General features: G+C 37.9%; 5 protein-coding genes across 6 annotated transcripts in view; 2 read left to right on the forward strand and 3 right to left on the reverse strand.

Annotated features, from left to right (window-relative positions):
- Positions 1-23,322: 23,322 nt before the first annotated feature.
- LOC137400190 (glutathione S-transferase 3-like) lies at positions 23,323-43,948 on the reverse strand. 2 transcript variants are annotated; one of them, XM_068086512.1, is made up of 5 exons: positions 43,739-43,948; positions 39,675-39,833; positions 36,423-36,521; positions 26,785-26,975; positions 23,323-23,600 (listed from the first exon to the last, which is right to left on the reverse strand). In XM_068086512.1, exons 2-5 carry the CDS (start codon positions 39,808-39,810, stop codon positions 23,436-23,438), a joined length of 591 nt encoding a protein of 196 aa, XP_067942613.1. In that variant the 5' UTR covers positions 39,811-39,833; positions 43,739-43,948; the 3' UTR covers positions 23,323-23,435. The 2 variants fall into 2 exon arrangements, with proteins under 2 accessions (XP_067942613.1, XP_067942612.1); XM_068086511.1 differs by having other exon boundaries at positions 26,785-27,026; positions 43,739-43,943.
- Positions 43,949-44,969: 1,021 nt separating this feature from the next.
- On the reverse strand, positions 44,970-47,827 carry LOC137400157 (glutathione S-transferase 3-like). Its single transcript, XM_068086472.1, has 5 exons — positions 47,800-47,827; positions 47,466-47,624; positions 46,381-46,479; positions 46,050-46,291; positions 44,970-45,246 (listed from the first exon to the last, which is right to left on the reverse strand). Exons 2-5 carry the CDS (start codon positions 47,599-47,601, stop codon positions 45,082-45,084), a joined length of 642 nt encoding a protein of 213 aa, XP_067942573.1. The 5' UTR covers positions 47,602-47,624; positions 47,800-47,827; the 3' UTR covers positions 44,970-45,081.
- Positions 47,828-53,222: 5,395 nt separating this feature from the next.
- Positions 53,223-55,400, forward strand: LOC137400266 (glutathione S-transferase 3-like). Its single transcript, XM_068086595.1, has 5 exons — positions 53,223-53,254; positions 53,430-53,591; positions 54,416-54,514; positions 54,603-54,844; positions 55,092-55,400. The coding sequence occupies exons 2-5, from the start codon at positions 53,456-53,458 to the stop codon at positions 55,254-55,256; spliced, it is 642 nt and encodes a 213-aa protein (XP_067942696.1). The 5' UTR covers positions 53,223-53,254; positions 53,430-53,455; the 3' UTR covers positions 55,257-55,400.
- A 4,688-nt stretch (positions 55,401-60,088) lies between these two features.
- LOC137400574 (glutathione S-transferase 3-like) lies at positions 60,089-62,605 on the reverse strand. The gene is made up of 4 exons (XM_068086902.1): positions 62,470-62,605; positions 61,435-61,533; positions 61,071-61,312; positions 60,089-60,253 (listed from the first exon to the last, which is right to left on the reverse strand). The coding sequence occupies exons 1-4, from the start codon at positions 62,603-62,605 to the stop codon at positions 60,089-60,091; spliced, it is 642 nt and encodes a 213-aa protein (XP_067943003.1).
- A 7,507-nt stretch (positions 62,606-70,112) lies between these two features.
- Positions 70,113-72,089, forward strand: part of LOC137400231 (glutathione S-transferase 3-like) — a 10,840-nt gene continuing 8,863 nt past the window's right edge. The window contains exon 1 of the mRNA XM_068086558.1: positions 70,113-70,196. The gene's annotated coding sequence lies outside the window, so the exon portion shown is untranslated. The remainder of the gene's footprint in view (positions 70,197-72,089) is intronic.

Here is a 72,089-nt window from a genome sequence, read left to right on the forward strand (position 1 = left end):
AGTATTTCCAATTTTACCCACCTTCCTCATCATCAGAGTCATCCACATCTACTTCACTGTCATTCACCAACTCATCAATATTTGCAGCTATTTCCTCATCAAATGAGTTTGTTGATGCGGAAAAATTCCTAGCCATATTTTTGGACTTGTAAAAAAATTTGACAAGTTGTTGTTCTGACATAGCCAAAAGTGTTTGCAAATATTTCCAGTCCTATTTAACATATTAGCAAGTTTTCTTATTTACACGCAGCTAAAACCCAGGGCTACCGGAATATCAGCAACATTGGCCGATCAGAGGTTAAGAGCTAGTCTCATGAACTAATATGGTCCAGATCGATTTATTTCGATGTCAGCCACTTGGACAGGCCAACTTCAATCAAAATAATTCTATGTCAGTCCTGAAAGTGTGAACTCATCTGGTCTATTTCCACTTTCCAATAGCGTAGTTCTATAGGCTAGCGAAGCCCAATTTTTGTCCTCTTTCCTCCATAGACTTTTTTATTGCCTCTACCGCTCTCTCTGCTAAATTATAACTTTCAGGCAGGGCTGTATTGTCCAAAAAAAAGTGGTCAGGAAACTGTCAATTAGTAGTTGCCAGAGGGCCGAAGGCCCGACTCGGCCGTACGGGGAGGGTCTAGGAGAGGAACTGAAGCCCCCTCCCAGTGAGGGGTAGTTTGGGGGCCCTTCCCCAAAAAGATTTTAAAAATTACGAGCAAAACTAGAGCATTTTAAAGTGTATCTTGTATTATTTAAGGTGGATATCCAGCTTCTGCCAAAGTGAGTTATTTAAAGTCTTGCAAAGAGAGCTAGCTACAGAGCTACATGGTTTGGAATTGTAACCATATATACATATATGTATATTGACATTTATGTTCATAAATATACATACATGTACATGTGCACATAGAAGATTGATTGTTATAGCTCGACACTTTTCTTTCAAAAACTATAATTTAAGAGCACCTGTTTCAGTTACAAAAATAAGTTTGAATAATATATTACATGCACCAGAGAAAGACAAATAGATTACTTGACCTGCTTAAAACTTACTATGTTTAAATTATCACCACCTAGGAATACAATGAGCAACAAACCTGGCCTGCAAACACACACTATTCCATTCAATTCAGTCACTTAGTGCAATAAAACAAACAAAACAAACTCATTCACTATATAATTATAATCTACTTTGTCAAGTAGAGCATGCATGAGAAGATTGTTCATTCTTGATTGTGACATAGTGCTCCTCATATTTGACTTGACTCTTGCCATGGCACTAAAAGAGCGTTCACTGGCAGCATTGGTAGCAGGCATACTAAGTAATAAGTTAGCTATAGTAAGGAGGTTTGGATAGAGGGACTTAATCGGTGTGGCCATCCATTTAAGAAAGTCAATCACATGCTTGAAATGAGCTGGCGAGTTAGTTAACATATCCAGCTCTGTCTGCAGCTCATCACCTTGAATGACCTCACCATACTTAGCTAGCACAGCTCTTTATGTTTCTCTGTATTCTTCTTACCTTGGCTGGTATGAATAAGAAGATTCTCAAGGGATACCTGTATCTGCATTTCATCTTGTGTGAATCGGTCCTTGATACAAGTAGCTATCATGTCCAGTACCTGATAATACAGGCTTCTAAAATATTCTGCAGCTGCGGCAGGATGGTGTATACTGCTAGAATTACCATATATCTTCTTAGGTGCTTTGCGCTTTTTAGGCAGGACAAAGGAGTTACCACCTAAAGAATTTGAAAGATTTGTAAGTAAACACTAGCAATGTATTAAAATGAAATCTCAATGTCAGCTTGTCCTTGTAAGACTGGCTGGTTTCCTATTAAATACAAAAGGTCAAAAATCACAGCAACAGAGTTAACCTAGCCTAACTAGTAGGCTCAAAACTGGGAGGTGGGTTGGTTAACCAACCCACCCCCCCCCAGTTTTGGGCCAGGTTGGTTAACCAACCAACCCACCCCCTTCCAGCTTTTTTTCTAGGCTAAGAGTTAACCATAGACTAATTGAGTTAACTGACTAATAAACCTACCGAGCTCTTCAGCTTTCACGTTTACTTGTTCTTTGAAGTTGCATTCATTTTCCTCCGTTCTCATATTGGTAAGTACACTGACAACTTCGTTGGCAAGTGACCTTGCTTCAGCGGCTGTCAGTTTCGAACTCTGTAGAGATGAGCTGAGGTTGTCAGTAATCCTGTAAACCTTCTCACTGAGCATGAGAGCTGAAAGAAAAGAAACAACGTAAAAAGAGCATTGATAAGATATTGTGATATTGTTGCAAAAGCCAAAATATCTGTAGGAAATATGAGCCACCAGGGCTTTATTTACTTCCCCCTAGAAAATCAGGGGAAAGTAAGGGGAAGGGGAAAACAAATGAGGGGGTAATCAAAGCCTTGATTGTCATACTAGGAATGCAAGTTCAAGCAAAACATTCCATAAAGAAACGAGTAGTCTTCCAGCTTAGCTCTGATACCCACAAGTTTAACTGCAGCATCACTGTCAAGACTCTCGTGACTTAGCTGGCTGAATAGTTGACTGAGCGATTAATAATTATCTAGGATACTTTTCATAGATGCAGCACGAACTGTCCATCTAAAAATATCCAATATAAGGATATGATAAATGCTCTCCACACGTACACCAGCTCATGAATATCACTCATTCGCTTGAATAGTTCTATATAGATTTTCACATGAAATCTTTCCAAGTGAGTGCATCATCAATATAGCTAAATATCCAATAAATCATCATCAAAAATCATAATGCCTACCTGGTGTATGAAAAGCTCTTGAGTTTCCCTACATCAGGTGAGTCCTGGACTAGGTCTTTGATTCTTTCCAGCCAACCTTCTCTCTTAGGGCTTCTTTTAACAGCTTTGATTATCTCATTTGACATATCAAGTGCTTCTTTCATAATAAATATCTCCTCGGTGGTGTCTTGGACAGCTAAGTTGAGGGAATGTGCATAACAATGAACATATGTAGCCATTGGATACTCCTACAAAAACAAGGTTTTGTGAGTTGTATTATAGATATACTGTATTTGTTTGAAACGGCTAAATACTAATGGTCGTGGAGCCCTTTGTGCATGCTTGTTGCGTTGAAAAAGTCTAGTGAGCACAGGTTTGACTTGAATTTCGCTTGGCAAAAGCAACACTTTTCCATTTCTACAAATCTTGATTCATAACTATGAATAGACTGTTACCTTCTGAATCTGGGTAGCCACCCTTTTCTTAGTTCGAGACATAACTGCTGCTCCATCATAACACTGTCCTCTACATTTCACTAATGGCAGATTGAGAGCCAGCAGAACGGATTTAATAACTTTCACGATCGAATCAACATTGGTAGCCGGAATGTCAAACATTCTTACGAAATCTTCGTGAAGAATAAGATCATTATCAATCCACCTAAAGCAAAAACAGTGTTGAATGAAATCAAAATAGTAATAATTATGGGGTTTTATTGTCATGAGCCATGAGGGCTTCATTTACCCCCCCCCTCCTTTCCCCCTTTTCTCTCTTCCATGAATGAAAGGGAAAAGGAGGTGGAGGTGTCAATAAATCCCTCATGGCTCATGTTTATACAGATTGTTTAGATTATCGTCACAAGCATGGACAGCAAAGTTCTTTAAACCGTCTCACCTACAGTGCTTGGCATCAACGCAGAGTTTTAACCATAGAAGATTGAGAATAAGAGCCAAGTGACCTAGAAGCTTTGACAACTTATTCATTTTAAATATGAAAAGCACAAACCTCACACAGAAGGTCATCTGTTCTCTGTTAGTTATATCTGTCCTCTCATCTAACATGATGGTCTTGTATCCAGCACCTTCATCTCTTATTCTGTTACACAATGAATGGCATATGTCCTGGCCAATGATGTCGATAAGCTCGTTCTGATTGTCAGGTGGTGTGTAGGTTCGATGATCTTTCATTCATTGATCTAGCTGTTGGTTTGTACTCGCCATGAATTGGATTAACTGAAAAAAGTTTGAATTGCATTCCCTGTCCCAGGCTGCGATTGTTTGTCTTGCGTTTGAGTAGTTCTTGTTAGAAAAAAAGTGTGAAAGTGTTTTTATGCGTTTATACAACATTATAGATTCCCAGTAAGCACAGACACTAAGCATACACCACCAGAATGGACTGTTTTTATTGTTCTTTTCCACATATAAAGGTTTTGCTATATATAACACTTGCAGGTGGTGATAGCCCGAGTTCATACTTCACAAAGTTAAGTATAAAACTTCAGAATAACAATATCATAATATAACCTTTGGTCATACAAGTGGTATTCAGTCATAGGACTACAGAACGATGGTTTACTTTACCTCTAAAGGCTATGTTCTGGCGTCCAAGGAAGACAATATCACCTTATTAACTCTTTGAGCATCATACTATTCTCAGCTTTCATGGACAGGTCAATCTTTATAGCCACGACATCAATTTGCTGCTGCTTAGGATCAAACTTAGCCTGAGTCTCTCTATGTATGTCAGTCGTCTGATGCATGTTGAACTTATGAGCAGCATCCTTCCAGTCGTCGAAGCCATCCATGACAAAGGAGGGCATCATGTGATTCTGTCTAGAAAAAGAAAATGTAATAATGTGCAATCATCAGAAAGACGTAGTGCTAGCGTGTTAAACAGTCAAACAGATACATCACTACATATATCACAAAGCTTTATATTAGCAATCAGCTTTGAGGGTGTCCCAGGCCAGATACGAAAGTTATAATATTTACTTCAAATTACCTTCTCTGTAGGATCTAATACATTTATTATAGAACACTCTATCATCGTTAGTTCTATAGTGTAACCAGCTCCACTTGTCAAACCATTAAGCTTTAGCCTTACAGTATGTCTTCTAGATGACTCCATTCCTTTCTTCTTTTGTAGATTAACTCTGTATTGGAATGCGTAGGATTTGGGGTGACATTTTCTGTAAGACGTATCTGCAAATAAAACAGTACGATAATATCAAAATGCTAATGCAAGGTTATGCTCATTGTATAAGTTGGTTACGCAAGCAAGCTGCAGTTGGTCACAATATCAACAAGGAAATTTTAAGGTTAAGGCAAGCATGTTGCTCAAATATATGGACAAGAAGACATACCGAATGCTCATGAATACTGCTACACAATATTTTTGCATGTGTGATTATTTTACCGTCAATTGGAGAAAGCAATGGCTGTACATCTGCTGTTTGTGAAGGAGAGCTTGAATTACAAGATGTTGTGTTAGTAGTAGTTGTAGTCTCTTATACAGGGCTTGCTATAGTGCTAAAACACAAGTGTTAATCACATGGCCTGCCAGGCTATTTTATGTGGCTCACGAGAGTTTAGCCATCTGAACCCTAACAGCCGCTTTTGCGGCATTACGTAGAGCGTGTCAGAAACCCTAAGGCCGAAAAAGCGGCATTGACACGACTGTTTACAAAAGCTGTTTCTAAGTTACAGCGTAAACCAATCAAATTAATTCTTGCACAGGATATTACACCAGAAATCTTACTCCCATTTGTAACATTGTCAAAGATATTTATTTCCTTCGTTATAATAACAAATCTTTATTAGGAAGTTATTGCAAAAAAGTCGATACTGCTCATTCGTTGGTAGGTAATAAATGGTAATAAGGAAATAAATAATTTTATTATAATAACTATAATTTTCTAGTATACTTTGAGTCATAAAATGATGATGAGCATGTGCTCCATGGATATGATACGACTGTAAATGTTTTTACGAGTTTTATAAAAATTTTGAATTTTTTTAGTTTCAGCCTGAATAATGATGAAGTACTGTTTTTTTTCTGTTCGATGACATTTGCTGTAGGTTGCCCGACTTTCGTTTACAAGTGTTGGACCAATTATCATTGTATTATCAGCACATTTAGATATATTTAATAAAGGTTTTGAAACTGCGGATCGTGTGACAAATTGCCCAGAGTTACTAACACGCATTGACAAAAACATTCACGGTTCAAAGGTCTGGTTGTGTAAAAATAAATAGGTTACACAAGTGATTTAGCCATAAACTACAAGTCCAACAATGCCTTTCGACGCTGATATCCCGGATTGACGGTTCAGCGCCACTGGGCGGGAGGGTTTCTCCGCTGCTAAATGCTAATGAGTGGAAGTGCGATCTGAAAATGTCAAGAAAGAGAAAAGTTGATGCTGATGGAAGACTTTCAAGATAGATGGGAAGGTGAGTACTTGTTTGTGCTTCAAGGAGAAAGACCATTGTTTCTTTTGTGTTACGAGGCGGTCTCGGTTGTCAAAGAGTACAATCTGTGTCAGCATTTTGACACCAAACATGGAGCAAAGTACGGAAAGCTAGCCTTCATGAAAAACAAGAAATAGTTCGTAAATTAAAAGGCAAACTGCGGTTGCAACAGAGTGTGTTCACAAAATTACAGCCAAAAACAACGCTGCAGTGAAAGCTAGTTTTATTGTGGCTGAAGAAATCGCTCACGCTTCCAAGTGTTTTTCAGAAGGAGCGTTTTTGAGGCATTGCATGCTCAAAGTGTGTGAGCAAGTGTGTCCTGACCAGTCGGAGACATTTAAAATTGTCAGTTTGTCAAGAAATACCATCGTGAGCCGGGTTAAGGAACTAGCAGAAAGTCTTAAAGCACAATTGGCTGAGGAGACGTGCAGTTACGTTGCCTTTTCCTTAGCTGTTGATGAAGGCACAGATAGCACGGATAAGGCTCAGTTATCTATTTTTATTAGAGGCGTGAAGCCGGATCTCACTATTACTGAGTAGCTGTTTGATGTAACTGCAATGCACTGGACCACGACGGGGCAGGAAATTTTTGATGCGGTAGAGAAGTCTGCACATAAAATGCATCGCCCTGGTAAAAGTTGGTGGGATTAACCACAGCCGGTGCACCGGCAATGTGTGGAGGAAGTCGGCTTGGTTGAACTAATCTAGAGTAAAATGCAACAAATGAACTGTCACACGCCCTTGATAACGTATCATTGCATTATCCATCAAGAAGCTTTGTGGGGGAAAATACTAGGGATGGATGGCATAATGGCCACAGTAATAAAAACAGTGAACTTGATTCGGGCGCTAGCCCTGAATCACCATCAGTTCCAGCTGTTTTTGCAGGAGATAGGCTCGGAGACCGGGGATGTGCCGTACCACACAGAAGTGCAGTGGCTGAGCAGAAGCAGAGTTCTAAAGCGACTTTTTGAGCTCAGGGAGGACTCTTTTTATGCAGAGTAAAGGTAAACTCTTTTCTGAACTGTCAGATCCAAAGTGGCTGTGTAACTTTGCGGTGTTGTGTGACATAACCGAGCATCTCGCCCAACTGAATCAGAGGCTTCGGTGACACAAAAAAGTTATCACACAGATGTCCGCCACTATCACGGCTTCCCAGCGTAAACTGGACCTATTGATGCGCTAAGAAAGACAGGAAAATCTTGCCCACCTTTTGTTTGTCAGAGTGTGTCAGCCTTATTTCATGAAACTTTCTCATGTGCCCAGTTGGCTACCAAACTGAGCTGGTAACAGACTGAGTTCGAGCGACACTTTTCTGACTTCGGAGCGCAGCAGGCTGTTTTTGACATATTTGACAATCCTTTCACCACCGATGTATTAACTGCACCCCAACATCTTCAGATGGAGTTAATTGAGCTTCAAAGTGACAATGGCCTGAGAGCGAAATTCCGGTAAAATCCAATCCAATACTTTTATTGTTTGCTGCCCTTTAGTTTAATGCCACAGCTTCGACTTCATGCTGCCCGTGTTCTGTCCATATTTGCGAGCACCTATCTGTGCGAACAGATGTTTTCCACAATGAATCTGAGCAAAAACAAGCCCAGATCACGTCTCACTGATGACAACCTCCATGTCATCCTAAGGATTGCCTCAGCCCAGGACCTAAAGCCAGATATTGACACTGGTAACAGGAAAACGGTGTCAGACATCCAGTCATAAAACACAAAGGTGGGCATTTTTTCAACTTAATTAGAATATAGTTAAATTTAATTCAAACAAAAAAAAAGAATTTAATGTTTGTGCTAGCATTTGGTTTTCTGTTATTTTCAGAACACGATCAATGAATGCTAGTGAGGAGATCCACTTGGTATGTTCAAGGACAGGCAGCATCTCCTCTTAAACCTAATTTGAACAATGTAGCTGTGACCTGAGTCAACTTTTTTGTTTTTAGCTGCTTACATATTGATTTTGTGTAGTTGCTGTTGCAATTATTTAGTGTTTACTAAAAGTATGCCCATGTTGTGATTTTTCGGTTTCTTTTCCAAAAATAGTGTTGTGCATGTTTTGCTGTGCAACTGTTCTGTTTGCGACGGTTAAGTAATGAAGTCAGAGTTATTTAACATCAAAGAGTATTTAAATTTATTTTACATGATTCGATTACATTTCGTTACAATTATAAGTTACATCTGGCCCTTTGAGGACAGCCATTACGCTGATGTGGCCCTTGGCGAAAATGAGTTTGACACCCCTATGCTAGAAGATGAAGAGGCTGTGGTGTCTTGAATAATAACTACTTGCGAAACTAGTATCTCCAGCAGCTGAGCGAGGCTTGCTACAATGACAGCAGAGATATGATAATTTAAATATTTGTGTGGCTGATGTGGTATTTAACTGTAACTCAGATCTTAGCTCACCCCTAGAGTAGATAATATCAAATGCGTTATATTTGGTGCATTTCTAGTAATTCATTCAAAAGTATTTATAATTTCATATCAATTGAATTGAATGCTATCAAACATCTGAAAGAGAACAATACACCTTCAGTCAGGTTTGGTCAGATTTTTTGCTTTGATCTTCTACTAGCTCTTGAACTAACCTTAGACTATAGAGAACTAACCATATATGTCGTATGTCATTATTATAATTGAATAGATTAGATATAATATTTTAAAAAATTACAGTAATAATATTAAATTAATATATAATTATTTCATAATCATATACATTTATTTATAATATATATTTATTAATTATATTTATATTGCAAGCTTGTCTCAGATTGAGGTAGCAAAATTAATATTTTATTTTAAAAAATCATAATATAAATAATGTAATATATAATATGAGAAAGGGATAGTGACATAAGAAAGACAGGGTTGAGGTAATAAATTAAATAATAATTTATTATAAATTTCATCAATTATTATTTATTTATAAAATAAAAATAATTATTTATTGAATACAAGTTATGATCGTTCTGTTGTTTGTTCATGACAATGACATCATTCAATGGTCATCTATCAAATGTCCGGGACTCGTGCAAAGAATAGAACTTAAAAAAAGTAAAGTGAATTGAGAAAGAATAAAATTAGGTTTTCAACAAATAAATAAAAAATCTCACTATACTATCATGGCTGGTATAGAGGCCCATCTGCACGCTCCCATGATACCTAATTGTAGGTTTACCTGAAAAAAGTTTTTGATAGGTTGAGTAATTTGGAACTTTAGTTTTTTTACTGCTGACAGGATTCTTGCTAGTGGCCATTTGTTTGCTGACTGACAGTGACTGGCCAATTCCCGCCACAGCAGCAATGATCGCGCATTCACTACCATCCTATTTTTAAAAGGAGATCATTGGAATTCTCGTGCTTCGCGAAGATCCCATGGAGACATGAACACAGTGAAGTCAGTAATAAAATGGAAAAGTTTCGAAATCTAATATTTATGAATTTTGGTGCCACATAATGACTTCCACCGTGTACACTATGCCGATTTTGCAATTTCCGAGATTTTGACAGAAGAAAAAGGTTCCGGATAGATCTGGAGTCTCCTAATAGGGCAATACAGTACTGCTTTCAGGATATCTAGGACTACTGGTTTCTCCTATGTTGTACCTCTTCAAAATTTCCCTCCATTGTGGTGAGTTGTAACATGATCCGTTATCGCTACGTACTTTCAATGGTGCTCCCAACCTTGCTATTATTCCTACGAATTTCAACGCCAATTCTTTTCCTGTTTGATTATTCATCTGAACTACCTTTATCCATTTCGAGTAGTAGTCCATGAAGATAGCATAGTGCTTTCCTTCGAATTCGAACAAGTCTGTTCCGATCTCTTGCCAAGGCTTCTCTGGTAATGGAGTGTTGTTACTCATTGGTTCATGTGATATCTTTCTACTCTTTATACATGCTTCACACTGTTCCACCATCTTTATTGTCTCCTTCTTAATCCCTCGCCACCGCACTGAATCTTGACACCTTTGGTTCGTCTTGCCCTGGCCCTGATGTCCACTATGAAGTTTTTCCATTATTTCCTATAAATTTTCATTACTGTTTTTCATTACTTCCTGTAAACTCTTGCGTTCCACATATTCATTCCATTTACCATACTGAGCTCATCCATTTTTTCTTTCAACTTTTTAGCCTCACTACATACTGCATATTCCCATCCTGTTTCTATTCCTTTCATCACTGTCTGATAAGTTTCATCTGTTTCTGCATACTTTTTAATTTTTTCTATTAGACTGTCCTCTATTGCTGCTATCATCCTACTAGCATGAACTTCCACTCTTTTTATTTTCACTTCTCTTATTGATGCTGGTCTTGATTACAAGTCCGCTAGAAATATCCTATCTTCGGATGTATGGAAAATATGATATCCATACCTCATCATCCTCATCTTAAATTTTTGGATCCTTAATGGCAAGTCTGACAAATCTTAATTTCCCAACAATGGAACCAGTGGCTTATGAACCGTCTCAACTTCAAAGTCTTTCCCCACTAAGTTTAAATCAAATGGTAAACAGTGGTTTGCTCTCCCTGTACAGACATGTGTATTCAGGTGTTCAACAATTGTCAGACACATGTATACACCCTTAACAACATGTACTGCTAATTTGTACATGTTCATACACAAGTCATACACAAGAATACATATGTATACATGTGTATCGGTGCATGTGGTTGCACATTGTGTATACATGTGTCTTAAATCAGTATACACATGGATATGTGGCCTTCATGTGTATCGGTGTGTCTTACAGATGTATGCGTGTGTACTGAGTGTGTACCAACTGTGTATCCAGATGTTTCAACATGGATACATGAGGTACTAATCTTTCACTGAATCAACCTTTTCTAGAACCAATATGCAGCTGATACAGTGTCATGAGTGGCAAAACACTATACAGTACTGGTGTATGGAATATCATGCACTTGAATGATATGAAGGAGAAGCAGAAGAGTTATTGATCTGCTGTTTTGTTTGGAATTTCCTTTACAGGTAGAATTTGCCATTCTCATATTCATCATACGTATGTCATATACATGTATCTGAACCGCCTAGGCTACATGCATTACCCTTGTTGTATATAGTCATTTTGATAGTGGGGCAATCAAGGAGGGATGTCACAAGATTACAATAAACTATACATTATGGCTATGTGATGAGCGACAATGAAGCAGTATTATCCATCTAATAAAAGGTTTGACATCTACTAAGTACTTATTACCAGCTTTTATTTTACAAAGAACAAATTTATATCAAAACATAATATAATGCTGTATGCATGAAAAGCGCAAATGAAATGCAGTAAAGTACAAAAGAAAGGTTGCAGTCAATACACTTATCCATGTTGAATGTTGAATAAAATAAAAAGAGTTTTACTAATGCTTTACTGTTTAGTAAATCTATGTTGAAACATACTTTATGTACTTAGTGTTATGTATAAATGCAAAAAACGTCACCTTGAAAATCTGATTGCTATTTCAAAACAAAGCTATATTTTTTGACAATTACTTGACTCCTCTGATTCCCTTATCAACCATTCTCTCCGGCAGCTTTCCCACATTCTTAGCTTCCTTTAGAGCCTTGGTTATGTGGAGCCTGCATCTCAATCCTAGATCCCTTATGCTCCTCCCATCCCATTCATTGATTATCTGTCAAAATATTCCACAAAATATCAACTATCAGAAATGCAAAAAAAAATTTCATTGCTGTTTGATATTAATTTACATAGTTTTACATAGCCATGAACATCTGAAAATCACATTGCAGTTGTAATACAGATAAGACTCATGGCCTATTGGGTGCCATGGTGGTTAGGTCAAGTGTATAGATTGTAGCTGACAATTACCAAACAGTTGCATTAGTAAGAATTGAATTGAGGCAAAGCTTATAAGCTAGTCAATGAATAAACTAACCTCACGGGACTTGTCGGGCCGAGTAACCTTTAGTTTAATTATTATTGGCGCCACCCTTGTCAGTGAGGTAAAATCTTTATTACACTTCTTCAGAGCCTCGCTCTTTGTGCCGCCACTCTTTACTTTTGTAACAGAAACTCATAAAACTCCTCAATCTCCTCTACGCTGGTCACTAAAATATGCAGTATCTCTTAGTTTCATGAAAGTGCTAACTACAAAATGAATGACTTGAGGGAAAATAAGTAATAATAGTTAATAATAAAACAACATGACTTTCTGTATGACCGCTAATAAATAATAGCTTAACTTACATTGTACATCTTGTATTCCCAGGTACAGGTGATGCACTAAGGGGAGTTGTTGTCCGTGGTTTGTTCATGTTGGTCGCATGGTAAGGGGGCTAGTAAGTAAACGACTGATAGGGATAACCTGGATATGGTTGATGTGGTTGATGGTACGATTGCGGATGGTATGAATAGGGTTGTGGGTATGGTTGTGGGTATAGCTGCATGTATAAGTGATTTTATATTTGTGAGGGATTAAGGGGTCCAGGTTGTTGCTGGTGATCTGGTTCTGGTGAATCAAGTTTTGGAAATAATAGTGTAGGTACTGGTTTGAGCGATCGTGTATTACGTATGGTGAGAAGCTTAGTGGTCTTCTGCTGCTCTTCTTCATTTAGGACTCTATAACATAAATACAGATGACAGCAACATTTAACCTTGTCTGGGATTTGAGGACAAGTTAAGTTCCAATCATAGCATATATAATACACCTCCTCACCACTTAGGCAAAGTAGAAGAGTAGGGTTAGAACAACAACAACATATAGTTTGCATCTTGAGAAATAGTCAACAAAAGCCAATGTGTGTTTTGTCTGGACTGTTTGTTCCTGTTTGTTTATATCATTTTGTTACATTATAACAAAAAATGCAAATGACAGAGAAAGACATTGTTTTTACCTTAGCCTATTCCGAAGTGTGGAATGGGGTGGGAAGGGGGGTGTGTGGACAATACAAACAATATTTGATTCCAGCTACAATTCATAATGGACACTGTCACCTTTAATTACATTGGCTTTCCAATTAATGCATACACTGTTCAGCAGAAACCATAATTTACTACGTACCTTCCACCGTTCTTCCACCACACATCTTCATCTTTTTCACCACTTTCTTCACTTCAACAAGAAAATGTACATTTATGGTTATCTGTTTGATTAGCTTTCAAATATGGTCGGTATGCATTATTTCACAAAATAACCATTATCGTGTCTGTCACTCATTCTTCAGGTTATTATCATCAATCATTCACTATTATGTAACTTATAATTTTCTATTTTGCCTTCAACTATTATCCTTATAAATTCTCTCTATTATTCTCGCTACTATTATCGTTGACTTACTGATTCTCTTTGTAGTCATCACTCCTGACACCATCTAACATACAGTCATACTTCGACTTATGAGCTTAATGCATTCTGAGACTGAGCTCGTATGTCAATTTACTCGCATGTTGGTGCAATTTATTTATATATAGAACAATTAAATATATATTGATTGGTCTCCATACTGTAAAGAAAATGCAAGTAAAACACTCAAAACAAGATATTGTAATAGAAAGAACATGATGGTTATTGTCCTAACTTGCCACATGCTTTCAAAAAGCAAAAAATAATGCAAAGAAGTGTGATTAATTAAAATGTAAAATTAAATACATACAATAGCAGCTAACGCTGACATTTGCCAGGGAGGGAGATATAAGTTATCCTTCATTACAACAGTTGACTTTGATAAATTTGGATTTTATCAAAGTCTTAAAGAACAAACTTAAAAGCAAACCTAAAAGCAAACTTTCATTTTTAACTAATTTTTCACGTAATTAAAATTTTTTCGGCGTTCATTAGTTTCTCATTGGTTAGCTAATTTTTTCTTTGTTTCGATCTCACGACCAACCGGCTGTTTTAAGAGAACCCTATTTAAGGACGTTTGCCTTTGTCGCCCTCTCAACATGTTGCGATTAGGACGAACACAGATGTCTTCACAAAGGGTTAATGCACGTCCACTAGCCAACTTGTCCGAATGTCTATTTTTTGTAGTCTTGATAGATAGCACCGGCCTTTTCACATAGCATTGTGTCAGTTACGCTGTCACCTGCCAATTGTCTTTTATCCAAAGCCTGAGCAGTCTCTCCATCAGCGGTCGTGAAGACCCCTGCGCCGTTTAGAAACTATGGTTAGTCCTTTTGCAAACTAAATGCCCTGAATATAATCCTTCTGTTTGATAATTGTGGATGTATTTCTGTCATATTGCTGAGCTAGCTCAATCACGCATACACATTTTGCATATTTTTCAATAATTTTCTGTTTAATATCAATTGTTATCATTCGCTCTTTTTTTGCATTATCTTTCATTTTATTGGCAAATTTTCGGTTTACGCACAGTACTTTTACTTCGCATAGTTCTGCACTGAAAATCGCGCGCAAAAGATACGGTACAAAAGTATAACCTGAGCAGTTGAAAAATACAGTGATGCTGTTCTCATTGTGCCTCCGACATACTTGGCAACTGACTCACATGCTCGTATCTCAAACATGGCTCGTATGTTAGTGCCAAAACTTGCTTAAAAGTTGGCTTATATCTCAAGTTTCTCGTGCGTTGGGGCACTCATAAGTTGAAGTATTACTGTACCTGGTTATGTCTTATTGCCCGGTATCTTCATTTTAGCTTCTTTCTCTTTCAGTTACTCGTATTTAAGATGGCCTCTTTTACCTCTCCCTCGTCGCCGTAATCCTCCTCCCGATGTCGTAAACCGGACATCCGGTTTCCCGCATCCTGAATACCAAGACATTTGCTCACAGGTTAATAGAGACTATAAAAGAGAACAATTACAATAGCTCATCCTCTTTTGCATTCACCTCCCCGTAGATGTACGAGACCAGTTTGAAAACATAGCAGATGTTTAGTGTAAGGGTAAATTTATTATTTAAGCTTATGCCGTTGTTATTATTCTATTCACTAGCATTTTGTTATGTATGTAATAAAGTGTTGGTTTTTAAGAAAAAAATATGTGCGTGATACCAAACAGTATCTTGGTATGAGCATGACTAAGGTTACATTGAGATTTAGACTAAACCTTACAGATTAAGCCAGCAACGTTTGAACATCTCAGTAAGATTAATACACCACAGAGGGAATTAATCACAAATTCATAAGATAGTCAAGGGTACAGGAATAATCAATCATTGGTGTTGTGTAGGTGTCATCGGTAAGGGAATTCCTTGCATTAAAGATGTGGGTGCGTCAAATTAAAGTTAATTTTAAAAGCAAGTATTTTTTTGTCTATCAGTTGGTTTGTTGTGTTAGGCAATCTCATTGTCAAGATATTTGAAGACTGAAATCGAAAAAAATTGATCGCGATAAAAACGCTCGGACTAAAAAACATGCCCAGACTTGCCTGAAATGATGTAACGCGTGATACAACCTGTCTCTATCACTCGTATTCACATCGGCTAATGCGATAAAAGTCCAGTCCTACGCAGCTCTATTGGCATATATTTTATTTTGTATTTGCTCATGTTGGCTAAAATAAAATTTTAAATCCAGCTACAGATACATTATTATGAATGTTTCAACTGCCTCAAATAAGGGAAATTATAAACTTGTCATATTAACTTCTTGTGAATGTTGTGTAAACATTTGAGTACCAACTACCAATTCTACCGGTCTATGGTAATTAGGTCGTCGAGTTAGCTTATTTCATCACGGCCTTTGTATCAGCTATTTTGTCAGTTGCTACACGCACACCGAAAACTAGCTACTAAATAGAATAGGGATGCCGCCATCTTTGGAAATAATATGTTCGAATATATGGCGAAACCAACTGCATCCGAAAAAGTCAAATATAGTCTACGTTATTTAGTCATTATTAGTACCAGTTTGTAGAAAATTTTACTGGTCCAATCGATTAGTTAATTCAAGTACAAAACAAATGGTTTTATGAGTTGATCGAAATAGTGAACGCAAAACGTCAAGTTTGTTGAAATCAATTAACTCACCGATTTTGCCAAAGGATTACTAAAGCCATTATTGCACCTGGTTGGCGGTTTGTGGACTCACCTGTTTTCGCTTAGTAGGGTAGAGCATAAAATTTTCTAACTTAATATTTGGTCCGTTGGAATTGAGTCGAGCTATCCAAAAGTATCTGTCAATACAGCTCTGATTACACTTCATAAATCCTTCTATTAGAGAAGATTTCAGCACAGATGATAACATCGCTATAATGTGTTCAATATGTTCTGCAAATCATGCTTTGCATTATTTTCAACAATATTATTTTATTATAAAATTTTTACAAGCAACAAAATGTTTATCTCAGTACAAAGCTTTTATTAAAATATTCATCAAAGTCGTGGCCACTCACGTAGTTTCAGCTCATACAATAGGACAAAGTCATCTACTGCAGCAAACTCAAACAAAACATAATGGTTTATGCAGTACACATTCAAGTCTCTTTTTCCCATTTATGGCAGTTTCCACACTGACAAAGCTGCTTCGTCGGTGGGACCACATAAAAATCCTATAATCAATAAAACAAATGCCATAAATATAGGTCATTCATAGATATGCCATTCTAACGCGTATCTACTGAAAGCTTTCAAATTGGGAGTTAGATAAATTGCATGTGTAATTTTAAAAATGAATAAATGTTTAACAAAAGCATAAGTACGCCAAGCCAACCATTTGAAGCTTTGATTCTGGAAGTTAAAGATGTGCATTGATCAATCGTTTTTCCTCACTTTCTACTAAGTGAGAAGTGAACATCTAAAGTCTGATCATAAATCTAATTTACTAGCTAAAACTACCAAAAAAAACTTGAAGCAAATATAGCTAGGTGAAACGATAAAAAATTATAAAACGTTGATTGGTGATAGCAAAAAGTTATAATTCTATTAATTAGTAAATGTATTCATGAGCACTAAATTTATTACCTTTAATATATTCATCAATCTAAGCCATTGTATTGCTAGATGTTATGGATTAAAAAGAAGCCGTCAAGAACTCATTGCATCCGTATCTCGCACGCGCGCACAGGAAATGTAATCTGAATGTAAACACAACAGTATATCTATAGGAAACAAAGATAAAAAATAAATTTACCTCCATTCTCCTATCTTCCTCTGTCGCATAACTCTGCTGACGCATGTCAGCTCTAATTATAAGCTGTCTGCCACAAAGGTTGACCGCTTGATGCTCAGAAAACTCAGAGTCACTTTCGCAAGAACTGGAAGCATTTTTACAATTCTGTTGTTCGTCAATAAAATGTTTCGATCAAGTAATTCATTAAGGTAATAATGTTAATTAATTTAGTAAATGTCAATGCGATCTAAAAATAAAGTAAAATCCTTAAATTGGAGATCGTAGTCAACGCGTTTTACGAGTGATAACATTTATTATGACTTATATAAAAATTTCGTGCTGATGATTGGCTAATAAAGCGATCTTATATTTATCGCTCGGGAACTCTTTTCAGATGTATCACTCGTTAGGTCACGAATGAAGCACCTGTTGGAATCTGAGCTTTTTAAAAGATGGCCTCATTCAAACGCATATATCTCTGGACAGGGTTAGTCTACAAAGACAAAAATGACATCAAATTGTAGCTGATGTTTCAGCCTTTTATTGGTCTTAATTTCATTAAATCAACCTTTTTGACGCAACCACATCTTTAAGCACACATTTTCTGGTGGTGATGCCTCATCAGTCATCGACCTTTTACATAGCTAAACGGGTATAATTCCCTAATACTCTTCATTTCGTAATACTTTTTCGCACCGCCTACTATTAGATTGATCACCCACCATGTAACTATAGGCTCACGGATCCTGTTTGTTTTAATAAAATCTGAGGACGGATTTCATTAAAACAAGAAATGCACTTTGTTTACTCTGTTTACCAACCTTTCTACTACTCCACTTGCAAGGATGATATAACCACTGAAATTTCGCTTGCGGATAAAGTATAAATCTGTTTGATAGAAGAAATCACTTTTGAAGAAGAAAATGATCATACATAGTCTGATAATGAAGCTGACATAACACAATCAGACACAAATGAAATTACTGAGGATGATAATCCTTCACCTGAACAAGCTAACAAGCTTAAGCAACAAGGTGAACAAAAGAGAAATGATAGGTACGAACTTCGGAGAAAGCCGAATCCCAAACAGAAAAAAATTCTCAATACTACAGATAATTCTCTTTCTTTCACTCACCTAAACGTAACTGATGATGGCTGCACACTCAAATTGAACCCTGGACCATACTAACACAAAATGTTTAAATAAACAAAATCTTAACATTTATTTCTTTTTACAATTACAATAACAGCAACAATGGCCAAGATAGTTCCAACTATCTCACCCAAACGATCAGCATCTGAAACATTAACCAAATATTATACAATACTACGATATAATATTACATTCTATTAGTACTACCACAAATGAAGACAAGGAAATGCCACTAACCGGTAACGGTAGGTAAATCAGACGTCGTCTCAAAAAGGATGCGGCTGACATCTCCGACATCAAATGCCACCTTTGCAATATGGCGCCTTAGTTTCGATCAAACCGGGAGTGTCATACCCTGCACAATAATTCCTACGCACGGGCATCTTTCTAAAATGCAAGGCTGTAGATACAAGCTTCCTTATCAGAAACTACTCGACACCAATGACCATTCTTCATAATTACGAGAGAAAAAATTTACGTACCATCGGTCACAGGGATGGCGCAAACTCCAACAATTAACAACAAGAAATATGTGATGTACATGACGAAGGAGTGAAGTACGTGAACTATGGAGCGTAATCTCCAGCAAAGCAGGGAGAAATGACTGCGACTGATATAGAAGGTGAAAAATGGTACGTGAACCCAAGTAACACGAATTCTTATTGGAAGATAATTTGCTGATTCAAAAGCTCCCTCACAGTCGCATATCAATTGTGAAAAGGTCAAGTGGCCACATATATGCCCCCCATGTGGGTAATACTCATGCTTCAGGGCTTCATCTTTACAGTTACTATCGTATTCTTCTTCGTACTTCCCATACTCTTTTTCCGTTCCTCCATCTTCTGCTTCCAAGCATCTGCCCATTATCAACACATGATAATTTTACCTCATTTATGTTGTTTCCACTTACCCTTAGACATATAATTCGGACAGAACTCGATTCAACTCACACATCTACTCTGTTGGCTCAACCAAATGATTAGGACTAACAAAAAGACATCCAATTCCATAAATCTTCTATATCAATAATGGAAAGAGTCTTATGCACACTTTTTTTCATCACTCTTCCATCCTCACTACTGCCCTCCTCTTCCTTCTTTAAAGCAGCAGTTCTACAATTACAGAGGAAATGATGAAATTTCTTTGGCTTTAAAACAAAGCAAAAATTTTTGCTATACATATAATATGAACACATGTGTGGCAACACTTAACATGGGTTCATATATACTCACACCATCTTCAGTTTATCCCGCTCTTCTTTAACATGAACAAGCTCTGAAACTAGCCCCTGCAAGAAGGCGTCTCATTGGATAGTGGAATTGGCCTCTGCCATATTCGTTTTAAGTCTATTCTATAATATTCCAGTCTATTATATACAAAAGCTGAAGCTGACACCCTGGACCTACACAAAATCGAAGATTTAAGTGAATATGGTAAAATACCCGCTATATAGTAAATTATCAGGCATATTATACGTTACATAATCTCATGTTATTAATATCACAAAGATTAATCACCGCATGTTGGATATTCTCTTGACAGGTAAACGTGCCTAGAGATTTTTTTAGTTATATTTTTTCCCATTATGATTATGAACTCTTCCATACGGGAGGCACCATCATACATGCACCACGACATTTATTTAAGAAAATGTTTCTTTTAAAAAAAGATTTTCTGGTAGAGTAACTACATTTCTGTCATTTAGACGGCACATAGAATCATTTTTGTGTTTGAAACTAATAGCAGTTGTAAGATTAATTGGTAGAATAATCTAATAATAATCAACACAACAACATATAGTAATATCTTTACCTGGCTAACATCTGAGAAAATACCAGCATCTAATTTGACAACGTTAAAGTGTCGCTTGATCTTTGAACAACTTTTATTATTGGGATTTAAAATATTTAATCTTTTCATTTATTGCAGATACAGCTAGCAGATGTGGAACTTTGCATTACTCTGGAACAGACAAAACTTGCTTTTACTGATGTGATGGAGATAATTCTTTAAATAAAGACTTTGTCAATGGCTTTAAGGTGGACTCAAGAATTGTAAAACACTTCGCTTCCAGATCAAAAGCATTATTTTTGCATTTCGACATTCCTTATTTTACTTTACGCTTTGTTAAATAAAACAATATTGTTAAATAAATGTTTTAGGCTGTCAAATAGCACGCCTCCTACTGGTAGATGATTATGGGCTAACTCATGATGGGCCTTGTCATTCAAACTTTTTTAGTTTGCTGTAACCTTGACATGTTCATTAAGTGAGATTTACTATATACAGCACATTTTTGCATTGTCGGTCTACAGGGCCAGCAGTAATGATGTTGGTATTTCATGTTTGTGTTTCATGTATTGTCTCAATAAATAAAATATTTCATGGTTTTTAAGCAATTGTATTAATTTTATAGATGCCATAAAATAGCTGCATGCAGAGCGTAGCTTTCAGATAAATGTTTTATTTTTAGGATTATTACATTGATAGCCTTAAAATGTAGGCATTGGCTAAGAAGTATCTATAACTAAAAGTTGTCTACTCTCAGTTCTGCATGGGTAGACAACTAGATCATGATAAGGCACTTTTGTGAAATCCAGTTTTGAAGCAGAGCATTGTTAATTGTATAAATTCGTCACTAGTCTACAGTATGACAATAAAATTATTGTCTTGCTGATCATGATTGCTGTTATCACCAGCCATATGTACTGAGAATTAAGAACAAAACGCTAATCAGTCCCTATAGTATTTGTCGAAAGGGTAAGGAGGTAATCAAGCTACATGTATATGCACCCTTGAACATTCTAGTCCAGGCTTTTTGTATTTATGTTACCCTAGCGGTTGTTTTAATTATGCCCACATTGGTGCAATCACAATATTACATGTATGTACACGCTATTAATGATACACTGAAATGTTTGTCAACACGTGGCTCAAGCCTATGTCTTGAGCTGTTAGATCTGACGCTTCACCAGCTGAGCTTATTGAGTACCTTACAAGACCTCAGAATAATTGCGACACTATTCATTCCCTGTGCTTTAGGATGGCAAAAGCACACAGGTGGATGGACGATGGCCAATAAGTATATAGATAGATGCTTATAAAATGTTTATGGTTGGTATGTATTACACCTATTAGCCACTGATGTCAAAAAACAGATTTAGTTTCAAATAAAGAAAGGTTTTGCGTAGGACTACAAACTCTTGTAGCCAATTTTCCAAATTATTAAAAAATTTAAAAAGTTTGCGAACAGCTGTTCCAAGTCATGGTAGCTTTGTTCATTTGTTCGTTGCAGTCTTACCTCATCATTTGAAGCTGTTCATTAGGCCATATAAAATTGGTATTTGCTGCAAAGAGGGATGTGAACACATAACAGTCTTTTAATAAAGGATTGAAGAGAAAATACTCGTTGCCAGTGATAGTAGAAAGTAGAGAAAAAGTGCTTTAAGACTGATATAATTACTCCATAAGTTGGATCCTGGAAACTTATTCAACCTTCTTTAGAACTTCCTTCACAAGGAGAAATAACAGAGTTCTTGACGGGACACTGCTGTTGTAGCTGTACTGTAATTAGAAAATTATATTTATGTATATGTTTTTTATTAGCACTAGCAATCATCAAAAAATGTTTTTTGTTTAAAAAAATTAGTACAATTTGTTGAGGAGTCAGGATAGAGAATTGAGGGTTGTAGTAACAGAAAGTTCATAAACTGAATCATATGATAGTGTATGTAGTATGTTGGTGTCATGGCATAGAAAATGTTGTTTGTTATAATAATTATGTGTGAAAGGATAATTACAAATACTTTAGGCATAGTTTATGCAGGGTTCTGAAACCTGTAACACATTTGCAAAAATGAGCAAGTTTGGGATAAGGCCATATGTTCAAAAATGTAGCGATGTGATGTGTGGAAGTGTGGTAAATGGGAAGACGAAATCAGTAGTACACATGTCGTAATATTGATTTCTGTTAGAAGATTATATATGTAAGTAAAACAACAGAAGCTGTTAAGCAGCACTAAGCCGCAATGATGGCACACCAACCTCCTCTTTGCCGCCAGTCTTCACCACCACAGCGTTACATGACCACAGCAGATTGCCAGTCACTAATCTCACAACAGTTCCTACTGCCAACCTGTATTGCCTACTCAGCATTACAGGTTGCCGCAAGCCAAATCAGCAACCTCGCTGCTATACAATGATCTCTTATGCCTAGACCACCACCCACTGGTTTCCTGTCAGCAAAGGCATGACAATTCCCTCCCTCAGTTAAGTCACTTTAATGAATGAGGTTTGTCTACCTGACTACTGATTCACGCTCGTCTATATAGCAAGATCTGTAAGATAGTACCTCGGCTTTTTTGTAAAATAAACAGCTTTTCGAAAGCCCTGGCTTTCAATGAAAGCCAACCACTGCATGACTGGCTCATCCTAGGAAAGCCTCGGTTAACCACATAACATCCCACAATATCAACAAACCATAAAGCTTTTAGCTGTCTATAGAGTGATTGTGGTGCAGGAACAATGTATTTTCAACTATTACTGAAATGTCTTTCATTGCTTTTTGAGGATTATGTATGCTAAACAGTAAAAAGAACTGACAGTTCAAAGAGGGCAGACAACTCCTATTTAGTTATTGGTTTTTCTTACAGACATCACGAGAAACTAATGTTGTTACACTTCTAGCTCACAATCAGCAATCTGCCAAACCTGGTTTTATCAGTTCCACCCTCTATCATAAATAAGCAATTTTTATCAGAAGTGTAGCAGAGACACTGTAAAGTAACTAGGTGGTCAGAATAACTCTAGGGTCAATAATACTGACCCCTTAATATTTTTTTAAGGAGTATCTAGAAAGATATAAAAAAAGCACGAAATAGCTTTTATTTGCTTTGGTGCGTTATATTTTGATTTATGGTTTTACTATAATTGCACATGTTACATTTCGAACAAAAATAAACAGTACTCAAGCGACTGGAAACAAAACATTTGAGAAAATGCTGACTAAAGTGGGCTTTCTGGTCGGACTGCAAGATATTGTTTAATTCTGGGGTTCGCTTGAAAGGCTGTTGTAAAATCTTTGGTCCAAGGAGTTATCTCCATCGCATCTTCAAAAGCTGACTTTGAAAATTCCAGTGTGGTATACAGCCAAACATCAGCCAGTTGAATCTAGAACACACATGAGCAAGCTAAACCTAGGTATATTATTCTAAGAGTTTTCATTTAATTCCATGAATATGGAATTTGAGAGTTGTAGTTGTTGAAAAGTAGCAGGGCTTTAGAAATTATTAGTTACACAACAAGAGGTGTGAGTGCTGCCAGTGAGACAGATTCTGCTATAACAAATAGCTGCTGGTTATGGTTGTAAGCGAAAAGTTTAGGTTTTAGTTTTAGACTGATTGTTTTGCCATCTAACACATATAAATGAGATTATGATGCAATGCCCTGGCATGAGTTTTTATACTAAAAAATTATTTTAAAAAATCGGTCTGTGCATAAAAAAGATTGTCATATTATACTATAAACAGTTTTTTTTTAACTTTTGTATTGCTTGTCTGTTCTAAAGCGGTTAATCTTATAAACTTGTATACCTCAAGAGGATTTCCTTGGTGAACCACTAAATCATGGCTGCAATGAATAGTACATGACTTTACTATAATGAGCATAAGTGGTATCAAGCAAAAATCTGACAGTTTATGAAAATCTATAAGCTGTAGAAATTCATCATTATTCTAATCTGGGAAGATTGCTTTAATAGCTTATCATTGCCTATACTCAAGCCTTTTTTGTTTGTAATAACTAGAAAACTTAAATCTGAGAAGGAACCCGTTGTCACGGTTTTAGCATACACAAGCCATTTACTTCAGACCAGAAGGATGGAGGAGTAAGTGGTCCACTGTACAGAAAAAGGAGCAGAAGCCATGAGTGCTTCAACTTCAAAATCAGTAATTTTGCTTGCATCTTGTTTTTTATTCGCAGGCATTTCTAGGACAGAACGTTATAAATGTTGCAAATGGTAAAAATAATTATTACGCTTCATAACTATAGAAAATAAACAAGGTGAATTTACATCGATAACAGCTCGATTTCATCATATTATCATTTAAGTGACTTTAAGTCATATTATCATTTAAGTGGTAAAATTTTAACAAAAATAAAAAGCTCAAAACGGTTTTTTAATTAGTGCTTCCGAAAAACTGATTTAACGTTTTTGAAGTAGTTTCAGAGACTAACGACAAGAAATTGAAATATTGCGCTTCATTGTAGCCTAAAAACCTTTTTTTCAGTCACAAATGTTTACTGATTCTTTGGTAAAACTCTCTAGGCTTGGGACTGACTAACATCCAAAATAACCGTGTTGATCAACTATTGTGGCATCTTTAACTCTCAGGGTCTCTAGACAGTCAACTGGTGTAGCACTGGAGCAATTTTGGTTGGGTGACCATTCCTAACACCACTAATGGTCCTTTTGCGACTTAAAGCCCATAAATTACATAAATTTTTATTGTATATTTCAATACATCAGAGTCTTGGCTTTCGAATAAGCTTTTGTTTGCCATGGTGAGACAGACATTGGTTGGTGTTTATAGAATTTCCCCAGAGCTCTACCGCGAAAAAGTTTACTGGCATAGTCTCGAAAATTGTGACGTCACAATTCTCATATTCGTTGTTGTGTGCTCTTACCGCTTATTTATCAACTACGAAAGTGACGATAATGACGCTAGTGGCAGACGAAGGTAGGACAACTCCAGAGAACGAATGAAGATGACAAAGGAATCAGTGTCATTAGTTCTCCATGTACATATTATTTCTATGATAAGTACCTCAGACTCCAAGAACCATACTATATTTTCCCGATGATATTATGCACTAGCTCTTTATTTTTAATGCAATGTTAAGGGTGACGACTGAGACTAATTAATTTCAAGCATTGCGTGATCTCGCGAAAGTGCGATTGACATTTAGTCCTAGGGCCACACAGTGTCGTTTAGTTTCACAGAGTCCCGTGACCAAAAGCCGTAAACAAAAACGTTTGATTCCAAACAAACCCGATCGACATACTGATCTCTAATGGAAAATTCTTACCTCGCTCTCAACATCTCACTCTTTTGCATTGACTTTACTTTATTACAAAAAATCATTTGTAGTTTCTTGTAGGAAATTTTGTCCTTTTTCAAATGGTGTATAATACAACAATCAATTTCAGAGTGACTGCCAATGGGAGTCATTTTTGTTGGTTAGTGTTGCGGCCTCTCCATTATAACTTATATAAAACAATAGTGGGCGCGGCTTGTTTGTTTGGAGCCATGCGAGCTCCGATATGCGCATCCGTTAGCAGCAAAACTCTGTGAAGTTATACAGCTCTGTACTGGCAGAGTCAGATAGCTTTACAAAGTCTCGCGACCAAAACCGAAAACAAAAATGTCCGATTCCAAACAAACTCGATCGACATACTGATCTCTAATGGAATATTCATACTTCGCTCTCAATACCGCTCTTTTTTGCATTTACTTTACGTTTTTACAAAAACGTTATTAGCAGCTTTTTGTAGGAAATTTTGTTTTCTTTCAAATGGTTCATTATACAACAATCAATTTTAAAGTGACTGCTAATGGGAGTAGTTTTTGTTGATTAATGTTGCAGTCTCTCCATTATAACTTATATAAAAATAGTAGGCATGGCCTGTTTGTTTGGAATCGAGTGAGCTCCCGTATACGCTTCTGTTGGTCGCGGGACTCTGTGAAACTATACGGCTCTGGGGCCACGCAACCGCAGGTCATAATTTAATCGATGTGATTTCATTACCTTTATCAACGACAGTACATTTATTGAAGCATAATTAATTAACCCAGAACATGTGTTTGTATTGGTCGGGCGTTAGCACGATCGCGGGCATTGTTGATTATCTAGAATCTTAGTTTATTATTAGCGCTCTCTGGGTTTAACAGCACCGATTGTCACAGAAAAACGCAGCCTCAATGGCAGCGAAAGGGATCGACGACCTAAGGCCAAATGAGAATTATGACGCCACATTTTGACTACCTGAGCCAAGTGTTTTTTTTGCGAGACGTACTTTTGACACCCCGTATTTCATAGTTCTATTATTCTTTGTGTATTGAATATAGGCTCATTCGAAAGCCAAGACTCTGATGTATTGAAATATATAATAAAAATTTATGTAATTTATGTGCTTTAAACCATCGACCTGTCATTGATTTGTCACCGACCTCATATCAACCATCAACCTATCACCAACTTGTCACCGATTTGTCAGCAACCTGACACCGACCTGTCGCCAACATGTCACCAACATGTCACCAAAATGTCAACCTGTACAAATCTTTCACAGTACCTTGTCGCAGAGCAGAAATTTGTGCTTTCCTTGTTGGTCAGCGATAGATTTGATGTACTCTATTCTTTTTAATAAATCAGCTCTTTGTTCTTGAACAGCCTTCTCACTCTCCTCAGGTTCTGGAACAAGTTTAAGAACCTTCCAGGCTATCACACGTCTGACAAGGTTGTTAAAATACTCCTGGAGAGTCTCTACTATGAGGTCATTCAGTGTCTCATTCCAAAGGCCCTCTCCGACCAGCCCTAAAAAGCACAATTACAGTAGGCCCTCCTATAACATGAAATCCACATAATGTAAAAGATTTATGTAAAGTTTTTGTTTGTACTACGTAAAAAATTTTATATAATGTAGAGCGTCAAGTTGGTGCAAGTTGTCAAGTTTGATTTGAATATCGATAATCTCATAGTTAGCCTTAAAAATATTGTTTTTCTCTTGACACACTTGGGAGAGAAAACCCCATATAAGGACATTTTTATCATATTGTGGCGGATGTTGCATTTACTTTATTTACTCCTATATGCCTTATACTGTCTTGTTCTTTTAAATATCGTGATTCGTCTCCCCTGTCTGTTGTATATGCTTATTTCTTATTACTCTGTACGTTTTTAATTGGCGATGCCAATAATGATTTAATTATACTTATACTTCTTTTTATATTATTATTATTATATTCAGTTTTGACCGTGTGCTATGTCTTTACCTGTTTTTGTACATATCCACCTTCCTTTTATATGGTAGTAAATTGGGTGACTTGGCAAGATGGGCCAGGCTCCCAGTGGAGTTGTGAATGCCTCTGTTGTACATTGATTGTGGTGCTTACAGTCAAATACAAACTTATTCACTTTGAACTCATACACTCTTTCTCTGCCTGAAACAGGGGTGGATTGCAGTAACCAGTTAAGGAAAGGCACTTAGCCTTAACACTGGTGGAAGCAGTGGGATCCGCGGCCGATCCGAAGCTACTGCGGTCGGAGGAAGAGGAGTTGACTCTTCAACTGCCAAGGGTGGCGGCCTGAGGAAGATCGCGAACTGCGCAGGGTTTCCAGGAAAGGCAAGATTCGTCGCCAAGACGGCCCTATAAGTCTTTAAAACCTGGGCTTGACCCCTAAGCCGTGGAAGAGCGACGAGTACTCTGGCCCTCGCAGAGACAAGAAGAGGCGGCACGACGAAGACACGGAATGAGGCGAGCTAGGAGTGCTGACAGAGATACCGACCGGCTAGCCAATGCGCTGGAACGCCTGCTGGTGGCTCCCAGGGCCCAGGGCCCGGCGCAGCCATTCAAGGCACCACAGTACTTGGGGAAGGAGGACCCCAAGTACTTCATAGCCCGGTTCGGAGAGGTAGCCCGGGCCAACGCATGGACTGAGGCCAGGGCTGCTCTGTATCTGAGAGAGGCGCTCAAGGAAGAAGCCGAGGACTGCGGGCGCGCCGAGGGGATGGAGGCCATCATAGAGGCTGTACGCAGCCGGTTCGGCACCTCCTCTCAACAGGCGCAGGCCCGTCTGAGCAATCTGAGGAAAGCCACAGGCGCGACTCTCCACGAGCACGCCACGGAAGTGGAAAGGCTGGTACGCATTGCGTACGGGGAACTGTCAGAGCCGCTCCAGCAAAACTTGGCCCGGGAGCAGTTTGTGAACTCTCTAGGCAACGTGGCTCTGCAACGCCACCTCCTGGCCATGCCCCCCTCCCACACTGGCAGCCGCCGTGCAAGCAGGGCAGGAGTTCCTGCAAGTACAACCGACACGCCTTCCACAAGAATGACCCATCCGGGCTCTACAAGACGAGGAGGACGGCGAGGTAAAGGAGGCTCGGCCAGTGCAGGCCACAGCCAAGTCAGAAGTCGAGGCGGGACCGGTGTTGACCGTGCTGCAGAATATTACAGAGCTGCTCACGGCCATGCGAGCCGAGTGGAAGGCGACGCCGACAGGCACGCCACCTAAGCCGGAGAAAGAGAGGTCACCCCTGATCTGCTGGGAGTGTGAGGGTAAAGGACACCCCCGGAAGGAGTGCCCCAACCTGAGAAAAAGGGTGCCGGAAAACTCGGACGGGCCGCGGCATTAGTGCCCACTACTAGTCGCGACAAGGCCGCGGGCAAACAACACGGCAAAGCTACCCAGAAGAGGCCGTCCCGGACCGAAGGCCCTGACAAGGGATGGAACTATCCCAAACAGACTAGGGCGTCGCGGGGGCAGTCAACAGTAAAGGTAGTGCCGGCGCAGAATCGGTACGAAATACTCATGACCGGGTCAGAAGGAGAAGTGACTGGTCTGGAACCCATGGAACGGGGGGATTACATGGAGCCCGGACCAAGAATGATTCGGACTCACTCTTCCCGAGTGCCCCGCACCCGTAAGGGGCGGAGCAGAACTCACCACGAAAACAGAAGCCGCCCCCCGCCTACGAAGGGCGAGAGGGAAGCCGAGGCAACTGCAGAAGGCACGGCCAGAAGGGCCGTGCAGACGACTCCAACCCAGAAGACACAGGAAGCGACCTGCGAACAGGCCTTGGATAGGCCACACAGCACCAGCTATTTCCTGCCTGGGAAAGTGGAGGGCCATGCGCTGCAGTTCCTGGTTGATACAGGTTGCACCACCAACCTACTGAACAGGCAAGTGTTCGATCGTCTCCCAGAGGCGGTGAGGAATCGGCTGGAGGCCAGCCACAGCCACAGGCTCCTGGCTGACGGAACCTGCCTGCCCTTCTATGGGGTGGTGCACCTACCTATCCGGCTGCACGATGTGAAGACGGAAGAGACGTTCGTCGTCAGCCAGATTAGTGAAGACGCCATACTGGAAATGCCCTTCCTGACGGCCCACCAGTGCACTCTGGAGTTTGACCGGCCGGTGGTCAAGGTAGATGGCCGGGCTCTGGCCTGTACGGATCGCCACGGCTGGCTACTCCAGAGCAAGGTGCAGTTGGTGAGGGGAGCGACCATCCCCGCCCAGACAGAGGCTACTGTGCAGTGCAGGGTGGCGACCCGCAACTTTTGTCCGTTAGGGATAATAGAGGGACAAGCCGAGGGACCACCCATAGCCACAAGCCTCAACGAGCCCCGAGCGGAAGGACAAGTCCTCGTGCGGTGTCTTAACCCGGCAGCACAGCTCCTGACTCTTTGGTCGGGAACCACGGTGGGGTGGTATACCTGTGTGGAGGAGCCCCTCGTGGAGATGCCACAGGAAGGAGAGAGGGAAGTGGCGGCCCCGATCACAGGGGTGGATGCCATGACGGTAGTGCCCCCTCACCTGCAAGGGCTGTATAAAGAGGTCGAGAAGCAATGCACTTCCCAGAAACAAGGCCGCCAGTTGGCTGACCTGTTAATTCAGTATGAGGCCATGTTCAGCAAGGCAGACGGGGATGTGGGACGGACCACGCTAGTGGAGCACTCCATCCCAGTGGCCGCTGGCACTCGGCCGATACGACAGCCTCCGCACCAGTTGGGTCCGGAGAAGGAAGCCGAAGCAGAGAGACAGGTGAAGGAGCTGTTGGACAAGGGCTTGATTGAACCCATGGGAGGAGCGTGGAGCTCGCCCATCATCCTGGTTAGGAAGAAGGACGGCAAGTGGCGGTTCTGTGTCGACTAAAGGCGGCTCAACGCCATGACGGAACAGGACGCATATCCCCTGCCAAGGATCGACGAGAGCCTGGACGCCCTGTCCGGCAATAAGATCTTCAGTACCCTGGATCTCGTTAGTGGGTACTGGCAGGTGCCGCTGAACGCCGACGCCCAGGAGAAGTCGGCCTTCACAACCAGGACTGGCCTCTGAAAATGGAAGGTGCTGCCCTTCGGCCTGATGTCGGCCCCAGCCACCTTTCAGCATCTGATGGAGCGGGTACTGCAAGGACTCCATTGGAAGACCCTCCTTCTGTATCTTGACGATATAATCGTCATTGCTCCGGACTTTCCCACACACCTGCAACGCCTGGAAGAAGTGCTCCGACGTCTGAGGGAGGCTGGACTGAAGTTGAAGCCAGAGAACTGCGAGCTACTCCAGTCCAGTGTCCGATACTTGGGACATGTGGTAAGCCAGGACAGAGTGGCTATGGATCCCAGGAAGGTGGAAGACGTGGCGCGGTGGCCGGTTCCCCATGGGGTACGGATGTTGCAAAGCTTTCTGGGTACTGTCGGGTACTATCGGCAGTACGTCCCAGACTTCGCCACCACGGCACGGCCCCGACACCGGCTGGTGGGGAAAGAGACGCCTTGGAGATGGACAGAAGAGGAGCAGGCTGCGTTTGACAAGCTCAGAGCCAGCCTGACCTAAGCACCCGTGTTGGGGTACCCTGACCCCCGGAGTCAGTACGTGCTGGACACCGACACCAGTGGGTGCGGAGTCGGGCCGGTGCTCTCTCAGGTCCAAGAAAGGAAGGAGCGAGTGATCGCGTACTGCAGCAAGACTCTTGCTCCGGCAGAGAGAAACTACTGCGTCACTTGACGGGAACTGTTGGCAGTGGTCAAGGCTGTCAAGCAATTCCGACCCTACCTCTATGGCCGAGAGTTCTTGCTCCGCACCGACCACGCCTCCCTGCGATGGCTGTGCTGGCGAAAGGACCCGTCCCATCAGGTAGTCCGCTAGTTGGAAATCTTGGCGGAGTTCCGTTTCACGTTGGAACACCGAGCCGGGCAGAGGCATGGGAACGATGACGGGCTAAGTCGACAGACGTGCCAAGATTGCAGCCAGTGCAGCCAAATAGAACAGAGAGATGGAGGACCCACACGCCGGCAGGTGGAAGAAGAAGCAGTCTATGGTTCCAGAGAACATGAAGCTCCGTCCGGAGGCGCCAGAACCGCGCGCGAGACGGCCGACTCGCAGGAACCCAGGTCTGCTTTTTCCCAAGCAGGCTTGGTCGAACCGGAGCCGGCCACTCTGGGCTTCCCGGATGCAGAGCAAGTGACCTCCTGAGACGCTGGAAGATACCCTCTAACGAAAAAGAGCTAGGCTGAAGTCGCCAGGACCGTGCATGAGGCAGTCAGCCCGCTGGGACCCGAGACAGCCAACGCTCTGACTAGTCCGGTTGACCCGGGGTTGGCTGGGGCCACGCTGGGACCCGCTGGAGTGGCCACAGACCCCAGATCATTAGCACGACTTCAGGCCAAAAGCAAGGGAGCCGTGGCCACCATCTACAGCGCGGTTCACGCTGGTGAGGCAGTACCCGCAAGCGAGTTGGAGCTGGGATTCCAGGAACTCAGGGTACTCTGCGCTATGCGCGAATCCCTGAGGATCAGGCGTGATGGTGTGTTGGAGGCCAGGGTGGCTCCCCAGGGCAAAGCAAGGTGGTGTGCTGTCTGTCCACCGGCCCTCCGGGAAACCAGGGTCTGGCAAACGCACGCCCTAGCCCACTCCGGCATAGGAAGGACGGCCGGCGGTCTGCAGCTCACCTGGTACTGGCCCGGGCTGACCAGCATGGTCAGACGGCTGGTTAGGAGCTGCGAGATATGCCAAGCGGCGAAGAGGGGAGGAGTCAAGTCTGCGGGAGGGCGCCAGGAATTGTTTGCCGGGCGACCCTGGCAGAAGGTCGTGGTAGATCTGGTGGGACCCCTACCCACGATCTCGCGAGGGAACAGATGGATCCTGGTCTTGTCGGACCACTTCACGAGATGGCAGGACGCCATCGCCATACCGGATGCCACAGCCCCAGAGGTAGCCAAGACCCTGGATGAAAGGGTCTTTTGCTGTTTTGGGTTGCTCGAGCAGATCTATACGGACTAGGGGGCCGAGTTCGAGAGTTAGCTGATGAGGGAGTTGTGCCAGCTCTGGAGGGTCACTCAGACCCACACCATCCCGTACCACCCTCAGTCGAATGGAGTCGTGGAGAGGGCCAACCGAGGGTTGGGCGACTCCCTACGAGTCATGCTGTTGAGCCAGGGACAGGACGAGTGGGACGAGCTGCTGCCTCAACTCATGCGGGCCCACAGGGGTACCCCCCACTCGGCGACGGGAGAGACCGCCAACCTGATGATGTTGGGACGGGAGCTGAGGCTACCGGACCAGCTCCTGAATCGTCAGCCGTCTTTCGACCCGAAGCCCGCCTCCGGGTATGTGCTAGAGCTGGACAGACGACTGCTGGAGGCCCACGACCTGCTCAGGGAACGACAGATGGAGGTGCGCCAGGAGGACCATGAGGAACCCCCACTGTATGCCCCGGGGAGCTGGTGTGGCTGGTAAATAAGAGAAGGCGGTGAGGTGAAAACCCAAAATTACAGGCCAAATTCGTGGGGCTGTACCTAGTCAAGACAGCCTGGCCGAACCATACTTACCTGGTGAAGAGACAAGGCCAAGAGACCGTCCAGAATGAGGCACGTTTGAAACTCTATCGCGCGTGTGAGGAGCCATGGGGCTGCGCTCCTGCAACCTTGGAGCCCAAGAGAGGGCCCAACATGAAGGGGGCCAGAGCCCTGCGCCCCCCACCAGCAGTAACAAATCTGGAGTGGCCACCACTCGTGGTACCACCCCAGGCAGTAACACAGGAAGGGCAGTCATGGGCCACCGAGGCCGAAAAAGGGGAGAAAACAGCGGAAAAAGACATTTGCCCAGGCCAGGATTCGAACCCGCACCCTAGCACTGTTTGCGTGGAGCCACTCCCCTTCCAGAACGGCCGGCACCAGGGACGAAGGACGTACGGCATAATCCCCAACCTGCGAGAGTCACGGCACAGCCTTACAGGTACGGGGATTCCATTTACCAGACATGCGCAGCCACTCTCACATAACAGCGGCAGCACACGCAAAGAAGAACCTCATTTGGTGATTAGACACGCTGCTGCCAACACTATGCCATCTGCTCCTCAGCTAGATACATCTCTCCAGGAGCTGCTGATCCAGATGCAGAGAGTACAGCCTGCGCAGCCGATAGAGAGACCCCGCCTGACGATAGCTTCGAAGGAGATCCATCCTGAACAGCCACTGGAAATCCATGCCGACCACGACGATCTGGCAGACGTCCTGCCAGAAGCAGAGACTGTCTCGGAAGGAGAGACGCCGCGCGTAAGGAGTGTCAGAGATAGGGAGACACCACGTAGAACTCAACAGGAAAGAGTGGTGCGTACAGTTAGATATATATCCGACGCTACCCTCAGACACGTGGAGGACGCGGTGGAAAAGGGTAGATGCGACCTCTGCCACTACACAGCCACAAGGAAGCGAGTACGGATTCCCGTGCTGCAACATCATTCCATTTATGTGTGTCCGTGCCGCTATCAACATGAGTCTAGGGACCAGCTGATGCTGCACTACAAACACAGACACTGAGGGGAGCAAGAACCGGTGGTATACCTGGTTGACCAGAAGGAGTGGAGCAGATTTTGCGAGGAGAAAGGCTGGCCAGAGCTCCAAATGGAAAAGTATGGCCCTGTCAGTGGGCGCCCTATACGCGATCGCTTGGGGCCGGCGCGAACATCCACCTCCCACCTACAGCAAAAAACCTCGAGACGGCAGCATTCCAGCAATCGCAAACCTTACTTACGCCTAGTGAAAATCCGGGAGACTCAGGCAGGCCCGCTGCACTAGGACACTACCAGAAAGAAGGAGCCCTGAAGCCTGGGCGAAATGCTAGGGAAGCGGCCACCCAGCTCAGAACTACTCGAGCGGCACGGGCGCCGCCAACGCCAGCTGAAGGAAGATGCGACGGATTGGAGGAGGGCCGCAGGTACAATACGTCAGACAAGAGACGAGGGCCAGTAGACAGCTACCAAAAAGAGGCGACTCACGTCAGAGATCCGACGACTAGAGCGATGGGCGAGTCTCTACGAAGGCTTAAGACAGTTTATGACGACGTCCCCCGAGAAAGAGAATTGAAGGCCGGTGTCTCCAATGGGGGGAGAGTGTGGCGGACATTGCATTTACTTTATTTACTCCTATATGCCTTATACTGTCTTGCCCTTTTAAATATCGTGAATCGTCTCCTCTGACTGTTGTATATGCTTATTTCTTATTACTCTGTACGTTTTTAATCGGCGACACCAATAATTATTTAATCATACTTATACTTCTTTTTATATTATTATTATATTCAGTTTCGACCGTGTGCTATGTTTTCACATGTTTTTGTACATATCCACCTTCCTTTTATATGGTAGTAAATCGGGTGACTTGGCAAGATGGGCCAGGCTCCCAGTGGAGTTGTGAATGCCTCTGTTGTACATTGATTGTGGCGCTTACAGTCAAATACAAACTTATTCACTTTGAACTCATACACTCTTTCTCTGCCTGAAACAGGGGTGGATTGCAGTAGCCAGTTAAGGGAAGGCGCTTGACCTTAACAATATATATTAGTAACTATGAGAGATTGGAAGGTTTGCCGATAAAGTGCAGAGAATAAGTAGCTGCACAATTATTCAGAAATACTAAAAGGCGGTTGATTGGTGCAGGTGTTGGAGTGTCGGTATACAATGCTAAATGTCATGAGTTGGAGTATCTTTGAAAGTGATGTTTTATCCTAACCTCTAACCCTGGCTTCAGACAGATAGACAGACTTACCTCTGATTAAAGTAAAGATACATTTTTGTTTCACTTTGTTTTAGACATATCGCTTATTTTCTTTGCAGCTTAGACCTTGCTGTATAGAGAAATGTGAAAAAGTTGATTTAACCCTTTGAACCCTAACGGTCATTATTTTGGCACTGCGTAGGGCGTTTTAGAAACCCTAGCGGCTGGAATACCGGCATTCACATGGCTCTGTTTACAAAAGCTGTTTCTAAGTAACAGCGTAGACCAATCAAATTAATTCTTGCAGGGGATGTTAGACCAGAAATTTCACTTGCATTTGTAACAGTTTTCAAATATTTTTATCTACGCCCTTCGTTATAATAACAAATTTCATTAAAACGATATCGCGAAAAAATTGATACGACTCATTCGTTGGTAGGTAGGCCATGGATGGTTGTGATGCAAATGAAAAATTTTATGATACTAACTATAATTTTACAGTTTATTTTTAGTCATGAAATGATGATGAACGTGCACTCGATGGATATGATACTACTGTAAATGTGTTTAGGTTTTTTAAATTGTACGAATTTTCATAGTTTTCGCCCGAATAATGGTGAAATACTTTCTGTTTTTTTCTGTTTTATGAAATTTGCTGCAAGTTGCTCGACTTTTTTACTAGTGTTTCACCAAATATCATTGCATTAGGAGTACATTTAGATATATTTAATCAAAGTTTAAAAACTTGATCGTTGGACAAATTACCCAGGGTTACTGACACACATTGACAAGAATGGCTAGGGTTCGAAGGGTTAAATTGACATCAAAGGAGTGAGCTCTTTGATGTCAATTTAACCCTTGATTACAGTTACTGTAGTTTTACTTAAGATAAAACTACTGTAATCAAGTGGAACCAAGTGAAAGTGATAAAAAAGGGAAAAGTTGTCAATACAAACCAATAATATCACAGTTACTGTGAAGTCATTAAATTTAAAAGTTGGGTTTAGTGTTTTCAAATTTGAAGGGCAAAAGGGATTAGTTTGGAAAGATCTTGGAATGGGTTGGGCATTTACATGTGAAAAAATGTAAAGTCCTTATAACGTAAAGGTTCTGGGAATGGATTATTTACACTGTAGGAGTGTCTATTGTACGTTTCAGAACTGCCAGTTCCTAGTTAAACTAGGTTAGAAGAGTCCAGGGCAGTTATCATGCTCACCAAACTTCTTGGCAGCATATCTTGAAATGGTATTGGAATGGCACAGTGTTCCATCTTTGGTTATGAAAGTTGGTAGTTGTCCCAGTGGTGTCTCCACAGCTACAACCCAATGTGCAAATACACACCAGTAACTGAGTATAAAATTTACAATTTACTAGTATGTACCCTACAGGATGAATTTATTCGCGGAGTTATATTTCGCGAAAATTGCCATTTCATGCATATTCGCAGATTAATTTATTTGCGGCTGAAAACTGTCACTCTCTATGAAAAGTTAACTCTATTACATCTACCAATAGAGTTAATCATACGCATGCGCACATTGCGTGTTTCATTTTTTATTTAGCTTACAACTACACGTACAGGTCGATCGTGCTAAGCTATAAATTTTTTCTGCGTTCAGAGGTTTTCACGAATATTCCTAGATTTTGAGGCCTTTGATGAACCAACAATTTGTGGTAAGTGATGAGTTTTTCACATTTACTAAATTAGTTGAATTTTACTTTGGTTCTTCGGTAAAACGCAATATTTATTTTTTCCATCCCTACCGTGTGAGAGTGTGAGAGTGTGAGAGTGTGAGAGAGATTTTTCATCATACACGGAAGCACAATGATTGCAAGGGTAGTAGATGTCATTTTTAGAAGATCATCAATCAATCAGGGACGTCTTGAAATTGAGGTAGAAGTGACCGCAGCTGCTAACGAGGAGAATATATCTGTTTTAAAAAAAGGAACAAAAACGCCTTTACGAGCAGAAATCTTTGGCCAACTGGCAGAACTTTGCAATAGTAAGCCACGAGGAGAGTTCTGATGATAACTTCCTTACCAGTCATGTAGTAGCAAGAGAATCGCCTTTAACATCTACCAAAGACAGTGACAGCGATAGAGCTGCTATTACCAAAATAACTAGTCAGAGAGCACCATTATACGCTAGTATTCACTTATTAAGAGTATCAGTTTAATTTTATTGCTAGACAACCGCCATATGTACTAAACTGTTTATATTTACTCCATTCATCGTTTGTAAAATTTTATTTGCATTTGAAATATTTTATTTGTACACTCAAGTTTGTAATAAATTATAATATATCTATACATGAAATAAAATATATAATTTAATCATGTTTGCTGCAGCGATATCAAGGAGTTGTTGTCGATGAAGGTGTCTAAGTTAACTGGTTGCTTCTCTGCCAATATTCCTGCCTTGATGAATATTACTACTTGTCTCTAGTTTTTGTAATCGGAGTAGGTTGATTCATTCTCAATCTGCAGTCAACACAAAAAAGAAAAAATATTAACAAGTGTTAAGGAAGTACAAAACAATAGCTGAAGTATTTAATGAAAGCGATCAGTTTTGAAACAAAAGAATTAACTAATGCAGTAAATTATGGAAAAAACGTATCTGCACTGCAAGTCAAATACATACCATAGTGTACAGCTCAGAATCATGATCGTCTTCAACTTCGGTATTAGAGATTGATGGAGTTAATTTCAATGTATAATGACTAGGAGAGATTTTTTGCAATGACGAAGTCATGCCAAATAACTTGTGAAAACCTTGAATAATTTTGTAAAGTTGGATGCAATGGCAATAAAACTCGAAGCCCAGCAATGATTTTAAAGAAGTTTTGGAACTCGGCTACGTTTAGTACTTCTGCCTAGTGGCTATTTTCGCGATGACGCCATTCTGCATATCTTGTGACAACCTTGAATAATTTTGTAAATAAATGTGATGCATTGGAAATTTTGTTAGCTCAAAGCCCAAGCAATGATTTTAAAAATGTTTTGGAACTCAACTACATTTAGTATTTATATTAAAAACTAGCCTAGTGACTAGTTTTTAATTTGATGCAGTAGTTATTCTCCCTTGTAATTAAAAATAGAACTAATTATTCACGAAATTTAATAATTCGCGGAATTGACTGTTCGCGAAATCGCGAATTTTTATAACCAACGAATATTTTCATCCTGTAGGGTAGTTGTTAAGCTGGGTCAATAAACAATTGTAAGTGTCTAGCATCTACTAAAGCCAATAATGAATTCATAAAAACTCTGTTCAACATTGTATCATGGCTGGCTTAACATATAGAGACTTATCTCAATTAAAACAGTGGCAGGCCATCTGTGTTTTTGAATAACTGCAATAGTAGGGGTCGGCAACCTGCGGCTCCGGAGCCGCATGCGGTTCTTTCATCCCTTCGCTGCGGCTCCCTCTGATTTTGTATTTTTTTCCTTTTTTTCTCTTTCTTTCTTTTTTTACCGTATGCTAAGTAATTCATAAAAATATAAAAGTTTTATCACTAGATTTGGTGATATGATTTAAAAAATTGTAGTTACGGTGATAAATCAAACATTATCGCTTGTTATGCGTCATTATTTATGCGTCAATAAAACCGCCAAAATTACACCAACTGGCACAGCACTTTTTGATTTTCCCTCAGGTAGGCAAACTATGGCAAATACTAAAAAAAGAAAAGTGGCGGAGGAAAATAGTACATTTAATCCTCCGTGGGCTGATTCGTTTGCTTTCACTGCTGATGAGACTAGTTAGCCAGTTTGCTTAATATGTAATGAGAAATGGACGCCTACTCACCAAACACTCCAAATGACAGCACACAGAAAAAACGTAGCACATTTGCTGCAGTTAGAATTTAAGTTAGGCATTTTGTTAAAAGGACTGAATTAAACATGAAGTTGCAATTTTTCTTAAAAGTAACCTTAAAAACAACATAATATTTTTACGATACGTTCAAGTTATTATTAGTTATTTTATTGTTCTTTGCAAAAGTGTAATTTAGTTTTCTCAGCAGTTGAATTATTATACATGCCACACCCTTTCATCTTCTGATGTAAACATGGTATAAAAGCATTAAAAGCTAAACAAAAACGTTTCATGTAGTTTTTTTAATATAAAATATCAAAGGGGGTTAGTGGCTCCCACTGCGTTCTTTCCTGAGGAAAACGGGTCCAAATGGCTCTTTGAGTAGAAAAGGTTACCGACCCCTGCACTATAATAAAGGAGCTTAACCACTGGTGGACCAGAAGCTATGTTTTTCTGATGGCCATAAGTGGTTGGAATATCCTTCTGCCAGGATATTCAAAGGTATCACAACTCCAAGTAACCAAGCAGCTACTGGCCTTTTATTTCTTTAGAGACTTGCAGCTTTGAGTGCAAAGTTTTACTTAATAGGGTTAAAGTTGAGTTCTCTAAACCTCTCCTAACTGCTCTAACTAATATCATTATTATTCTTACTTGATTTCAATGTTTTCCATTGCGAGTAATCAAGTTGTTCTTCTCCAAGGGTTTCCTCAGCTAAAGTATAGAGCATGCGTATTGGCTCTCCACGGGCCTTCAAACTGAAGTATACCAACTTGTCTTGCTGTGCCATTGTGATGGCTGCTCTAGCTGTTCCTACATAAAAAATTGTAGCACCTGTTGACATATGCCAGACATAGGTTCATATGAAGATTAAGACACTGCCACATGTATTTGGGAGTGGGAGATATTTGTCCACATTTTTCTTTATATATATATACAAAAATAAAGTGTATATGTAAAAAAGAAGTACATATTTACGTACATATATTACATATGTATGTACATATATGTATACACTAGCTGCATCTCTGTATCTGTAATCTCAATCTCAATCAAATGTCAAAATCTGTATACAAATCTCACAATATTTGGTGGAAAACCTAAGGCTAAAATAATTAGCACTCGCATGGTGTATCCGTTATATTAGAACGTATCTGATTACTATGGTGTTCTAGCTCAGTGGTAGAGCATCGGGATAAAAAACTTGTCGATACAATCGTCATGAGTTCAAATCCATCAGAATGCGGAATTTCAATATCAAGATTTTAATATCAAGATTTTAAGATCTATAGCCGGAATGCAGACAGGCGACAGATGATAGACAATCGACAGATGCCATATATACTAGCTGTGCCAACCAGCGTTGCCCGGGTAATAAAAAAGTCTTTGGTCAGAAGATTGATTCGTATTAACCCTTTCGCAGGTGAGTTTTGAGCCTATATCAGCTCGTCACGGGTGAATTAATTTTTCAAAAAAATGAAAATTTTGAAACTTTATTGAAATGATATTTTTTTGCTACACTATAGTTGAATGATAGGTTTGTATCATATAACAAGGCACTGTACAAACAGTTTTACATCCTTTGTGCCTATATGAGCTATTTAAACTACCCTTACACATGTTATTTTTTAAGAAAATTGAAAAATTTGATTGTTTTTTGCGATCATGTTATATTGTTGTATCAAAAACATATTCTGTATTTATATTACAAATAAAGCATTTTACAAGATACCTCTGGTGGAACAAATACTGGCCCAATGGGACTGGTAAAATCATTGGCATTGGGGCATTTGTCATTGGTAAGGTTTCTAATTACATTCCAAACCACATCATTACTGATTGCATCTCCTCCACCATCCCTTGGCCCAACAACAGAAGCATGTCATCACTAGACTCATCACTTATATCAAAGTCCATTAGATTCACATCAGAAAAATTTGAGTCACTGTCTGAGTCATCAACTATAGAATCTGCCAAAACAAACTGGACCCTTCAAGTTGATCTAGCAGGTCGTTGGGAAGATGAAGCCATGATTATAAAATGTTTTTTGTATTGTCAAAAGATCAATGATTGGATCTCACTAAGTAAAAAAAGCACAAAGAAAGGGCATCGACAATGATCGTAAAGCAAAAATCATTTCGGGGGAAAAAGGCTTAGTATCTTACCGAGTAAAAAACACATCGATATTGATAACAATCGCCCAAAACGAGTTGAAATGGAAAGATACATGTCTAAAATGTAGTTATTCAAGTCCTCACATGTGTTCTTTTACTTTAAAAGTATTTAATTTGATAGAAATACGAACACAGACCAATAGCAAGTTCTTTTGTTCGCATAAAAGCATAAAATTCGATCGGGAGAAAAAGCTTAGTATCTTACTGAATAAAAAAAACATTGAATGACGTTTGATTACGATCGCCCCAAAACAAGTTGAAATGAAAAGATACATGGCTAAAATGTAGTTATTCAAGTCGCCACATGTGTTCTTTCACTTTATAACGTATTTAAATGATTAGAAAAATGAACACAGACCAGTAGTAAGTCTTAATACATAGTGCGTACGATATCGACATTAATGTCGCACCACCCACTAGGATCGATATCGCAAAACGACATTAATGTCGCACCACCTGTAAAAGGGTTAACATATAACAACATTTGACATTCTAACTTTCAAACTGGATATCAGAAGAAAAGTTTTGATGGATAGCTTTTGATGGGACAGTAACCTTTTTTATACACACGCACTTCTATGCCAGAACTGTTATTATTAATTCGACATATTCAGAATTTTTATTTTGTTTTCTCAGTTCATTATTAATTGTATCATTACCGAATCATATTTTATTTTAATCGTAGCAAAACAGACTTAATTTAGCTATTACTTGCTAATTATTTCACATTTACATTTAAACCCTTTTATAGTTGTTTTATTGTATTTTTATTGACTTGCACAAAACATTTTTCTCATGATATGAAGTTTGAAAGCTACAGTTGTTTGACAAAGTTTAAAAACTTTCACAATTGTTTTTATTTTTTCTCTTAATTTATTTTAACTACACAAAACACTACAAAAAACAACTACTCAATCGATACTGGTGCAAATGTAAAATGAGATATCATACTGTCTTTGTCTGACCGCACGGCGAGAGAATGTCGAAGCTCTTTCTATAAATGTTTGCCTTGACCCCATGGGCCCATATATAGTAATTGAACCTTATGATCAAAGATTTCTTAACAGGGCATTGTAACGTGTGGGCGCAATGCTGGAATAATAGCTCTAGCTAGACAATCAAAACAACGAATACATAAATATGCGAATACACATACGACCAATTTTGAGAAATATAGATATATGTGTACATATATGTACACATATATTTTTACATATATGTGTACATATATGTGTACATAAATGTGTACATATATGTGTACATAAATGTGTACATATACGTGTACATATATGTGTACATATATGTGTACATATCTATATATATACATATATATATATATATATATATTTCTCAAAGTTTGTGTGTCTGTGTTTCTGTGTCTGTGTATGTCCAGCTATAGCTATTAAAATCTTAGAATTAAACTTTCGCATTGCGCCCATTGATGCCCCTGTTATATACATTTTTTGTCTAACTTTAGGAAACACGATGCTTTTTCGTTATGCTTTCGTTAGGCGAATTTTTTCTGCCACACGATATCAACAATAATTTCTCTCGAAATAAAAATTTGGCGATTTGTGTACTGATTATATAGCCTACATTATTAAGAAAGGTAATATATATATACATATATTTATAGTATATGTTTATAAAATAAAACATATACTTGCTATTGTAGTCATAAAGTTTTTAACAATTCTTATTTCAAAGCTTTGAGCATAGATTAGTAATATTGATAATACGTTTGATTAATGACTTGATTTGTCCTTGACTTCGGTTTGACTAATGTTTGTCCTCTGGCTGAGCCATTGAACTGGCTTCTATGACTGTTCCTACCCAAAGTATTTTCTGATTCTGTGTGCAGAGTGTATTGCATTAAAAAAAGATTTTCTAACAAATACATGTTTTTCATTATTCCTTTAGTAAAAGTTACATGGATTTATAGTTAATAGCGGTCAATGCCATTTAAAGAAATTTAGACCATGAGATTGAAAATAGTAAAGTAAATTATGTGTATTGAAAGAAAAATTAGCTCCTTTGCAGTATGATGTTCTGTAATGTAAATTGGGAATGTGTTGGTGTCTGGTATAAAGTCTTGTGATTTTTTTGGGAATTAAGAATGTAATGGATGATCAGGCAGGTTACAAATACGATTTGAGTATTTTAAACAGCTAATATCTTAAAACACATTTAGCTCCCAGCATTAAGGGCATTTAGACGCTGATCATAACTGTTCATATCAGGTAGCAGAACTCTATTTTAATTTCTTCTTTGCCACTTTTTGATACAAAGGATACCAGCTTGGAGCAGCGTATGACAAAAGGGACAATGTACGGTTCTGGTAAAAGAGTGATAGGCTTTTTTGTTTCACACCAATTTACTTGAGATGAATTAGAGCATGAGATGAAGATCTAGCTTTTGAGATACTAAAATCGGCATAGCTTGAGAAATATAAAATATTGCTAATTTGTACACTAAATATTTACAATGATAGCTGTTTGTGTTGACATTTCAACCGTGTGCAAAGTCATGAACAATACTACTCACCTCGTAGATGCTACTCTGGGCCCTGGCTTGCTTCTCTCAAATAATATTCTCCCTTGCAGTTGTTTGGTCATAAATGGCTAACGACACTTTTGTTGGGTGGAGTGTGGCTCAAACTTGCTGATGTCAAATTGGGTAAACAAAACCACAACTGAATAACTCCGCCTCTTCCTAAGCTTAGTTGTGACGTGCAAGGCAATGTTTGTGACTCTGCAGGCTCAATTGAAACTCCAGACTGATTGATTTTCAATTAATTCCTCCGCGTCTAACCAAGATGACTCGACAACAATTAGAATGCATTTCAATGGAATTCTTTAGGGTGCAAATTAATATTCCTTGCATGCTATAACCTTCTTTATGTTTGATTTTTCCATCCTGTAGAAGCTGTGGCATAAATTCACTATGAGAAAAATCGTGAGACCCATATTTTTCAAAATGCGAACATGATTTGGCACATTTTTCTTTGACCTACTTGTAGGGGGACTCGATTTGTAGCTATTAATTTTTGTGTACCAGTGTATTATTCATTATAATATTGTTGCAATACTCACTGCAAATACAATTTTAGCTTGTTGATAAAAGAGATGGAGGATTTATATTTAAAATTAGGTAAATCCTAAGGAGCACTCTTGTGTAGAGCAGTAAAGTGTTGTATTTGACAAAGCTTCCCACATGTTCATAGTTTAGTCATTGAGTTTAATTACATCCTATGTTGATAGAATTTACTTTTCCTTGGTATTTCTTTTTAATATTGTTTTATTAATGAATTAATGATTTATTCTCATCAACAAAAGTAGTTCATTGATGAATTGATTTATTTATAGTTTATAACAAAGAAAAAAGCTGGAAGAGTGATGAAGCCCATAATACGCAATAGCATAGCTAGTCATGGCTTCGGGCTTGTCATCGTCATGTAATTTACGTCAATCTTCCTAGTTTATTGTTCATTGTTTGAGGAAACATGAGAGGTAAACATATTTTAGGAAGCGTATCCCCTAAAGTGGATAATATGAGGCATGTTTAAGGTTCTGGAGTTTCTTTAAAGCCTGGATCACATGCAATAAAGCTGAAATGATTTTTGTTATGATTGTCTCACACCAATGTTTTCAATATTTATGCCTAACAGTGAGTGGACAACTCTAGCTAAAATGTACTGCAGATGTTTGTAGTTTGCCGTTGTTTCAAGTAGCCCTGAGAATACCGTTAGAGGAAATACCAAAGGAATTTATGAGTTGTTCATATGCATATTTATTGAATATCTGCTGGTAATGTTACTAGATGTTAGAAAAATGTTTATTCAGTTGTATTTGAATGTCACATTACTAATATACAAAAAAATGATTGTTTCAAAGTGGAGCATCGGGTCTGGTCGCAAAATATTTTTTCATCTTTGGGTCAGCCTGGACGCTTTCTGTAAATTCTTTGATCCAAGGAGTTATCTCCATTGCATCTTCAAGAGCTGACTTGGAAAACTCCAAAGTGTTAAAAAGCCAAACATCTGCCAGTTGCATCTAAAATATATAGTCAATATGTGTACACATTAACCAAACTGTGTACACTCTTTGTGAGGACCTTAGCAAAAATGTTGGTATAAAATTCTTTAAAACTTTCCCAATAATTTTATTTCCTATATTTTGATGATTATAAGTCAATCAGAGCAAAGAGCTAAAAACTAAAAGTAATTAGATAGCAATTAAATCAAAAATTTAAAAGTAGTCTGCACCAGATAAAACTTATTTAATTAGTGGCACAGCAAAACATCTGCTAGTTGTTGCACCCTACTCTGCCCCTAACCACGCTCCCCCCACGAGCTCAACTATTTGCTGTAATAATGGGACTTACTTAAGCAGACAGCGGTGTTAACTTTTACCATCCCAAACATAAAAAACCTGAAGGTCATATAGATCTTGGTATAAAATTAATCTAAGGACTTATGAGACTGTCTTGGTTATCTTCAACTTGACTTGCGGTGTACTAAAGCACTTATCTACTTAAAAATCACCCTTGAGCTAGCTGAGTTCAACAGTTATTGTCTATAATCTCATAAGAGGTTAATCTCGCATGGATTTAGAAACTAGAAGTATACCAACTAAACCCTGCCACTCACTATATTACTACTCTACCTGTATATTCTAGCATAAGAAAAAATGAGAATCCTCTTGGAAGAGTACTGAACAGTCGAAGACCATGAAATATCCGAATTATAAGAAAAGCGGGCATGATAAGAAGTGCAACTGCAGATTAAACCTGTCAGAGCCTGTCAGAGCCTATCAAGCTGTGCTTTTATATACATGCGAATAATAGTTCTACTTACTTTGTTACAAAGGAGAAACTTATGTTTTCCCTGTTTTTCTTTAATGGATCTGATGTACGCGAGACGTTTTAAGAGTTCTGCTCTCTGTCCCTCAACAGCCTTTTCACCATCCTCAGGTTCTGGCACAAGTTTAAGAACCTTCCAAACTATAACTTGTTTTATTAAACCGTTGACAAACTCCTGGAGAGTCTCTACTATGAGGTCATTCAGTGTCTCATTCCAAAGACCCTCTCCAACCAATCCTGAAACATGAAGTTCTTTTCTGCAAACTAATTCTAGAAAAGTACATGAGCATATGAATGCAGCAGTTTGTTGTAATAATTCAACTCACCAAATTTTTTGGCAACATATCTTGAGATGGTGTTAGAAAGACAGAGTGTTCCTTCTTTGGTGGTAAGAGTTGGCAGCTGTCCAAGAGGAGTTTCAATACCTATAACAAGATATAGCATCTACCATATATATTACTTTATTGGTAATAGTTTCATTTCAAATAGAAATGTTTTTCAAATTATGAATATTTAATACCATTTAACAGTTCAATATGTAACACCAGTCTAAAGCGATCAAAATCTCCACACAACTTTTTATACTTTACTTGACTAATGGAAAATATACATACAGTAAAAACTATCTTAAAGCCATCATATGCTGAAACAATTATTTTCATAATAACACACTGTAATTTGTTTAATCAGAGCTACTACCTTATGTACCTATAATAAGTATTTAATGTGTATGCTGGTAATTACACACCATTAAATGTTAAATACCTACTGAATTAATAAAATAATAATTTACAAAAATAGGTTTTTTTGTCGCTACACTTTAAAGAGTAAAGTTAAGTTCAGATTCAGTAATGCATAAGTTGGAAGGTCAAAGTGGAGATAAAGATAAACAAGGTAAGCTAGGTATAACTTTGTGAGCTGGTTTTTGTAAAGCTAGTGTAATTGTGTAAGCTAGTTTTTACATTTTTCATTTCAGGTTATCACCAGTCTTTCCAGATGTTCTCATGACACATCATCTCATGGAAGTTACTTTAGCTATGAGCCAAATAATTGCTCAAATTTGCTCAAATATATTGTTAAAAATATGCCTGTTAAAAATATGTATGTGGAGACGACTAAAAGTCAGGGCTTGACTGTATAATATTCAGTCAAGCCCTGACTGAATATTATACAGTTATGCCCTGACAGAATATTATACAGCCCTTAATGTTATGTTAACATTATGTTAATGTTAACATTATGTTAATGTTATTACAATTAAAAGCCACTTCACAGCCTTCAGTTTATTGATGTGTAAACATAATTTCACATTTTAATGACTAGAAACTAATCAAACTGCTCCTGAATTCATACTCTGCAGATTAGTCCTTCACAAGTTGTACTAACAGCGAATCGACTAGGTTTGTCTTACCTGACTTTAGTTTGTCCCACTGAAAGAAGTCATGTCTGTCTTCATCTAAACTTTTCTCAGCCAGAGCATAGAGCATACGAATTGGTTCTCCTCGAGCTCTGACACTGAAGTATACCAACTTATCAGACTGGGCCATTGTTGTGTCTATTTTAGTTGCTTCTATAAAACATAAAGTGGTATGTATGCAAAGTATAACATATATTGTTCAACAAGATTTCTTTGTTTCCTATGGTAAATTCCATGACGTACACTAGTAGCTATATAGCTAGTATCTATGTCATACAGTAAGGTATTTCTCATATCAATAATTTATACTACTCCATGAACAGCTTACCTTGTAGATGTTTTGTTCTACTGGTTTGTTTGAGTGATACCTTCTCTCTTGCATTTGTTGCCACTTATATAGTTAAGCAGCTCAGATATGTACATATGTAAGGGGTGGATAGGAAATAATTTATACAGATACTGAGCTAAGCCAACTCCTTGAAGTGTTATTAAAAAGTAGAAAGATGGTATACAGTGATAGATGAATTAATCCACTCCTTGCATTTCATCATCATGTGAAATATCAATGACTTGGCACTGCTACTGATATTAAAGATTAATTAGCTAGCCAAATTCTTTCTTTGTGGCTCTGTAATGACTCAGCAGAATAAGTAACGGTTTTACTGGAAACTATGTTTTCATCTTTTTCTACCTCTCTTTTGTTTAACATCATTAACGAAATAAAAAAGTGTTACTCACAATATCCACAGATAAAACGTTATAGTAAAACTTGTTTCTATTAAACAAAATGTGAATTTAATTATTTTGATGGCAACACAACAGATTAGTTGACAGCCTCCATAACCTTGGCATTAAGATAATCAACTTATTAGTAGGGCATCTCAATGTTTGAGAAGGCTGGCGCACATTCCCTGGGTTTCCATGCTTGCAATGGATGCGGAGTTGACCTCTGCTGATAAATTCACACTTTACCGTTCCAATGATAAAGTCGCACTAGATCGATTTTTCAAGACTAGCGGTGTACTCCTCAAAACAGAACTTGCTAAAGTAGGCTAGCTTTCGGGGCACGGTCAGTTTTCAATTCACACTTCATGCACTTGTTGCACTAACTCAGCCAAAATGACTGATCAGAATTTTCTTTATTATTAATAATATTAATTTTCATTTCTTCTGTATTACAAAACAGCAACATAATTTACTGCTTGCCACACAGTTATTACTTCAAAAGTCGTATGAACAACAATCGCTTTTAGTAAAAAAACTTTTTTGATAGTAGAAGGGTTAAGCCTAGGAAGAGGTTGGTACCAGTGCAATGGGTATCTGTACAATTGGTAAGTTCAGCTACTTATATTAATAAGGTAATAAATTAAATGAAAAGGTAATTATTCCACCATTGTCGTATGAGCAGCCTGTCATAGGCAATAGTAGTTAGAATATACCCGAGTGATAGTGTGATGAAATGCGCTGAATTTTTTTCCTTCTACTGGGGAGAGCTTAACTGAGTATTATCAATTCGAATTCATCCGCAGTGAGCATCTGTTATGTCGAATAGTAGTTTCAGGAATGCCATGTGCGCAAATTTTCTGAAACAAATGGCATCGAATCCATTCGGGTTTTACTATTTTTATGATTCCGAGTGAAAGAAACTCCAAATCCATACGAGCATGGAAACCCAGTAATTAAAATAGAATTAAAATAGTACCTACATTGAGTAATAATAGTTGATATTTAGTTGAGATATTATTAAGTAGTGTTAGAGATTTAGTAATTGTATTTAGTTTGTTAACATAACATCTGGGAGATCTATTAAAAAGTGTCTAATGCTCATTGATCTCACAATAAGTGAGATTTTTTCACCTTTTGTTCCGCAAGCAGAAACCTAACTTTTATTAATTTTAGGACCTAACAGATAGAGCTAATAAGTAATGGCTGGCTCCCACTATATCGACGTGTATATTGACGCTGTCAGAGTTGCCCTTTCTACGATTATTCATCGACTATGTGCTCAGTAAACTGATGGCATCGCCGAGGCAACGCGGATATGGAGGAAAGATTGCAGCTGTCAAATTTTTCTGATAGTTTGCTAGGCATCCACTACAGTCTGTGCAATGTGCACCACTTCGGCGAAGGTGATAAGCCGTTGCGGAGAGCGTAATCTATATTTCTCTTCATGACTAATATTACATTGTTCCAGTAACAACATGTGTAAGGATAACATAACGTAGCGGATTATTTGCTGATGTAAAAACACATGGGTTTATGACAGTGTGAACAATGTTATCATAGATGATCACCGATGCATTGTGGAATTAACGTTGGCATACTGAGATATAGTCTGAACCAGCCTTTAGAGAGCTGTCAAGGAAAGCGCGAAATACAAAAAGCAAATAGAATTGAATATTCTCCTATAATTCGGGTTTCCCATGGTCAGGGACTGTTTAGTGCTCATTCAAGAGAATTCTCCTTTCTTTTTATGCTAGTTTGTACAGGTAGAGTAGTAATATAGTGAGTGACAGGGCTTATTGGGTTTACCTTTAACTTGCAAATCTAGGCCAGATTAACTACCTGTGAAATTATAGACAATAATTGTTGAACTCGGCTAGCTCAAGGGTGATTTTTAAGTAGATAAGTGCTTTAGTACACCGCAGGTTAAGTTGAAGGTAACCAAGACAGTCTCAGAAGTCCTTAGATTGATTTTAAATTAGGATCTATATGACCTTCAGGTTTTTTTATGTTTAGGGTGGTAAAAGTTAACACCGAGTCTGCTTGGTAGGTGGCCATTATTACAAGAAATAGTTGAGTCCGTGTGTTGTGCACGGTTAGGGGCAGAGTAAGGTTTAACAACTAACAGATGTTTGGCTGTGCCACTAATTAGAAAACTCTTTAATGGTTCAAGCGACTATTAGACTCGGAATGGTCCATTTGATTAACACAAAGTTACTCTTATTACAAGTGTTGTTTTTTGCAGCTATTTCATTTTAGACTTTTTATTGTGATTTTGAAGAAAGATCAGCATTCATTTTTTGGCAAAACTGTTTCGCATACTCAGGAACCTAAGAAAAGTAACTGTTTTCTTTGCTCACCTGGACTGGCCTACTAGTGTTACAACCATTCCATTGTGCACTGATCAGCTGTCCTTTTAGGGGCAGTATGGAAAAGAATTACCCTTTCATCCACAAGGTATAACCTTTAACATGCAGCTTATCTCTAAGTGACCTTTATAACAGAATAGTTGATGTTCTTTTTCTACCATTAGCCATATTAAAAAATGGAAAAGTTAGTATGGCCATGCTAAAAAATGGAAAAGGTAGTAGGCTGAGGCCTATGGCTGTGGTTATCATCTACAATCAAGTTCTTTTTCTTACCATAGTGTTAATATGTTAGAATTTGACAGTAATTCACAGCCTACAAGTCATCATGTCTCAGTCTACGAATACTCTGCAACTGTTGAGTCTATCACCACCTTATAAGCTTATTATAGTATATTCCTAATGATTTTAGCCTTGAGACTACAATCATGCATAAACTGCTGGTTCGAGTCTATACTGGTTTTACACTGAGCTAGTACATGTATTTTAATCCTTCATGATTTACAGATTTATAATCTGCGATTCTTATGAGTTCACAATTATAGGTATTAAACCTAAATATTCAGCTAGAACAACTTCTCACTTCAAGGTTCAGGACTTCAGTGAGTGAGTGACTTAGTGAGTGAGTGGGTGAGTGAGTGAGTGAGTGACTTAGTGAGTGATTGAGTGACTTAGTGAGTGAGTGAGTGAGTGAGTGGGTGACTTAGTGAGTGAGTGACTTAGTGAGTGAGTGAGTGGGTGAGTGAGTGGGTGACTTAGTGAGTGAGTGACTTAGTGAGTGAGTGAGTGGGTGAGTGAGTGAGTGGGTGACTTAGTGAGTGAGTGACTTAGTGAGTGAGTGAGTGAGTGGGTGACTTAGTGAGTGAGTGAGTGACTTAGTGAGTGAGTGAGTGGGTGACTTAGTGAGTGAGTGAGTGACTTAGTGAGTGAGTGAGTGGGTGACTTAGTGAGTGAGTGACTTAGTGAGTGAGTGACATAGTGAGTGAGTGAGTGAGTGAGTGGGTGGGTGGGTGAGTGAGTGACTGTTCAAGCAACAAGGGACATTTTTACTCTACTATGCATCAAAAATCAAAGAAGTCAAATGTTTTCTCTGGTTTGTTTTGGTAAAAGTGTAATATACCTTGTGGAAAAGCTGAAAAGACCTGGACACTTGAGGATAAATGAGTGAGAAAAATATTTTGTGTTAAAATAAATATATCATACAGTGGTAAAATCATTAATAATTATAGCTTTTGCATTCCAATCCGACCAATAAGATGCACTAAAACTGTGAGCCTGTTTCCCTTGCAAGCAGTACAATTGGTAAAGTTTACAAATAGCAAAAAACTTTAACAGCCTAGTTAGTCTAATGAAAATACATTTCATTTCCCCAATTAAAGAAAGTTTTGTGTTGATCTCACACCAAAACATTGGCCTTGTTTTTGTGTGAGATTTCTTGTGGCAACAACAAAGTTTCTTGCCATGAGTTTCGTAGCATTTGCTAACGTATTTCACTCTTGTGGATTCAGGCCTTAAAGATGAACTTGCACTAATTTTATAGTAAATTTCATCAAAAAGTATCAGTATTTTTCTATCATTTGCAATTGTTTTTAATGTTTGAGGTGGTCTGATTGTCAGGATGTGTCTAGATTAAAATTGATAAACTTGATCCTGATTAAAACAATCAGATCAATAGAAAGTGTGATTATGACCTCTATATGACCTTTGGCAAAGCAACTGACAAAACAGAGATGCGTAATGCTTCAAATTGAACGCAATAGCCAGTATTAACTATTGCAGTAGTAACAATTAGTAAGGTCATTTCACACATATTTTTATTCTGAGCATTTTAATCACAATCAAGTTTTATCAATTTTAATCTTGAAGCATCTTGGCAATCAGATCGCTTCGAACACTTAGAACAATCACAAATTATAGAAAAGGATACCTAGAGTTCCATGGAATCTAGATAATCAGCAAACAATCCGACTACGCGCTACAATATGAAAAAGGACAAAATCTACTTTTTAAACTGTTTTCCATGATTTTCTACAAAAAAACTCTGCAATTGTCTAAAATTCAACTTCATAGCTTGCTAGTTAATCCTGCCATTACTGCGGCAGAGTACTATATGTCTGTATCCACCAGCAGTTCAGCCATAATAGGCTGAGAAAGGTGACCACCTAATCCATCTTATGGTGTCTAGCATAGCAGAAATATGTGTAGAGTCGTCATTTGCTTAGCATAAACCTACCTGCATAGTGGCCATTGATCATAGCACCGGTGGAGTTGGTATCTTCTTTAAACTTATTCTAGGACACCAGATAAATGACGATTTGTCTATTACTGAATATATTGCTTCACATTGTTGAATCTTCCATTTAAGCGTAGCGGTATGAATTTTGTTAAGTCACGCTCTTACTATCGCTGAATCCTAAACCACTTGGAGTTCCGCTAGAAGTGTTGTGTCATTGTCATTTCACACAGTGATGAAATGAAGGGAAGGGGCGGATCAGTTTAGCTGTTTCTGTATCCCATATTTTTACTTTTAAAGAACACCTAACTTTGTTTGCTTCTGCCCTGTATCTGAATAAATTATCTCCTATCCACCCCTTACATCTGTACAGATCTGAACAGCTTAATTATATAAAAGACAACAAATGTAAGAGAGAAGGTATCACTCAAACAAACCAGTAGAACAAAACATCTTGTAAGGTAAGCTGTTCATGGTGCAGTATAAAGTAATGATATGAGAAATACATTACTGTATGACATAGATATTAGCTATATAACTACTAGTGTACGTCAGGAACTTTATTATAGGAAACAAAGAGATCTTTGTAAACCATATATGTTATACTTTGCATACATACCATTTTATGTTTTATAGAAGCAACTAGAATTATAGACACAACAATGGCCCAGTCTGATAAGTTGGTATACCTCAGTGTCAGAGCTCGAGGAGAACCAATTCGTATGCTCTATGCTCTGGCTGAGAAGAGTTTAGATGAAGACAGATATGGCTTTTCTCAGTGGGAAAAACTGAAGTCAAGTAAGACATACATAGTTGAGTTCCTAGTTTTGTAATGAAATCGTCTGCAGAGAATGAATCCCACAGAATTTTAACAAGTACAAATTACAAATCTATAAGCTTTAAGCAGTCTATAATTTGTAAAGTTGAACTTTCAGCATTTGCTAACCATTTTATAAGTAATTTTTAGGTAAAACACAGTAAAAAATGTGCACAATCCTTAAAGTTTCAATCTTTTAGCAGGATTCAATTAAAATAATTTAAATAACTTTGTTATATTTATTTAAATACTTTGTTATATTCAAAGCATAAAAGAATGTATATAATTATTGAAGTTGGTCGTAAAATGAAAGGTAATTTTCTTACAGTAGAATTTGTCAGTTTCAGACAAACTAAATGACAAAATTGGTAACTGCTTAATTGCATATTAAACTGTTAATTAAAATATATTACTTGACAATTACTTGGCTTCAGCATATAATAATTAAAATCTCCTTTTGGAAATTGTTATTTTATTACTTTAGTAGTATTTTGCGTTCAATGTTATCTGTAAATACCTGCACTGCTCCTCAAAGAATTATTATAGCTACGTCTAGGCAGTAGAACCAATTAAATAAATTACGGCAGGTTTTCATGAAAATATTTTTGCATGTATGAAGTTTTTTTATGTAGATGTATTTTCAATCAGTCAAGTAGAGTATAAAAAACTGTGTAGAGCTTTTGATCAACTAAGACTGATTTTATACATTATATTTGTATTGTTTTTAATATTTATATTGTTTTGTACAATGTATTTATATTTGTATATTAAATTTGTATTTGGAAGTTGATGTATATTGCTATAGGTATTGAAACACCTCTTGGACAACTACCAATTCTTACTACCAAAGAAGGGACACTCTGTCTTTCCAACACCATTTCAAGATATGTTGCCAAAAAATTTGGTGAGTTGAATTGTTACAAAAAATTGCTGTTGATTCATGCTATGTACTTCTCTTGATTTGATCCATAGACAAGAACTTCATATTTCAGGGCTGGTTGGAGAAGGTCTTTGGAATGAGACACTGAATGACCTCATAGTAGAAACTCTCCAAGAGTTTGTCAACAGTCTAATAAAACAAGTAATAGTTTGGAAGGTTCTTAAATTTGCCCCAGAACCTGAAGATGGTAAGAAGGCTGTTGAGGAACAGAGAGCAGAACTCTTGAAACGTCTCGCGTACATCAGATCTATAAAAGAGAAACAAGGCAAACATAAGTTTCTCCTTTGTAACAAAGTAAGTAGAACTAAGCTCAATGTGGCTGCCAAACCATAATTTTAAAACTTTGTTGGTTATCTCAATTGGCCTCTTTTTACACAAAGATGTTTACACGTGTCAAACACAACATCAGAAAGTATCTGAGACTTTAATACCATTGACATCAGCAGCTTTTGTTCACTTTAAAATTGTGCAAACAATCCAATGTCTGTGTAGTAGTCATGTTCATTAACTTAACCTTGAATCGTGGTCTTTCATGTTCTAGATGCAACTGGCAGATGTCTGGCTTTACAACACTTTGGAACTTTCTAAATCAGCATTTGAGGATGCGATGGAGATAACTCCTTGGATCAAAGAATTTACAGCAAGCGTTCAAGCTGACCCAAGAATGAAAAAGTATCTTGGAATTAGACCTGAAACTCCATTTTAAATCTATCTATGCTATTACAACTTGTTTTCTGCGCTAACGAATTATGCTAAGGCCACAAAATTTTTAAAATTTCAAATTTAGTTTTTGTGAAGGTGCAATTAAGATGAAATGGTAAAGATGAAATAAACGTATGAGTAAACATGATACCCCACCCCTTTGTTCTCTTAAGCATTAGAAATTAGCTACACTTACTTTATATAACTGCAGGTGATAGCAAACTTATAGAATATACAATGAGTCAAAATAGCGAAGAATAATTATATACATGTATACATTGAGTGTATGTTGAGATTAGGAGTCATCTTCCTTTTGCATCTGGGTCAATGAGAAATTCTCATCTGCTGGGAAGCAAGACCAAGAATTATAGGAAAAATAAAAAGATGTACATATGTATAATGAATCATAAACATGTATATGAGCTAATTGTTGTAAACCCAATGAATCAAGATTTTATCCTGAGAGACATTGAAGAAAGCATGCATATTATGTAATCACAAGCAGTTGTCTCATTCTTCTTTTGCTGTAATTTATAAGGATTGTTACTTTATAAAAAGTGTTCGCTAAAACAAACACTGTTGCTCTTAAGCTTACTCAAATATTGAAGCTCAAACCTACCTAATCAATTACAAAAATGACCAGCTATTGTAGTAGATTAATTATATTTGTTTTTGTCAAAGAAACCAGTTAGCTTAATCAATTAAGAAGGATGTTTTACAATTCCAAAGCTAAAGCTTTGCCAACAAATCTTTTAAAAAATTGTTGAGCAGTTTGGTGATCAATTTATCTGTCTGGTAATGTAACTCAATTAGCTTCTGCCTCATCCAATAGAATTCTTTCTAGAACAGTCTATAGTAAATTATAGTTTGCCCTAACCATATCTTTTTGGAACTTTGTCATTAGAAAACCTAATTAATTGTAAATACAATGGTTTCTCAAAAACACAAATGAATAATAATGTTTACTTCTTAAAAAGCAATAATTAAAAAAAGTTAAACAGTTTCATTAGTAAAAAGCAATCACCCACTGTAATTGATCGATTACCCACTCTAATTGATCAATGATGGGCTGCCTACTTCTAATATTCTCCAAACCCCAAACTAGCAAATACATTTTAGAATTCAAAACTGTTCTAGCTTAATAGACTGTTTCCTCTTTTAAAATTTTTCTTCTATTCTATAAATAACATAATGTTATAACTATATAACATTCTCTGCCGCTGTTAATTTCCTTAAAAAATATATGTATATAATGTATACACATAAAAAATATATGTGTATATATATTATATATATGGTACATATTTGTATACACACATATATAAAAATTGTATATATTATATATATATAAAATATATAGTTATAAATATGTATGTTTATTTAAATAGGCCTATATATAAGTGTGCTTGTGTGTGCCTGTGTGTGTGCGTGTGTGTGTATGCATGTGTGTTTGCGCGCGTGTAAGCTCATGCGTGCATACATACGCGGGTGTGCATGTGTCTGTGCATGCGTGCGTAATTGCAGGTGAGTGTGTGTGCATGCGTGCATACATGTGTGTGCGTGTGTGTGCGTATGCGTATGCATATGCGTGTGCATATGCGTGTTTACACGTTTGCGTGTATGTGTTAGCATGCATCTATCACGAGTAAAAATGCTCGACATCAATATTCATTCACATCTGTGATGCAATATGCGCTTTTGTCGCAAACCCTTTAGGTTGGCCTTGGTATCATGAAGGCAACTAGCACAGAGTCTTGACCTCCGGTTGCCACAGTCTGTGAAGAGTGATATCCAGGAGATGGAATCGGTGTTGAAGTTTTTGAGGTCACATTTCATAACATCTTTAAGGTGGAGGTGTGTGCTTCCTGTTTGTCTTGTGCCATCTTCCAGCACTCTATGGAGCAGGAGACAAGGGAGTCTGTATCGATACATTCTATGGAAATGTCCTACCCAACGAAGTCTGAAAAACTTCAACCTGCTTGACAATGGTCAGCAGCCAGTAATCTTGAAGATTTTCTTACTTGTCATTCTGTCTTCCCAGGTCTTACTTACAATAAACTGGAGGTTGAAGGAGCAAAGGGCACTCAACTCCAACTCTTGTTACCAGTATGGAGCCCAGGTCTCTTTATCACAAAGAAGTATACCTAATATGCAGACTTTATAGAGGTGAACTTTAGTAAGATTCCTTCAACTGCTCAGCTGAGGGAGAACATAATGCAGCAACACCAGCATATAGCGGTTTCCTTGCAATTATTTTCTGAGTCCTACCTCTGACCTTAAACTTTGATAGGTTGAATCAGTCACCATCCTCATGGGACAGTATAAAAAAACTTGTGTTTGCTGACAGTTTAAAGTGTGTCACATGGAAGACATAAGACAAGCACAGTCCGCACAAGTTTGGAGCAAGCAAACAGCCTTGTCTCATGCCTCTCTTAATTAGGAAACTGTTGGATAAGTTGCAGTTGCACAGGACTCCGACCTGCATCCCATCATGAAAAGATGGTGGACAACTTGCTTTGGCTAAGACCAAAAACAGAGATGTTCTGTCAACCAGGTCAAAGGCTTTTGGTAAGGTCAATAAAAGCAATATAGAGGAGCTGTCTTTGTTCTCCTGGCTTTTCCTACCGCCAAAAAACTGTAAAAAACCATATCATTTGTCGAGCACACAGCCCTGAAGACACATTGAGACTCAGAATAAATAGTTTCTGCTAGTTGCTGAAGGTGACAGGTTTTTGCAAGAACTCATAGACCTATTAACTATACTAAATATAGTTAATATATTATACTAAATATAGTTAATGGCAAGAACTCTCCTGGTGACGCTTAATAAAAAAAACATCACAGTAGTTGTTACAATCCTTTCCTTCACCTTTGTTCTTGCATAGAGTGGTTATTTTTGCATTCTAGAGATTTGAGGCACAAATTTAGAAGACCAACAGGAGCTGATGAGAAACAAGAGACCACTGCTAGGGTTTTCACACTTGCTTTTAATAGCTCTGCTAGAATTCCATCATTATCTCATGCTTCACTGAAGGCGGAGGACTGTTGATTGTTTTGATGATTCTGTCCCAACGTAGGGTTTGTCATGGTTATGATCAATGTTTAGAGTAAGCTATTAATAAAAGAGAGATCAGCGGTGCCTTCATCTCTGTAGAGCTCACTGCAGTCCTCAATCCATCTATCAAGCTTTTCGGATTGCTCGTAAATTACAGTCATTTTTCTTCCTAAGAACGCTCTCAGACTAAATTGCTGGATCAGTGGCAGTTTTAATACCTTCAAACACTTCTTTGGTGTTTTCAGAGTATCTAGCTGTCTCAATACGGGTGCACAGAGTACCTACTCATGGGCACACTGTTTAAAAAAATATTTAGCCAGTCTAAAGATTTTGTCTATAAGACAAGTTGTTCATCAACTCTCACTGATCGTTAGTTTGAGAATGCATCTCTTGCTGGTCTAAATTACAGCTTGAGGGGAATCACTCTATTGTTCAAGTACAAGCTCTAAAATGTAACATGAACCTCTCTACCAGTGTAGATTTTGACGCTGTCTCACACCGAACATATTGCTGTCTCACGCTGAACATATCGAGGGATGTCTGGTGAATGACATTTATTAGGTCAATCCAGTGGGTGTTAGGGTTATCAGTGTTTTAACACCGGGAGTTTCACTCCGAAAGCTTTACAGTATTGTGTCGCAGCATGGCTTTGAATAAATCTATTTTCTTGGTTTTTGACCATTGGCCACAGCTAAAGCCGTATTGAAAATGACAAGGCTATGATCTGTATCCCAGTCTATACGACATATATAGTATATAAAAAATATAATATATCAAGCTAATGTAAATATGATTTTGTTTTAAAGCAAAACAATTGCATCAATTGGATTCCATTTTCATGTCGTGAGGGAGCTACTCAAGGTTTCAAGTTGATGTCATTGAAATCGTGAATTATTCCTTTGAATAAATAATTGTGAATATATATTTCATTATACATGTATAGTTTATGCATTTATATTTTGTACAGAATATTCCATTTTCTAGTAAAATTAATATTAGAGACATGATAAAATTGTACTGAAAAGAAGTTTTACCTCCAACACATCTCTATCTATTGCAGCTTTTTTCTATAAGATTTAACAATTGGCTAATTAGTATTATATTAAGTGCACTAGTTGATGTTAGTGTAGAGGCTCATGAGAAATAACTAGCAAAATGCTAACTAAAAAATGTGCACCTCGCAATAGCACACTTTTCAAAACTCTCCTAATGTAAAAGATTTAAGGTCTTAAAAAGAGTTTCTTTGCATCAGCATCTGTGTTGAGAGACAAATTATATGTAAACAAATTTATATCTAATTCTATATATCTCTATTTTTTCTATCTAGAACATCATTGTACCATAAGAATTTCTTTTTTAATGCTAGTGAATTATCTTGTTATAAATTTTTTCTAATCTGCATGACTGATTTGCTTTCGGCAGCATTAGCTGGCAAAATAAAGTTACAATCAACTCAAATTTTAGGATGTTACTAATCTATCAATATCTTAGAATTTTAGACAATTCAGTGAAGGGTTTTGTGAAAATTCAATAATCCTTTACGTTGTCATACAAAACAAATAGATATAAGTTATGATTTGGAGTTGTCACCACACGCGACCAAAAAGTGATCATTTCATTCCACTTAATTTGCCAGTTGACTCTAACTTGTTTGCTACCAATTCTGATGTCTATCATTCCCAATATTACTGCTGTCTAATACAAAAACCTCATACATCTATATCTTATCTTATCTTATATTTAATCAGAATTAAATCAAAAAATATAGTTAAAGTAGTTATTTAAAGTGGGCTATATGGTCTCCTAGCAAGATATTGTCTCATTGTTGAGTCTGCTTGAAAGTTAGTAGCAAACTCTTTGATCCAAGGAGTTATCTCCATCGCATCCACAAAAGTTGACTTGAAAAATTCCAGTGTGGTATATAGCCAGACGTCAGCCAGTTGCATCTACAATGTATAGTGATTATAAAGTAATGGCAGCATTTGGATGCGCTAAATATTGGTTTATACCTAGGTGAAACTTATTACAAGTGTTGATTTTAACTAGATTCAAAGTCACTGGGGAAAGAGGCAGATCATATAATTATATACGATCTTAAATATTCTTGTAATATTATTGTTAGTATTAGATATTTTTGTAATATCAATATTAATATTTTACTATTGTTAGATATTCTTGTAATATTATATTCGTGTGTGATATTTTTGCAATAATTGTGATCAATTACAGGAGTCAGACGCAGTTTTAAGAAGTTGTATGAACATAGTCATAGAGAGAACCAATTTAAGTCTATGCAATACAAGTCTATGCAGTACAAGTCTATGCAATGCAGGTCTATGCAGTAGCTCTAGAAGATAAGGCAATCAGAAGTTGTATTTCAAATGCTTGAACTCTTATTTTCTGCTCAATTCAAGCGAACTTTTCAAACAAAATTGTTCAGTTCAGGATAGCTAGAACACTACACAAATTATCCCTGGCTAGTATGCAAGAGAACAGGAAGCTTTTAAAAGAGAAGTTTTTGATACAATTAGTTTAGTATAATAGATTTGATTGGCTGTGATCGCATTAATAATTCAATTATGTACCTCTATGAATTTTCTAAGAAACTTTACATCTATGTTTATCAGCTGCTACAAAACAATGTCTTGGAGCGAAATTTAGAATTATTGAGCAGTCTGTATTTCTAGAGTTAGATCAATATAGAAAGTAGTAATTACTTGTATGTTTGATGTTAGTAGCAGTTTACATATCCACAAAGTTTACCTTGTCACAAAGAAGAAACTTGTGTTTGCCCTGTTTCTCTTTAATCGATCTGATGTACACGAGACGTTTTAGGAGTTCTGTTCTCTGTCCCTCAACAACTTTTTCACTGTCCTCAGGTTCTGGGGCAAGTTTAAGAACCTTCCAGATTATTACTTGTTCTATTAGACTGTTGACAAACTCCTGGAGAGTTTCTACTATGAGGTCATTCAGTGTCTCATTCCAGAGACCTTCTCCAACCAGCCCTGAAATATGATGATTATTTCTTTAACTGTAAATTTAGGAAATAATATTTCCTAAATTATTTCCTATACGCATTAAATATTATTTAATGCGTATAGAATTATAGCATGAATATTCAACTTACCAAATCTTTTAGCGACATATCTAGAGATGGTGTTGGAAAGGCAGAGTGTTCCATCTTGGGTTGTAAGAGTTGGCAGCTGTCCAAGAGGAGTTTTGACAGCTATAAAAGAAAAAAAGAGATAGTCATTAGAAGAAATAAGTTCTTTATAACGTTACATCATACTTGGCATACCTTATTAAATATGCATATATAACAAGAATTACTGCAGAGCTTCTATTTTGAGAAAGAGTCTAAAATCAGTTAAAAGTGTATTTTTTACATTAAAAAACTCTTTATAGTTTCTTTTATAGTTTATATAATTCGCGAGTTCTAAAATGTAAAGTAGATGTTTGCTATTAAATGCTGTAGCAAAACCTGTAATTTTTCAGTGTTTTTACTCAGTTCCTGAGAGGTTCAGAATATCGGCAAGATTGAGATATCACGGAAGTTATCATATCTAGTCAAACCTATGAAGATAGTGGCAGAGGTGAATTTAGTGACTGGATAGATAAACCTGAGAGCTGATTGCTAAGCTAAAAAAGATAGACATTTTGACCACTTGCTCTAATTAGAGCAGCGATGGTCATATACATGTATATACAAGTAGCGAAGAAAAAGGAAGAAAGCTATACTAAGCTAAAAGCAGCATTGCTGACAGACTGCTGCTTTGAACAACTTTACCTCCTTTGACCAGTTGAGATTGAGACCCTTGTTGGATAGTAAAAGCGCAGATGTCTATTTAGCTGAAATGACTTGTGACTCGCTCACTAAACATATATTAAGACAACAACTCAAAAGGTAAGTTATGTAACAAAGAACAGAGTTCACTATGCAGCTGAAAGTTCACCTCTTACGTAATCATACCTAATCAATTGGCATTCAGACAACATCAACTGTTACATAATGAGACAGACACTAACGCAAGGGCTACACATGCTCTATAATACAAGCGCTAACCCGCTTTAACGCTCTGATCTACTAATTATTAACTCTTTATACTCGACAAAAGGGTTTCCTGTCAGCGTGTGAACAGACAGATACCTTTTAGAGTCTTACTTGATTTTAGTTTATTCCATTGAAAATAGTCATGCCTGTCTTCTTCTAGAGACTTCCCTGCCAGAGCATAGAGCATACGAATTGACTCTCCTCGGGCTCTTTCATTGAAGTACACCAACTTATCTTCCTTTCCCATTTTTGTATTTGCTGCCGTTTTTTCTACCAAAGTAGTTGCAGGTTAACTATTCATAAAACTAAATGTAAAAAATGTCGTATCTATTGCAATAAGATATCTACTGAAAGTGCTATAGTTGCGTATGATGTACATCATATCATATACTAAACTGCTAACCTTAAAGATGTGATCCTTAAAGAATGGTGCACCTTCCTTTGCTCCTTATCATTTATATAGCTTTGTACTTAATCATTAGCCCTCAAGGTTGCTTACAGTTCATTCGTTGAATATCGGTCGAACTAATTTACCATGTCATCATTACACTGCTAACTTCTATAAAAATTTAGCTTGGTTACCGTCCTCGTTTAGCTTGGTTACCATTTAGCTTGATTACCATTGCCATTCAGGCACCATGACTTGACAAAACTTTCCAGAATAGTTTAGCAGAAGCTTTTCTTCATCTGTGATGGTTTTGTAGCCTCACTACTTCCTTTCCTCAAGTTTTGCCAAAAGGATTTACTACAACACACCATCTCTCTCCCTCCCCCTATCCTGAGAGACATTTTTGATTAGCTAACGCTAACAACTAACTTACCGTAAAACATCTAATTGAACGCTGCCACCTCTATTTAAATGCCATCTCTATTTGACTTCCACTTTTACTATCTTGGATCTTTACGAACCCATAATAGCAAGTGATCAGTAGAAAAGTGTCCACAAAATCGTATTAATAATGAATCATTTACATCAAAAACAATTAATTCTCTAGTTGTTCAACTCCAAGGCTCACAGCTCTTTGTTTAACGCGGTTTTGATACTTCGAAATGTGTGAAATGGTTTACATTTAAGATGGTATATGAACGACTAGTTTTAGGCTAAAACTTATGCTTAACGTACTGAAGTTTCGCATGTATATAAATACGTTATCCTACATGTATTTGTTTTGATCTGCTTAAAAATTTGTTTTGACGTTAAAATCGACTAGTTCAGCAATGCAGAAGAAGACTTGAGGTCAGAAGACATTGTAGAAGGTATTGAACAACCAGAAGATGTTTGCTTCATCAAAAGCAACAATCAGAATGTAACTGACCGAGCAAACAATGCAAATATCTTTATTCCAAATACGTTAACTTTTGTTTCTGTATGTAATATAAGTATGGTTTGTTTATGTCACTTGTTCTTGAATATATCTTTGTAGCATTTGATAGATTTTTCATCTATAACTTATAATTTTGCAGATTTATTGTTTGATAGCATCATTGCGGTAATCTGATCTTACAATGTATCGACGCTCGTAACTCCGCTTCTATTTCACATAAAACCCAAGTTTTGGTTGAAAGCTGTAGCAAACACATCAAAGAGTGAAATGAGCTTTTATGCAACATTCCTAAATATAGATATAACATAAAAATATGTCTTAAAGTTTAGAATGAAAAAACTTGAAAGCGCCAAAAAATTTCAAAGCGGAACACAGGCTACAATATCATTTCCGGTTAATTACAAACAATAGATATCAACTGGTAGAGATATTTTTCGGCTTCTCAATGTATATTTATTAAGAGATCTTTGACAAGTCGGAGGTAGGTTAGCAGATTTATTGCATTCAAAAGGGCTAATATTGCTCTACCGGAAGGAGTGAAAATATAGGCGACATTTACTTCACCCATAAAGGGGCTAAACTTATCTTCCCAAAATTCTGACAAGCCGTTTAAAAAATACAACGCCAGCCTCTATTTGAGCGCCACCTCTATTTAACCGCCACTATAGAGGCAGGTTTGAAAAATAGAGTACCATGGCTTTCAATTAGAGGTTTTACAGTATCTAAGTCTGACTGCAGATTCTTCCTACACATGAACTTAGACACTCCTCTGCGCATCTTGAGGGGTTTATTACAGTATTTTGCGATGGCAATGTTGGCAGGCGCTTCATCTTTTATCCTAAAGACATGCCCATAGCTTCTACTTCTGAATTACTTCACTCCATGGTTGTTTTCTGGTTAACCAGAGAATCTGAAATTCTTCTGCTTATCTTGAGGGTTCTATAGTAGTCCAAGTCTGACTGCAGAATTTGGAAAGCTTTTGAAGGGTTAAGCAATATTCCTAGAAATGGGTGATACTTCCATTTCTTGATAAATTTTCTCAGTTTAGATGAACTTTTATTATCTTGTTTTGTTTTGTAAAAAGTTTTAGCTTCCTTTCTACAAGTGTCATAAACTTGGTAGATGGAAAGGTTTTGAAAAGTGACGTCTAGAGCTGTACTGGCAGGTACTTGTGCCCAACTCAACTTGCTTCCCAATGACCAGGTATTAAATAGAAAGATATTTGAAAAGTTCAGGCTTCACACAACTAAGTGAAAACAGACGGCCAGAAAATCTTGTCTTGCTGGCTCTCTCTGTGAACAAGGCCATAGACAAATACAATCCGGCTCAAATGTTGCATAACCATCCCAAGCCGTTGTCAGTCATACCAAACATTCCGAACCAGGTGCAGCAGGGGCTTTATTAGGAGATGACATCATTAAGCAAAGGATAATTAGCTTATGACAGATTTAGAATGCTAGTTGAGCTTTTATATCTTGGAAAACAACGCCAGCAACACTATGTACGTATTTTGAAATAATGAATCATCTTTTCTAACGTTTTTCTACGGTTTTGTTACGTTTTTCTAAAAAGTAGATTTCGCATACATTTTTACTTCACCGGTAACTTTGCAAACCAAGCAGCCTCTTGATGCCGGCCATCTGCAGAATTAATAGCACCTTGGGTTACCTACATGTATATCTAATTTGTCTTTGCAATGATGCAATTATTACAGGTTTGAATAATGGTTGGAGTTGTGTGCTTTTATTCAATTGATTTCATCTAATGATTTTTCATGTTTCTGAGGGAAGTACCTGCAGGTTCAGTAATATAGAGTGCCAGACAGAAGTACCACAAAATGCAGTTTGATTAGAAAAAGGCGAGCAAAGGTGATAGAGAGGCTTCCATAGCCAATTGTCTAATTGGTAGTACAGATCTGCCGGCTGCGACCACCCAAGTAAGATTTGCTAAAATGTGTTACATTTTTTGTGAGTTCATGCAGACTGCTACTAGCGATAATAAAATATTTTCTAATGGTATCATTATATAGTACTTTTCTACATTCTTTAGCAAAATTTTTCTTGAAAAACACCAAAAACAAAAAGGCTGTTTTTATAATGATAGCAAATCTTTTTATGCATCAATCAAAAGTTGTGTTTATTCAAATTTGGTAGTTTTTATTAGTATGTCATGTATAACGTATTGGCATTTGTTTTGCAAAAATTCAATAGATTTCAGAAGTCAAGAAAATGGAATTTCAGAATAAAGTATAACTAATAGCTTTTGTAGATATATATGTAAGATTGCTAGGAAAAGGCTCTGCCACTCAATACCTTCTTTCCTACAAGAGCTAATGCTGAACATGTACCCTCATACTATTTCTATAGTTCCTATTTGTTAAGCTCTGTTGATAAACAATATTCTGTTAATGTGTAGCTTGCTGATGGCTGTCATTGTCAATCAGCTTTCACTCCATATTATCATAGAACATTGTCTGTAGCGTAAATTATCCTAGAGATCATAGGTCTTCTTAGAGGTCATAGGTCATCCTGAAGGCCTTAGATCTTCCTAGAGGTCATGAGTCAACCTAGAGATCATAGGTCATCCTAAAGGTCATAGCCCATCCTAAAAGTGTTAGCCCATTTTAGGGTCATAGGTCATCCTAGAGGTCATAAAACCATTTTCTGTTGATACTAGTTTTTTTGCTTCAACCCTCTCATTTCTTTTTTACCCATTATTTTTCTCTAAACACAAATGCTAATGCTAATGGGATTCAGGCTGTCAAAACTTTCAAATTAAGATTGTTTTTTAAAAAACTATGTCATGGTATGGTGTACAGTTGTTATTCAGTATTTGGAGTCAGTGTTTTTAGGAACATCGTGTGCTAACATCAACAGGAGCCCTTCTGAGGAGAGACGTGTTTAGAAGCAAAAGCGCATGAAATCTAACGGGTTTGAGATGGTTTACGCTGCAGCGTTAAAAGCAAATGTTTGTAAAAAGTTTTCTAGTAGTTGTATGTTTATGTTTAAGGTTTAGCTCTTACAACTTGACAGAAGCACGACTAAAAATCTTTTTCTTTAGATCATCGTCTATAATGGCTTTTATGACACTGCCTGGCTACCCGACTATCACACCGATAATTGTGGTACTGGATCTGCTATGGCACTGGACCTGCTGCGGTAAAGCTGCTATGAATAAAGCATGCTAGTCACCTGTGTAAACTTACGCACATTGTTGCGAGTAGGCCTGCCAACCCAAGAGTGGGGCAATGCTTGAGATTTGGTTTTGGGGCAATTGATGTATCAATGATAGTATATATAAAATTGTGGAAATTGGGGCAAAAATCTCACGCGTTTCTCACTCATTTCAATTTTTTCTTTGGTGTGATTGCGTGAGTCTCACGCCCAATACGTGAGAGTTGGCAGGCCTGGTTGCGAGGTTGTTGGCATGCAGGCAGTAGCTATGAAACAAGCTGGTGTAAACTTTTTGCTGGTGTCAGTCTAATTATGAAAAGCTCAAATGTTAATTGTCTCTCATAGTAGGCATTATGCTGGTTGACATATTGACATATTAATAAGCTTTTGTTGACGTACAGTGATAGCGTGACTACAGTGGTTGGATGTTTGGCACAAATATAGGCACTGAAATACTTCCAATACTTCCATAATTTCAAAGACTGTACTAATACCAGCATGTTTGGGCCTGTTCAGAATATTTCCACATTGCCTACATCTCATTGGTCAATCAGAGCGCGTTTTCATGTACTAGGTTCTTAAAAGTTACCAGATATAAAAAGTTAGCCATTCTGAAGAACATTTTTCAAATAAAGATAAAATGAATTTTGAAAATATATTTGAATGTAAAATGTTGTTAAGCAATATATCGACAACAAGAGTAACAGCAAAAAGTGTTGATAGTGTATAAAGCATCACGAGGTGAACATTGACATACATGGCTAGCCTGTGTTTCTATATAAAATGGACGTATGCTGGTCATCGGTATCTTGAAACATTAACTTGTGTTGCCATAGCTTGGGAATGAAAACCTTACTTTATTGTTCTTATTGCGGTTGTGGTTGTCATGGTTATGTTTGTTATGGTGGTTATTATGGTTTTTGTTACTGTTGTCAGTGTTGATGTGGCTGTATTAAGCTTTAATAATTGAGTGGTTTGAAGTCAATAACTGGCGAGCAATGGGTTGAGGTTTGATTTCCAAAAAGGCCGCTGTTAATAGCAAGAAGGGAATTTTAATTTGACTTACTCCCTCAGTCAGAAAATAAAGTAGAGGTCCTATTATGAATAGAGGCCCTATGTTTAATTTTTCTGTGTCTGTACTGGTGCCCACGTTAGCTGTCTTGGCTCTGTATTTTCATCGATGCAAACAGCTAGCTTGGCTTTACAGCCAAACAGAGTGTGAAGCTGATATCTTCGTTGTCAAACAGGCCGGATTCTAAACTAAATAACAGATATCATCATGATACATATCAATGCAGCCACATGTTTTCAATCATTTCATCATTTGCAGGTCAACACCATCTGGTCACCAGCGTGTCTGTATTTGAGCTGAGTAATTGTGAGTATGCCAATTGTTAACATAAAACCAATTTATGCTTTCACCAAGCTAGACTAAGAGAGTCATAAGTAACCATGACAACTGCAATTGCTTTGCGGTTAGCCTAAACTATACAATTGCTATAGCGGTTTTTGCCATTCTTTAAAAAAGTGTGAGTAGTGTGTTACTAGCATTAGAAAGCCTTAAATTCAATTATAGAGTTTCATTTAGCATTACGGCACTTCACAGCTCTCTTAACCTTACAGCTATGACCAAACATGTTCACTTTTAGCTACATTTTATTTGATAAATAAAAAATCAGACGGTGTTGAAAAATAATACCGTGGAAAATTGATAGTATTTAAAAAAATAAACTTATGATATAAGAATGTCCTAAACACAGCAACGGCAAGATTTTTACATCTGGTGTGCTCAGTGGTTTGTGTTTATGAAGAGTAGCTGTGAAGTGGGTGGTTTAGTATACAGGATAATCTTTTAGAGTGCTTTGGACAGCACAAATTCAAAAATACCAAAGGTTCATCAAGGCTACGAGCCTCCGATTGTTGATCTTAATCATTTATATAAGAAATCATCACTTGAAGACAAAAGATTTGCAGTTTTTTTTAATATACCAGTATATGTTCAAGTTCTTTTGACTTACAAAATTTTTTCTCAAAAGTCAATTTGTATGTAGGAGTAAACACAATTTAGTTACTAAGAAAAACGGGAAGCGCCAATAGCAGTTTGAAAGCGAGAATAGCTATTTTTGGCCTTGTGTCTTTTTATGACCTCCTTCGCATCTTATTATAATCTATATACATATATATAAATCTCAATGTTTGTTCATCTGCCTGTCTGTCCGTCTGTCTGTCCATCTATCTGTTCAGCTATAGGGATAAAGTTTTAAGAATGAGAAATTTGCTCACAACATCCAGTTATGCGGATAGCCATTTATTCAATACACTGCACCGTCCAACTGGCTATACCATGGAATAAATTGGGCACATACTTAGAACACATGCCATTCTTTCATGGCTCAAGGTTAAACACTGCAGCGAGTGTAACAGTTATGCTTAAAGCAATACCAGAAGAAAAATGTGGGAAGCCATACCAGAAGAAAAATACATGCCTATATGTGAAAAAAATGCTTAAACTCATATAGCCTACAAGACTATCGCAATCAGGATAGATCTGTAGTACGCACTGCAGCTGGTACAGTATGAATAACAAAGCAATAAACACAGCAAACAGAAATAAACACAGTACACAGAAATAGACAAACTCCTTCATTTAAAAGCTAAAATGGTAAATGTTTCTACTGATTAAAAGTAAATTTTCTGTACAAAAACTTTTTTATTACCCGAAGGAAGCGGGGAATTTAACTAGTATTAATTTTAAGTGTGAATTATTGGGACTATTAAATCAATTTAAACCTGTCTTTTAGCAATTTTAAACAGTAGTCTTGCTTTTAGTTTTGCTGCCTTTTGATTAATGTGAGAAATTGTTTTATATCATCTTAATGATGTTAGTCTATCGAAAAAGTACTACGAGGTGAAAGCTAAGAACGATGGCTCAAACATACAGAATATAAACTTGGTACAGTTAGCAGAATAACATCAAGCCTAACTATTAGAACCTAAACATGGTTTCTGTTTACCAGCAAAGCAAGCAGAATAGTTGAAGTCATTGCCAACGCAGCCGGTCGTGTTGCATAAATGTTCCATAGAATTATCTTTCAAATGAAGCGTAACCATAGCAATGAAATGTAACCATAGCAATGAAAGGCATGAATGGAGCAGTTGAAATCTGATGTTTAGTTCTTTGATATTGATCGGCACTCCTCACATTTTTTGTTTTACGTGCCAAATTTAATTAGTTTCTCTGCGTTCTGATTTGCTACTTGACCCATTATCAGTGTCAGTAGCGTAGCTAACTTGACAGATTGTCTTGAACAGGCACTGGCTTCAGACGCTTGCGAGTAGGGTAAGTGGGTTACTATGTTATACTAGAGAGTAGAGTGGCTGAATGGTAACTTTTAATAAGATTTATTACAACTAAAGCTGTGATAAAAGCCGGTTAGTTACCTGTTAAAAGTGTGCTCTATTCTCTCAGAGAGAACGCGTATTAGTAGAACTGATATTATTTCCAACAGCTATTTTTGACTTTTCCAGCTGCTTGAAAGTCACCTAGGAGTTTCTACAGAATTCTGAGGTGTGTTTCCATACAACTGACTAGTTTTAGCTCACATCGCAGACAGGGAACACAAATCAATGAAAATATACTACACTACTGCAAACATAAGTGCAACTCTTATGCATAAATCTATTAGGGATTGATTAGGAAAAGTAGCACATATCAGGGAAGGTGATTGTTTATGTTTTCTAGAGTTTGTAACCTTTTTAGTGATACATATATAGAGACAAGTAAGTTGAACTGTCATCAAGATATCGCTTTTCTTTTTAGGTTTTTGTAGATCTTGTAGAAGTATAAATATAACAGACAATTTCTGTAGGTACAAGTTTGCTGTAGTCAGGTTTTGCTGCACAATAACCTTTGCTGCTTCAATAGAAAGTGCTGAACAGTTAGTTTTATGCTCTCATATGGTTCCATACCTTTTGCGTTTGACGAGCAGCCTATTCTGTTAGAATTACTGATCTCCTGAGCTATTAGAAATTGGTAGATCGGATGCACCACATTAGCTCTTAGTCAGAAGAGGTCCGAAAAAACGTGTTTTTTTTATTTTAATAGAGCAGTTGATCATTATCACTTTGCCTAAAATTGAACTTTTTTTAAGTTGATTGAAGTGTGTTGAAGTTTTTAGATACCTCTAACTCTTTGTATATGGGTTATTGTTTAAAAGCGTTTGATGTGCAAATAATAAAGTTACTAGCAATAATAAAATTTTAACAGACTGTAATTTTGGCTTTTGTTAAAACTGAGTTGCAACTAATGTCTTAAGGTACACACTGAACGTTAAATTTAAATTAAATTTACGAGAATATAATGTTTTATGTGTTCACTATTGTTGTCTTTTGAGTACAAAAAGATAAGACAGCCTTTCAATAAGTTAATATGGCTGCTAATTGCGACTATATCATCTGGTTGTTCTCAGGATTAAGTGTTTAGGCCAGTATAAATATATATACCGTATATCTGTGAGTGTCACATAACAGTTTACAAACTGTTTATAGTACTTTCTCAGACCTCACATGCAGCTTTTCAGACTAGTGTCTACCAAGTATGAAAGATTAAATAAGTCTAATTGAGAAAATGTCACAAACTTTGCTGACTGTCTTTCAAAAAGTAGATGATCCTTTTGCTCGGCACAATTTCAATTGCGTTTTGTTTCATTTATGCTTTTACGGTTTCATAGTGTTTCTCATTGTATAAATATATCTAACTAAAACTTGTTTAAATGTAGAAACTAAAACTGTCTATAGTCTGTTAGAGCTCTAGGGCTATCTTACAGTAGTGAAATGCTAAAACACGTTAGATCCTTAGATCCATCAGCTTAGATTGTGTCTAAGCTTGTGTTTGAATTAAGCTATAAATATTTCACAATATCCTGGTACCAGAACATGTAATTTGCTAAACTTGTAGACAGATGTGCATGATGAGGTGTCACTCAAGACTCTTCAATGAATTAGTTTTTTGCGATGTCTTAAGAGCACCTGCTACTTTGAGAGTAGGATTTTGGTCATTAGGCTGGTTGGGATGCTGAAAAGAATTTATCAATTTTTTTGCAAATATTGTTTCTTAGTGAGTAGCACAAAAAAATGAAAATGTACATAAATATAGCTGAAAAAAGATCAATCTAACGAAGAGTGACGCGCATGCAAATATGATATTACTATAATCTAAATATAAGTGAACTAA

The sequence above is a fragment of the Watersipora subatra genome, chromosome 7 (genome assembly GCF_963576615.1).
Source record: "Watersipora subatra chromosome 7, tzWatSuba1.1, whole genome shotgun sequence".
NCBI classification, from domain to species: Eukaryota; Metazoa; Bryozoa; class Gymnolaemata; order Cheilostomatida; family Watersiporidae; genus Watersipora; species Watersipora subatra.

Coding starts and splice junctions, on each gene's coding strand:
- LOC137400190 (XM_068086511.1), bottom strand. CDS start 39,810: ATGGCACAGCAAGACAAGTTGGTATACTTCAGTTTGAAGGCCCGTGGA. Junction 36,522..39,674: donor ATGGAAAACATTGAAATCAA/GTAAGAATAATA, acceptor ATTGGGTTGTAG/CTGTGGAGACACCACTGGGA. Junction 27,027..36,422: donor ATATGCTGCCAAGAAGTTTG/GTGAGCATGATA, acceptor TGTGCTTTTTAG/GGCTGGTCGGAGAGGGCCTT.
- LOC137400157 (XM_068086472.1), bottom strand. CDS start 47,601: ATGGCCCAGTCTGATAAGTTGGTATACTTCAGTGTCAGAGCTCGAGGA. Junction 46,292..46,380: donor ATATGTTGCCAAAAAATTTG/GTGAGTTGAATT, acceptor TTCATGTTTCAG/GATTGGTTGGAGAGGGTCTT. Junction 45,247..46,049: donor AGTTTCTCCTTTGTAACAAA/GTAAGTAGAACT, acceptor TATATATTTTAG/ATGCAACTGGCAGATGTTTG.
- LOC137400266 (XM_068086595.1), top strand. CDS start 53,456: ATGGCCCAGTCTGATAAGTTGGTATACCTCAGTGTCAGAGCTCGAGGA. Junction 53,592..54,415: donor GTGGGAAAAACTGAAGTCAA/GTAAGACATACA, acceptor ATATTGCTATAG/GTATTGAAACACCTCTTGGA. Junction 54,515..54,602: donor ATATGTTGCCAAAAAATTTG/GTGAGTTGAATT, acceptor TTCATATTTCAG/GGCTGGTTGGAGAAGGTCTT.
- LOC137400574 (XM_068086902.1), bottom strand. CDS start 62,605: ATGGGAAAGGAAGATAAGTTGGTGTACTTCAATGAAAGAGCCCGAGGA. Junction 61,313..61,434: donor ATATGTCGCTAAAAGATTTG/GTAAGTTGAATA, acceptor ATCATATTTCAG/GGCTGGTTGGAGAAGGTCTC. Junction 60,254..61,070: donor AGTTTCTTCTTTGTGACAAG/GTAAACTTTGTG, acceptor TATACATTGTAG/ATGCAACTGGCTGACGTCTG.